The 60,269-nt window shown below is 46.7% G+C and overlaps 2 protein-coding genes across 3 annotated transcripts; one reads left to right on the top strand and one right to left on the bottom strand.

Annotated features, from left to right (window-relative positions):
- Positions 1–5,532: 5,532 nt before the first annotated feature.
- On the top strand, positions 5,533–32,675 carry TRPV3 (transient receptor potential cation channel subfamily V member 3). Of its 2 annotated transcripts, none has more exons than XM_070388780.1 (17): positions 5,533–5,651; positions 10,356–10,460; positions 10,586–10,672; positions 11,432–11,586; positions 12,374–12,550; positions 15,284–15,424; positions 17,743–18,023; positions 21,294–21,470; positions 22,397–22,555; positions 23,274–23,375; positions 24,405–24,478; positions 26,354–26,519; positions 28,404–28,470; positions 29,998–30,272; positions 31,462–31,574; positions 32,117–32,196; positions 32,436–32,675. In XM_070388780.1, the coding sequence occupies exons 1-17, from the start codon at positions 5,533–5,535 to the stop codon at positions 32,528–32,530; spliced, it is 2,373 nt and encodes a 790-aa protein (XP_070244881.1). In that variant the 3' UTR covers positions 32,531–32,675. The 2 variants fall into 2 exon arrangements, with proteins under 2 accessions (XP_070244881.1, XP_005906744.3); XM_005906682.3 differs by having other exon boundaries at positions 32,433–32,675.
- A 7,249-nt stretch (positions 32,676–39,924) lies between these two features.
- ASPA (aspartoacylase) lies at positions 39,925–57,098 on the bottom strand. The gene is made up of 6 exons (XM_005906684.3): positions 56,685–57,098; positions 52,651–52,846; positions 51,166–51,259; positions 48,229–48,336; positions 43,533–43,642; positions 39,925–40,775 (listed from the first exon to the last, which is right to left on the bottom strand). Exons 1-6 carry the CDS (start codon positions 56,918–56,920, stop codon positions 40,578–40,580), a joined length of 942 nt encoding a protein of 313 aa, XP_005906746.1. The 5' UTR covers positions 56,921–57,098; the 3' UTR covers positions 39,925–40,577.
- Between the last annotated feature and the right edge of the window lie 3,171 nt (positions 57,099–60,269).

The following is a 60,269-nucleotide window of genomic DNA, read 5'->3' as shown; positions in this document are numbered from 1 at the left end:
CCTACACTGAGCCCTGGCTTCCTGCCTGGCCTCCCAGTGTGGGCTCCCATGATGTGTTGGATTAAATGGAATTGAATGCAGACCAGCCCCTACTCCACACACAGCAGAGGGGGGCTCCCCTTTCTCCATGCTGGGCATACTGCTTGCCTTTGGGAGGGAGACAGGGGCCATTTTAGCCAGTCTGGCCTTTGAGAAAATGTGCTAACACACACAGCAAAATGCAAATACTCAAGTTGGGCAACAGCTCCACCCTTAGGGCTCAGAGGCAGTCAGGGAGGAGCAGCTGGAAGGGGTGGGGGCTGAGTCAGGAGGGGCAATTACTGGAGTAATAGAGGACAGACTATGTTTGATCTAAGATGGGGCTTTAATGGGGTTTCAGGGAGTGATGAAGCTGGGATGTGTGCTTGGGTCGTGTGCGCGCGTGTGCGTGCACGCATGTGCTCAGTTGTGCTGACTCCTTGTAACCCCTTAGACTGTAGCTCACCAGGTCCTCTGTCCTTGGAATTTTCCAGGCAAGAATACTGGAGTTAGTTGCCATTTCCTACTCCGGGGGAATTTCCTGACCCAGGAATCAAACCCATGTCTTTTGTGTGTCCTGCATTAGTAGGCAGATTCTTTACCACTGGATCACCTGGGAAGCTTTGGGGCCCCCCTCTTCACCCACACCTGAAGCTTGTCAGCCACGGATCCAGCTTTTCTGCCCCTTACTGGCCACAGGTCCTGCTGTCCCATGGTCAGAAGCTTGGCCTGCCTCCTGCCTCGGCCCAGGCCTGGCAGGTTGTGTTGATGAGAGATGGAGGGCCCTGTCCCCATGGTACCCGAGGAAGTCCCTGCTACGTGGCTCACCGGCGCTGTCCCTGTCAGCAGAGACTTCCTGCTCCATCCCAGTCCTGTCTTGCCTGCGGGAACAGGTGTGTAATTCCTGAGTGATGCAGAGACCGTCAGGGCTGCCCCAGCCCTGCTCCACCCTCCTCACAGCTGTGGCCTGGGCGAGGAGGGAGGGCTCAGAGTCTCCCCTGATGCTCCGGCCTTGGAAGCAGGTGGCCTGTCAGTTGAATGCAGGATAAAACAATAACAATTCATAGCTGTCATTGTTTATAGAGTTCTTTCTGTGCTCTGGTCCTTGTTCTAGCCCTTTCTACGTATTGTTGCATGTAAGCTGTGTGGTACCTCTGCAAGGTGGGTTTATTATGCACATTTCACAATGAAGAAATGGAGTTTCATGAGAAATGACTTGCCCAAGGTCATAGTGTCTAGGGGTGAAGCTGTCTGACACCCAGGTCTGTGGTGCATAATTTCTGCTGGGAAGCATTGAATGGAGACTTCTGTCTCCAAGGGGACTTGATCCCAGGTTTTGAAGAATGGAAACCAAGCCTTGGAGATGGCCACTATGGGGTCAGTGGGCCAACCCTTGGTGGTGGCCTTGCCTCCCAGGGTTGGCCCTGAGCACTCAGTTCATTTGGCCTTCCTACCAGCAGGATCTCTGACTTCTCACAGCATCCTTGGGAAGTAAATGTGATGAAGGCATGATGTGAGGCATCAAATACCAGAGAAGAGTTGGACCAGACCCTTAGTCTTGGTACCTGCCATCTCCCTGTCTTCTCCTGGGTTGGGGTGAGGCTGCCCTGTGGGCGTGGGTGACTCAGGCAGCACACGTGGGCGGTGGGCTGGAGCTGGAGCTGTGGCTGGTGGGCGTGGCCTGCCTGGCACCAAGGGCAGGTGACCCAGCCAGTTCTGCCTCTGACACTTCATTCCAGCCATCCCTCTGACTACGATGAGAGCCTCTCGCCGCCTCGGCTGTAGTCCCGCCGGGGGGCCCTGGGCCCCGGACATGCGGTGATCTGAGAGGAAGGCAGCCACTGCCACACCTGGACTTCACCAGATGAGTCTTTGCCGCACAGGTATCGAGTGTTCTTCAAGGTCCCAGGGGGCCCAGAGTGAGGACCTCAGGGGTCCCTCTGGGCTTTGCCTGCCCTTTGCTGATTGGTCTCAGCTGGGACTGGGAGAAAGCTTGGGCCTCTAGCAGGGGAGGCAAAGTTGGATGTGAGCTCTTGGCCACTGGGAGTGTGTGAGAGCACAGGCTCTGATGGAAGTGGGCACCTTCCACCGAGGTTTGGGGGTCTCAGGGAGGGCGGACACTCATAGCTGCCCAGGACAGAGGTGAGGCTCCTGACACCTCTAGCAGGCCCTGGGGACATGAACTCCAGGGCAGCAGTGTGATGGGGGCTCAGGATGGGATGAGAAGGCCCCAGAGCCTGAGAGGGATGGGGCCCAGGTGTCTCACAGGGGCTGAGCCAGCAAGCCCTGGATGGGGGTGGGCCTTGTGGCCCCAGGCCAGCACCATCTCCCAGGAAAGGCCATTCCAGTCAGTGCCGGGGCTTGGGAGGCACTTCCCAGGGGAGGAAGCCGAATCCCTGAGAGAGGGAGGGCCAGGCCTGTGAGAGAGTCCAGCAGGTGAGAACACAGGTTTACGAGGTGACTCAGGCAGCTAATTATAGCTGCTGCAGTCTCTCCAGCCACAGTTCTCCTGACCCTCTCCTGCTCAGGCAGGGACTGCCCTATACTCACTGGCCAGGGCAGAGAAGATGGAGCAGCCAAAGGTCATAGGTGAGAGATGTAAAAGATCCTTTAGCCCATTTCTCTGAAGGGAAAACTGAGTCTCAGGGAGGGATAAGGGACTTGCCCTCCATTCCTCTCTTCCAGTGTTGGCCCAGCCCAGCCTTTAACCCCATCTGTCTACAGGTCGCTTCGGGCTGATGGAGGTGGTATGACTGGGGATATGGCCAGGGACCTGGTGCTGATGGGTCTTTCTTAATGGAATGCCTGAGGCCCCCCCTCGGAGCTCCCTGCCTCAGGGTGCCTGCACTCCAGGGCTGATGCCCCCTGCCCCCACCCCCTTCTCTTCCCCTCTTCCAGGGCTGCTCATGTTTAGTTGGTGGCGGGGCGGGCGGGGGGTGGGGGGGTGGAGTTGGTAATGAGGCTCTCTCATTTCTAAACCTCACTACAGTCTCAACCAGGTTACTGCTGTGATGCACAGCACTTTCAGATAATAACTAGAATTATGACTGAACGCTTTACCAAGACACATCAGAATTCCATATAATCTAGAATATCTGCATCAACAGTAACCTGGTTGCTTTAAACGTGCCTTCTTAAGTCTTTTTGTCACTTTAGATAGCTATGGTTTCACTCTGATGCCTCTGCAAAAATGCCTCCCCTTCAAGAAGAGTTATAAAAGGGACTTTTGGAGCAGTGCAAATAATTTTAATGGGAAACCTGATGGCTTCATAAAGCTGTTAACAGAAAGGATGAGGTATAGAGGACTGAGTGAACTGGTAGATGTGGTTATAATCTTGTGGTTTCTATCTTTAAAAATACTGGTTTAAATCTGTTTTCCAGGGCTAAGGAAAATCTTCCCCTGAAACTGGTTAATCGCTGTTTTAATTTGTTTTCAAATTTGTCTGTGCTTTGTGCCTCTGTGTCTGCTCTATGTCTTTGTCAGTGTCGCTAGATCCATTACTTACATCTTGTCTAATTTATAGGATTGTGGTCTCTTACAATACCCAGTCTGTAACCAGGCCTCCAACAAAACGTATATGGCTAAAAATACAACATAAAATCATTGTAATAGTGTAATTCTACATATCAGGCTTCATTGGTGGCTCAGATGGTAAAGAATCTGCCTACAATGCAGGAAACCTGGGTTCCATCCCTGGGTTGGGAAGATCCCCTGGAGAAGGGAATGGCAACCCATTCCAGTATTCTTTTTTTTTTTTAAACTTTACATAATTGTATTAGTTTTGCCAAATATCAAAATGAATCCGCCACAGGTATACATGTGTTCCCCATCCTGAACCCTCCTCCCTCCTCCCTCCCCATACCATCCCTCTGGGTCGTCCCAGTGCACTAGTCCCAAGCATCCATTCCAGTATTCTTGCCTGGAGAATTCCATGAGCAGAGGAGCCTGGTGGGCTACAGTTCATGGGGTTGCAAAGAGTCGGATATGACTGAGCGACTAACACTAATACACACAGTCAGAACACAGCACAATCCAGACACCTCCTCCAGAGAGCTCTCCTATGTGGGTCAGGATCACCAATGGCCTCCCTCCACCCAGCTGGGCTCTTCTTATAGAAATCACCCCCTCTGGCCTCTCCGTGTCTCCAAGGGTGGCTCAAGCTAACTGCAGAGTCAGCTCCTATCCACACAACCCTTTCCCCTGTCCGCCCCTTCCTCTAGGGCCAGCCCACCATCCCAGCCGGCTGGCCCCGGCGGCAGCCTCCTCCTGGCCTCTGGTCTCCTCCATCTCCCTCCTATCCACACAGCCCTTTCCCCTGTCCGCCCCTTCCTCTAGGGCCAGCCCACCACCCCAGCTTGCTGGCCCCAGCGGCAGCCTCCTCCTGGCCTCTGGTCTCCTCCCTCTCCCTCGTGCTGTCTCCTATAGGACCCAGATCCCTCTCATGTCCCCCCTGCCCTCAGGCTCAGCCAACTCCTGCTGTTCCAGGCCCAACATGCTCTTGAGCCTCTTACTGCCCAGGGATCCAGTCACACCAGCTCCTTGTTCCTTGCTGAACTTTCTTGACCCCTGGTCTTTGCTCAGGCTATCCCCTCTGCCTGGACAGGCCTCCCCATCCACACAGAAACCTCTAAGTTCCTTTCAGTTTTCTTGGAAGACGTAGCAGTTCCTCTTTCCTGTACTCCCTCCAGCCCAACATAGGGTCCAGCCCATATGAGCATCAGTGAGACAGGTCTGTGCTGAGCGGGGTGAGGCTCAGCTGCTCCCTCCAGTGGGCAGATAGCCACTAGGCTGGTTACACTCAGCTTTGGGGAGGGGAGAAAGATGACCTGTGTGTTAGCAGAAGAGAGCACCAGGGTGTGAGAAATTAAAAAACCAGAGAGAGCTGGGCTGTATTACTAGGAGCATAGTGTCTAGAACAAAGGAGGTGACAGTCCTGCTCTGTCAAGGAGCATTCTGAACACAGATCCTGAGACACTTAAAAAGCAGAGTTAATTCTCAGGAATCTACCTGGAGATGGGTGGGGCTGGGGCAGATGACTGGAGAGAAGTCAAGGGCATGGTGGTCTCTACCTGGAAGCGCTGATGGGCTCTCCTAGGACCCCCAGGAGCAGGGGTGCTGAAGCAGGGATCAAGAGAAACTGCAGAGACCATCTATACACAGTTGTGTTAGTCACTCAGTCGTGTCTGACTGTTTGTGACCCCATGGACTGTAGCCCACCAGGCTCCTCCGTCTATGGGATTTCCCAGGCAAGAATACTAGATTGGGTTGCCATGCCCTTCTCCAGGGCACCTTCCTGACCCAGGGATCGAACCCAGGTCTCCTGCACTGCAGGCAGACTCTTTACCATCTGAGCCACAGGGATGTCAACCTTATGCAGGGTTGGCAGCCTGGAAAGATAGAAGGAGAATTCCATCCTAGGGAGTATGAGCAGGGGCCACATGGTCTGAAAACCCCCCTGAAGCTCCTCCGTGTCCCCTCAACCTGAGCATCTGCACTGCAATTGTGTTCCAGCCATGAAAGCCCACCCCAAGGAGATGGTGCCCCTCACGGGCAGAAGAGCCACCATCCCCTTTGTGAACCCTGCCATCATGCAGGAGAAGAGGCCATCTGAGATCACCCCCACCAAAAAGAGGTAGGGCCAGTAGATGTGGGCCTGGGTGCTGCGGTGAGAGGCATGGGAGGGGCCTGGCGCCCACTTTCAGGGAGCACTTGCTGGGGGTGGACCTGAGACGCCATTCTTATCTCACCTTGGGTGGCCCGGTGCCCAGCCAGGTATAAGTGGGGATGTATGTGTGTGGAGCGGGGAGCCCTGCATACTCTGGGGCTGAGCTGGAGAGGTCAGTACGACTGGAGGGACTGGGGCACTGAGGCAGAAACATTCAGAAAGGTTTCTGGGGAGGCAGGGAGTTGCTGGAAGTCATCTTGAGACAAGGCGCTGAAAAGTGGGTGGAAATACCAGGTTAGCAGGGGCTCCCTCCTGGGTACATTTTCCATGTCCCCTGGGGGGATTTCATAGCCACTGGGTGCCCAGCCAGGTAATTCAAGCTCTCCAACTCCACCTGTGTAAGGGGGGCACCAGTCCATAGAGTGATGGTTAATTGCAGTTGTGCCAAGAAGGTGCTTGGCACCAAACTTGTTGGCCCCGATGGTGTTTTATTGCCTTGAACTTTGTCTTCCTTGTTGTTATTGTCATTGTCACTCCCCAGGGCCCCTGGGAATGGGGCAGGGCCGGGACAGTTATGACCACTCCCAGGTGAGGACGCGGGGGAGGTGGGAGCAGAGAAAGTACTTCTCTGGGGTCACAGCTGGCCCTGGAGCTGACCCCATTGCAGTCCCCCCGCCCCCTCAGCTGATTTGGTGCCCTTCAGCCTGAGTAGTGGCCCTAGTAAAGAATCTGCTTGCAATGGGGGAGACCTGGGTTTGATCCCGGGGTTAGGAAGATCCCCTGGAGGAGGGCATGGCAACCCACTCCAGTATTTTTGCCTGGAGAATCCCATGGGCAGAGGAGCCTGGTGGGTTACAGTCCGTGGGGTTGCAGAGTCAGACACGACTGAGTGACTGACTCTCTCACTTTCAACCTGAGCGCCCTCCCTCACCCGAGCTGTGCCTCCCTTGGACCCGGGTGGGCCCCGGTCTAGCTTGGCCTGTTTGCCCCGCCTCCTTTACTCCGTCCCAGGCCTGTTTTAGGCCGAGGTGAGCTTGGTGCTTTCCCTTCTGTTGGTTCGAGTGATAATTGCTGAGGTCTTTCGAGCACCAGGCCCAGGGCTGGGCCCAGGCTGGGGAGATTGGGACATGAGAGAAAGAACACCCACCTCTGCTCACAGTCTGGATGGTGAGGGGGCCCCCAGGGAGAATTCGGGGAGTGGCCTGGAGAGAGGGTGGTCTGGGCCTAAGGAGGGGCGGGTTGTTCTGATTCTGTGGGTACTTTGTAGAAGAGCTGGTATTACTGTGGACGATGGCAGGTAGACAGGAAGGGAAAGAGCATTCCAGGCAGGGCTTGGGGCAGGAACCAGTGAGGAGTCCCATGTGTCTAAAGTGCTGGGTAGGTGGGGAGATGAACCCCTCTGAGGCTGGGTCTTGGCTGTCAGTTGAGATTGGATATCTTGGGGGAAGTGGGGAGCTATGGAGGGCTTTTGTGTGAGAGGGAGGGCATGGCGAGGTTTGCATTGTGGAAATGATACTCTTGGAGAAGGAAATGGCAACCTACTCCAGTATTCTTGCCTAGAGAATCCTGTGGACGGAGGAGCCTGGTGGGCTGCTGTCTGTAGGGTCGCACAGAGTCGGACACAACTGAAGAGATTTAGCATGCATGCGTGCGTTAGAGAAGGAAATGGCAACCCACTTCAGTATTCTTGCCTGGAGAATCCCAGGGAGAGAGGAGCCTGGTGGGCTGCCATCTATGGGGTCGCACAGAGTCGGACGTGACTGAAGCGACTTAGCAGCAGCAGCAATGATACTCTGGGGATCTGTGTGGATGATGGATCAGAGGGGAGTCTGTTGTGATTGTTGCCCCAGTGATAGGTGGTTAGCCTGGTGGTGAGGCATGGAGAAGCAGGCAGGGATCAAAGAGGTATTAGCATCATGGAGTCTGAAGTATCGACTATGGGAGGGGAGGGCGAAGGAGGACGGAGAGACATTTTCAGTTCTGATGGGGGGATCCAGATGGATGACAGGGCTGTCTCTGACATCAGCACTTCAGAGGAGCAGGAGCAAGGTCAGGAGGAAAGAGCCAAGTTCAGGTGTGAAATGCTGGCTGAGAGGTACTAGAGGCACACTCAGGTGGAAGCTCCAATCTGGAGCATAAGAGAGAAGACTGGGTGGACATGGAGATCAGACAGGTGTCAGAGGCCTGTGGGGGAAGCCTGTTTCTGGAGAGGCTTGCCTGAGTAGGAGCAGAGATACCTGGGTTGTTTTTTTTTTCCTCATGGCAAGTGGGATCTTAGTATCCCCATCAGGGATCAAACACCCATTCCCTGCATTAAGCATAGTCTTAACCCCTGGTCCTCCAGGCCAGTCCTAGAGCAGCGATAACTTTGAAGCTTCCTGCCTCCCGTCCCCCTTCCCTCCCCTCTCACTTTCCCAGGGGAGGTTTGGACCTCAGAAGGACTGAGGACAGCGTTCTAGGAAAATCCCAGGTTCTTCGTGCAGTCAGGCTGCCCTTCTGGGCCCAGCCTGGCTCATGAACTTAGTTCCAGGCTCAGCTCTGCCCATGACCCCTGCCCAGCCAAGGGCCTGGGGTGAGGTGTGACCTTGGTCTTCCAAATAGGTGATCCCTTCTCCTTCCCAAGGCTTTTTGAGGGCCCTCACGTGCCTACTTCTCCCCAGACCCTAAAGATTTAGGCATCTCCCTCAGAACTGAGTATAGGACTCAGGTTTACAAAGAAAAAGAAAGTTAAATATTATACATAAATAAAGATGGCAGCTCTGACTGCTAAGGAAATATGTACTAACGGTGAAATTGGAGGCACCAAAAACTCCAGATTTGAGAGAAATTTTTGGACCTGGAGCTTTTCCTGAAGCATCATGCCCCTCTCTGTGAGAGGCTGCTGGGGTTCCTGTCCCCTGGGCCTTGCCTTGCCCAGGGACACAGGCACAGGACAAAGGCTATAGAGGGCCCTGAAGCTCAGAGCCCTTGGGCTCTCCATGGGACAAAGTAACAGAGAGTCCTCCCCAGCCCAGGGGTTGCCTAGGGATCATTCTCTGCCTTCAGAGGAATAGAAATGCAGGAGAAATGATGCAGGGCTGTCTGCCTGCCTGTGTTAATGGCACGTGGGTGGTGGCTCCTTTTGGGCTGGGTCAAAGATAGGAGTAAACAAAGAGCAGCTGCTGCGGGTCAGGAGCCAGGATGTCACCTGGCCAAGACCTTGACGTCCGCTCATGCTGGTGGGTGAGATACGGCATGTGCAGTGGCAGGCAGGGCAGGTGTGGGACAGGCCGTCCCAGGAGTTAGCTCCTGACCCACAACTGGGTCCTTTGCAGCTCAACTCTCGTTACCCTCCTTCCCGACACTGAAGACCTTCTTTCTCAGTCACAGCCTTCAGCTTCCTGTTGAGGGAAGCAACCTCCCACAGTTTACAGTTTAGGGTTATGTTGGTTTGTTTCCTTATTGGTCTCTTCATCTGTCCACCTGTTTATCCAGCCAAGTATTCATTCCTCATCCATCCATCCATCCATCCGTCCATTCATCCTTCCAAACTATTCATCATCTACCTACCTATTCAACCATCCACTCATCTGTCCAACCAATCATTTTTTTTTTTTTTCAACTCATTTATCTTTCACCTATCCATCCTTACACTCATCCATTGTTAGGTCTTCTGAGTATCACGATCAGGGTTGTGTTCTAGAGACTTAGGATGCTGCAACTGTAGTTTCCACCACTGAAGAACTTACAGATGAAAGACAGTGTGTTGTTGTCTAGAGCAAGGAAAGCAATGGCTTCCCTGTGCTATAACCTGGTCTCTTCTTACCAACCCACTGGGACAGGAGCTTTGCAAGGGGAGGCATTTTTGTCTATTTGTTCACCACAGTGTTCCCCAGCTCCTAAAATAGTGCTTGGCAGATTGTACGTGTAAATGTTTGTTAGTAAATGCACTACTGAGCCCAGAGAGGTAGGGTGGGATGGAGGAAGGGCAGGGATTGGACCAACTGGGGAAAGAGCTGCTGGTGTGAGAGTCGTCGGCTCTGCCTGGAGACAGTCAGCACATCTCAGCCAGGATGTTTTGGGGCTGAGCTGCTAGCAGATGTGTCTTCAGTCGCTGGGTCAGAGCTGCCGTAGTGGTATGGGGACAACTTTGGGGTGATAGTTCTGGGGGACTGCAGGGGTGCAGAGGAAGGTGATCGATCGCATAGGGTGATTGCTGATGCCCATTTCAGCTGGACGGTCCATAAGGAGACAGCTCTGGAGCAGCGTTGCTCCTGAGTCCAGGCCTTAGGGAGCATCTAGCCCAGTCTCTAGGGGAGGACACGACCCAGAGAAAGTGAGTGACTACCTGGGGCCACACAATAGGAGAGGCAGAGGCAGCCTAGAAGCCTGGCCTTAGGCTCTCAACTAGGGGTTTGCTCCTTTCTTTTGGAAGAATGATTTGATTTTAGGTCAAGTCGGAGGGGCTTTTGATGGGCAGGAGACAGGAAGGTGGGGCCCAATGTATGAGTGAGCCCTGCCCTCACCTCGCTTATGCCTCATTTCTGGACTAGCTCTGGGCCTTCCAGGCTTGTCTGGGCCTAACTGGGAGTGAGCACTCAGCGAGGTGGGCACCCTTGCAGCGGGGCTGCAGGACACACAGGTGAACAAGCCCTGCCCAGCTCTAATGGGCTTGTTTGGGTGTCCCTCCAGTGCACACTTCTTCCTGGAGATAGAAGGGTTCGAGCCCAACCCCACGGTTGCCAAGACCTCTCCCCCCATCTTCTCTAAGCCCATGGACTCCAACATCCGGCAATGGTGAGTACTCCAGCCCTTGGCCTCAGAGGGTAGGCAGGGACTTGCCCTGGGCCACACAGCCGGGCCTGGCTGTGGCATGCTACCATTGTCCATTTAAAAACTTGTCCCTCCCCACTCCCCTCCAGTGTCTCTGGCAACTGTGATGACATGGATTCCCCACAATCTCCTCAGGATGATGTGACAGAGACCCCGTCCAATCCCAACAGTCCCAGGTGAGCCGGGCCCTCCCCTCCTCCCACTGTGCCCCCAGGCAGTGCTAGAGGGGCCAGGCACCAGGACCCTGCAGAAGAGAGAAAGAGTCCGCTACTGCTGGGCTTAATGTCTGGGCCCATGGCAGTGGCCTGTAGGTCATTTTTGGGGGGAAGGGAAGGAGTATTACATTTTATAAAAGTAATATCCATTCATCATAAAACACCAGAATAACAGCACGCAATAGAATGAGAACTTAATGCAATGCCATATACTTAAACTAAAAATACATGCATGCAACCATCAAACATCAGTGTGTGTTTTACAAGAACACACACGCAGAGAAGGATTACGCAGCAGTGTGTTACTACAGCTGCCTATTTTGAGTGTGGGGGTGGGGAGAGAGATATTTGAATATATTAAAAATATTCAAACAACACAAAATATGAAGGTGCAGTTTCTCTTCCTGTGATCTCGTGCTTTCGAGGTCTTCACGATGAACGGTTAGGTACGAATCTTTCCTGATCATTACAATGTGGAACCAGAGATACAGTTTGCTAAAACGTGATTGCCTTTGGATTAGAAGCGGAGCAGCACACGAATCCCCCCACCCCCTCCCCCAGCACTAAGGGGGACGTCAGGCATTGTGAAGGGCAGATGTAAATACTGGTGCAGCGCCCTGTGGGCAGAGCCTGTGGGCACAGTGGCTCTGTTGGAGGAAGGTGAGACCCTGGGGAGGGGCGATGCACACGTTGTGAGCTGGAAACATTTTCTGGCCTCAGTGCAAACCTGGCCAAGGAAGAGCAAAGGCGCAAAAAGAAGCGGCTGAAGAAACGCATCTTTACGGCGGTGTCGGAGGGCTGCGTGGAGGAGCTGCTGGAGCTGTTGGGGGAGCTGCAGGAGCTTTGCAAGCGGCGCCACAGCCTGGACGTGCCTGGTCAGTGACCGCCTCTGGCCCAGGGCTCAGGGCTGGGGCTCCTGCTCAGCCCCTGCCGTCCACCTCCCTCCCTCCCCCACCACTTGCCCTGACCTCCAGCCTTAAATGCTGGGCTGGCGACTTCGAACCTGATTCTGAGGGCAGTGGGGAGCCATGGAAGGGCTTAGACAGGTTGTGATCATGGTCTGGCTACTCGGCGGAGGATGGGGGTAAATCTGGAGAAGGCCGCTGTTCAGGCAGAGCTGGAACCCCAGCAGCAGGCCTGGGAGACAGAGAAAAACTCTTCGTGGACTCAAAGACCTGAGGAGTGAATCCAGGGTGGTGCCACTTGGACTTGGGAGACTTGGTGGCTGATGGGGCCTGAGCCGTCTTGAGGACCAGGGAAGTAGCGAGTTAAAGGCAGGCGGCTAGCTCTATGTGTAAGCAACCAGGGTGAGGGGTGGTGGGCTTGAGATTTCTGAGGTGGACAATGGGAAGTCAGGCAGTGGGTGGGACTGCCCCCTGCCAGGGAGATGGTACAGAAGGCCATGAGCAAAAGGTCTCTGATAAGACTTTGGGTAACTCACCTGGGAGGAAGGGCCAGCCAGGGGGCTGGAGGAGGAAGAACTGGACAGGAAAGAGGGAGGGGAGGAGCTTGGGGCAGGGAGCTCGGCGGAGGGACTGGGCAGGGTCTTGCGGTCTGGGGCTGCAGCCCCCACAATCCAGTCTCCCCTCCTCCGGGCTGGGCGGGCCCAGGGCAGCCGGGGCCCCACTGTACTGTGGCTCCATCCTGCCCTCCTGCCTGCAGACTTCCTCATGCACAAGCTGACAGCCTTGGACACGGGGAAGACCTGCCTGATGAAGGCCTTGTTAAACATCAACCCCAACACCAAGGAGATCGTGCGGATCCTTCTCGCCTTTGCTGAGGAAAATGACATCCTAGACAGGTTCATCAACGCCGAGTACACGGAGGAGGCCTATGAAGGTACTTGCCTGTTGAGGGGGCAGGGGAGCGGGAATCATGCCACACACAAGCAGTGCTGTCTCTGAAGCCCAAAGCACTTAACATGGTGCCCAGCACCTTCCTTCATTCTACAAACAATCTGAAGCACTGACCATGTGCCAGGCAGTGCTTTTGGCCCCAGAGCACAGGATTGAACAAGACCAGATGAAGCTTCTTGGCTCTAAATAAGGTAATTTCAAAACTGAAGGAAATCTCTATGAAAAGGAAAGTTAAAAAAAAAAAAACCAGAAAAGATAATGTCATCAAGAGTGATTGGGCATGGGCAACTTTAGTGTGGGTGGTCAGAGGGCACCCGAAGCTGGCATGATAAGGCTCCAGGACAAGGCAAGAGCGAAAGCCCAAGACAGGACTGAACTTGACACAGCTGAGTGATGGCAAGAAGGCTGGAGATGAGGTTAGAGAACTGGGCAGGGCTAGCACATGGCAACTGGTAGTATTGTCATCATCATTATTTTTTTCAAAAAAATATGTCATAGGCACCATGTCTAAAATATAAGACACTCCATTTTAAAAAATATTTATTTTTATTGTTCCTGGTCTTAGTTGCAGCACATGGGAAATTTAGTTGTGGCATGTGAGATCTTTAGTTGTGGTCTATGTGGGATCTAGTTCCCCCACCAAGGATTGAACCCAGGCCCCCCTGCACTGGGAGCATGAAGTCTTAGCCACTGGACTACTGGGGAAGTCAAATCACCATTAGCATTATTACAGCCCCATGTGGGTCTTGGTTTTATGGCTTCTGTCTGAGGTGGGCTGGAGAGGGGGCAGTGAGACCAAACGTGGGATGTTTCCTGCTCAGGAAATCCATTGTGGATTATCAGTAAGGTGTGTCTTTGATTTTTTGGAGTCAATAAACATCCTGTTAGGATCTTATGATATGCTTTTGACACAAATGACTGGCCCAAGAATAACTTGATGTCATTTTGCTGATATGTCATGAGTGCTAAACATGTCAGCTTTTTGCAGGTGGGAATCTTGCTTGGGAATTTATTTTTCTCATGGGATAAAGTAAGTTTATTTATGTGTATCTATTTATGTATATATATATTATTACTATTATTGGTTTTTGCCAGTCTGGTGGGTGAAAAGTGTTAAATCATTAAGTTCAAAATTTCCTCTTCCTGATTACCACTGATTCCAAATATCTTTAATTTTCTGTATTGGCTGTGTGTATTTTCTTCCCTGTGAGGTGCTTGTTAATAATCTTTTCTCAGTTTTCTTTTAGGCTTCTTGTCTTTTTATTGATTTGTAAAAGCTCTTAATCCATTATGGACTCTTAAAAACACATTGCCTCTTTTATTCATCTCAAATATTTCCTGCAGTCTATCATTTGTTTCACTTTCTTTAAGATGTCTTTTGAAACACAGAAATGTGTTTAATTTTTATGCAAGCAAATGTATTTAATTTTTATGTAAGCAAATATATTGGTTTTTTTCTTTATGGTTTCTGCATTTTGGATTTTGCTTAAGGTTTTCCCTGCAAAAAGTCACAATATTGTAAATTATCCTCCAATTAAAATAAATAAATTAAAAGTTTAGTTTACAAGCAATTTACCGGTTTTTAAAAACTCTTAGTTTTTTAATCCACCAGGCTTAATTTTTATGTATGGCATGATTACAGCTCTTTGGAAAATGCTATTTCTGGTAGGAAGTTCTGAGACCTCCCTACCCCCCAGGCTTCCAGTCCCCTCTGTCTGGAGGTTCTCTAGGCTCCACCAACAAGGTCAATGTCCCCCTGCTCCCTCCCTGCTTCTTCTCCCCTGTTCTCTTTCTTAGTCATCAGGGCACTGTGCACCCAGCACCCAGGCTAGATGCCTGGATCTTGCCTGAGGCACGCCTCCTCCAAACCCCACAGACCATCCTGAGGACTCTTCCTCCTAAGGATCTTTGGGTGCACTGGATGGACAGCTCTTCACATGTCTGGGCTACTTTTTACACATCTTCCAATTTTGCAGCCAGAGTGATCTGAAACACATATGTACAAACCCCCAAACTTCGGTCATGTCACTTCTCTGCTTCAGTGCCTTTATGCCTTCCTGTAGCCTTTAAGATAAAGTTCTGATCTCTTTTTTTAAAAAAAATGTAATATTTACTTATTTGACTGCCCCAGGTCTTAGTTGTAGCATTTGGGATCTAGTCCCTTGACCAGGGGTTAAACCCAGGCCCCCTGCACTGGTAGCATGGAGTCAGCCACCAGACCACTGGTGAAGTCCCTGAAGTTCTAACCTCTTATCCTGAGTTAGGAGGCTTTGAGTTGGCCCCATCCAGCCTGGCTACACTTTCGTGATCCCAGCTGAGAGGCCACTTATGGGAAGCACCCCAGTCCTCCAGGTTGTGTTAAGAGCACCTCTGGGTACCACAGCTCCTGTACTTCCCCCATCGTAGCACTAAATTCTCAGGGAGACTGTGAGCTTCCAGAGGACCAGAATTAAAACTGTAGCCCTGTCCCGTTGTGTTCCCGTTGGAGCACAGAACAGATGCTCCAAGGATAATCCTTGCTTCCAGGCAAGACTGAATGAAGCAAAGAATGAAGTTAGGACTCTTGGTAGCTGGGCGACGCCGACCAGACAGGCAGCTAGTATTTCTCAATGGTCCATGGAGGGTACAGAGGCTAGAGAAAGGAACGGCCAGAGAGCGCGTGGTACCCCGGGTCCCAGCAGCTGAGCGCCCCTCACCCACCCCGACCGGTCCACAGGGCAGACGGCGCTCAACATCGCCATCGAGCGGCGGCAAGGAGATATCACCGCGGCGCTCATCGCGGCTGGGGCGGACGTCAACGCCCACGCCAAGGGGGTCTTCTTCAACCCCAAGTACCAGCACGAAGGCTTCTACTTCGGTGGGTGCGCCCCCGCCCGGGTTGGGATCCAGGGTCTTGGGTCCAGGGTCCGGGGTTCGGGAGGGGGCGGAGGGCGGGGCGGGGCTCCTTCCCTGAGAAAGGCACCAGCAGACTGAGCGCTGGAGACCCCACTGCCAGCCTCTGCCTGCTGGGTTGTGTGGGAGAACCCTGGAGGACAGAGCTGTGACCAGGGAGGCGGCAGGGGCTGATGTATCCGAATGGGACCACCAGGCTGGACCAGAGAGGAAGCAGCAGAGTAGTGGGGAAGATGGGGTAGCCTGCATTCCAGAAGTGTCCCCTGGGGGTCTTAGTGGGGACATAGGCATTCACCTGAGCAGCCCTCTGCAGGGAACCAGGACCCGGAGGGAGGGCAAGAAGAGAACCCAGTTTAAACCCTAGTTGATGGGAGAGGAGACAGGTTCTGAGAAGGGAAATGACTTGTCCCTGTGTAGCAAGGAGCTAATGTAGGCATTCAGGCTGCCAGCTCTGGCCTCTGTTCCCTATATCTAGTGCCTCTCAGGACTGCAACAGGGAGGAAAAAGTGAGAAGATGAAAATTCCCTGGCTAACACTCTAGGGAGTCCAAAAACAATTGGGGTTAGGCTGTGTTGCGTTAAGTCCTTCAGTTGTGTCCAACCCTCTGCGACCCATGGACTGTAGCCCACCAGGCTCCTCTGTCCATGGAATTCTCCAGGCAAAAATACTGGAGTGAGTAGCCATTCCCTTCTCCAAGGGATCTTCCCAACCCAGGGATGGAACCTGGGTCTCCAGCATTGCAGGCAGATTCTCTACCATCTGAGCCATCAGGGAAGCCTTATCCCAGATGAAAAATAAAAATTTTAATATATGTAATTTAGATACAATGAAGTTACTCATTTTAATGTAGAGTTCTGTTCATTTCCATAAATGCATACAGTTGTGTAACCACCACTATGATCAGGACAGGGAACAAAGAGCTTCATCCCACCAAAAAATTTCCAAGTACAACTTTGTAGTTAACGCCTCTTCCTAGAAGGCCCTGATTGATGGCCATGGATCTGTTTTCTCTTCTGGGTGTTTTTTTTTTTTTTTTTTTTTTACTGTTTTTAACCTGCAGGACTAGTTAGCCTATAGGACTAGATGGGTCTGGGCAGCCTCTGGTCTGACCTGGCTGGGAAACCTTCGTCCGGTGGGATGAGGAGAGGGGACAGGATGGAGACTGGCAGGGAAACAGCATAAGACTCGATGTCCAGCCCTGATTCTGTCCCCCCCTTTGATGTGTGACCATCTGTAAGTCACTTGCCTTCTCTTTTCTCAGTAAATATTTGTCATACTATATACACCAGGCATTGTTCTAGGTATTTGAAATATATCTGTGAACAGAACCAAGATCTCTACCCTCATGAAACTTCCATTCTAGATGGAAGAGAGACCATCAATAATAAACATGATAACTAAGAATGTTATGTAATAGGTTAGAAAATAATAAGTGCTGTTGAAAAAAAAGTAAAGCAAGGGGAGGGCTTCCCAGGTGGCTCAGTGGTAAAGAATCCACCTGCCAATGCAGGAGATGCAGGTTCAATCCCTGGAGAAGATCCCCTGGAGGAGGACATGGCAACCCATTCCAGTATTCTTGCCTGGAGAATCCTATGGACAGAGGAGCCTGGCGGGCTACAGTCCATGCTGTCTAGAAGAGTCGGACACGACTGAGCACGGCATAGCAAAGCAAAGCAAGGGAAGGCGATCAGGAGTTCTGGGGCAGGAAGGCAATGGGTTTCAATTTTAAAAAGGGCAGTTAGGGTGATTCATTGAACAGGTGATGTTTGAGCAAAGACTCAGAGGTAGTGAGGGAGGAAGTGATGCAGCAGAAGGAACAGCACACCTGGCAGAGGGAACAGAATGTGCAAAGGCCCTGAAGTAGAAAAACACCTGTGTGTGCTGGGGAGGGGGCGGGGAAAGGAAGAAGCCTTTGTGGCTGGAGGGGAGTGAGTAAGGAGGGAGTGGAGGAGATGATGTCAGAAGGTGTAGAGCCTTGTAAGCTGTTGTTGGAACCTGAGCTTTAGCTCTGGGTGAGGCAAGCCTTTTGTGTTAACAGGATCAGTCTGGCTGCTGTGCTGAGGATAGGATTGGAGGGCCAGGGTGGTAGCGGGGAGACCCATTAGGAGGTTGAAGCAATGATCCAACTTCAGTCTCCCACTCTCACTGAGATGGTCAGGAGAAGGCCCAGTCCTAGACCTTGGCGATCACCGCGATCGAAGGTTTGGATCTGAGATCTTGACTAAGATCCAAGTCAAGATCTGGCCCAGGAGAGAACCAAGCCCCTGTGCCCCCCTCCCCTAGGCGAGACACCCCTGGCCCTGGCAGCCTGTACCAACCAGCCCGAGATTGTGCAGATGCTGATGGAGAACGAGCAGACGGACATCACCTCGCAGGACTCACGGGGAAACAACATCCTCCACGCCCTGGTGACCGTGGCCGAGGACTTCAAGACGCAGAATGACTTTGTCAAGCGCATGTATGACATGATCCTGCTGAGGAGCCGCACCTGGGAGCTGGAGACCACACGCAACAATGACGGCCTCACGCCCCTGCAGCTGGCCGCCAAGATGGGCAAGGCCGAGGTGGGTGAGGTGGGGGCAGGTGGGAGGGCACCAGGCACGGCCCCCTGGGGGCCCTTCTGTGGCTAAGCACACAGAGCCTTGCTTGGCCAGGCAGCTCGTGGGCCCACCCTCAGGACTTCAGGCCCTGACACTCTGGGTTTCTGTCTCCTGTCCTGGGACCCTGTCGCCTGGGCCAGGGTGGAGGAGCCTTAGGGCTGCAGTGATGTAGGCTCTGTGGCCGAGGATTCCTGTGTGGCAAGGTACTCACGCGGAGGCTGAGTGTCTGACCCTCAGAGCCTTCAGTCTCTTGTGAGGACAGGAGGCCCAGAATGTCTGCTCTGGATATAGAGCTAATGTGCTGCTTCTCCCCAACTCTGGGGAGATCCCAGGCTGTCTGTCAGGTTGAAACATGGAGCCAAGTCCCCAGTGGAGGATGCGGTGGCTGGTGGCCATTTGCGCCCTTGAGATGTGGGCCAAGAAACTCAGGTTAACTGGGAGCCTTGGTGAAGACTCAGCTGGGGAGGGCTTTCATCTCTCCAAGTGGCTGGAGCTGTGGCTTGGTCTGATTTCAAGGGCAGGACTCAGGTTGGGGCTGGGGTCATAGCAGAGCCTCTTCTGCCTTCATATCTTGAGCCCTGGGAGGGGACCAAGGCTCTGAGGAGGCTGCAAGGGGGTGCTGCTTGGGGGTGGGGGTGAGGTGGGGGAGAAGCTGTTGAGCAGCCCTGGTGGCACAGCTGTGCCAGCCTCAGGGCCGCTGCTGAGGGAGGCGCTGCCCTGAGGGCCTTGGGTCCCGTCCCAGTGCTCAGGGCTGGTGCCCACAAGGGACCTTTTCATTCTCTGCGGGAGCAGGGGGGAGGAAGAACAGCTTGGATAAAGGAGCAATTGTGTGTGTGCCTGCCTCCCCGGTCTCCTGCCCACCCCAAGGACACAGCTTCCTGGGGGCTTTGAGGAGGGTCACATTGTGGTTGCCAAGTTGGAACTTTCTCCAAGGACTGCTGTGGCATATGAGGTCCCTGGGGAGCCCAAGATGAAGCTTCCTGCATGCAGTCTGGCTCCATGACCCCCTGGTTCCCTGAAGGAAAATATGCCCTCCCCGTACCCCAACCATGCCTTATCAGTCTTGGGGAATCCCCCGCACCCTTCCCACTTCCCTTCTCTCCTTCACTCACTGTTCTTTGGACGTTTTTCTGGATGCTGCTCAAGTTGGTCACTGCTGAGAATAGAGATGCCTAGGACATGCTTAGGACACAGTCCCTGTCCTTGGATTCTTCTAGGCTGGGGTGCAGGAAGGGGAGATGTGCCCTGGCCCCAGAAGCTCCCTGCCTGGTCTGTAGAGACTAGGCTCTCGTGTGAGATGACGTGGGAATCCCATTGGGTCACGTGAGATCAGGGCCTTGACATTGTCTTCCCCATCAGGACTCTCTTCCTGGGCCTTGGGTTGGTGCCCCAGGAAGTCCTGCCACATCTTACGGTTCCCAGGGCTCATTTTGGGGAACTAGTAAACTCTCCCTCTCGCCTGGACTTTGGGACCATCCAGGAAGCTTTACAACATGCACATGACTGGGTGTCCCCACCCTTAGAGATCTGGATTGAATTAGTCAGTGGTGTGGGAATTTTAAATTGACCTAGTAACTCTAACATTCAGCAGAGAGCGAGGCTAGCTGACCTAGGTTTCACGAATCTCTCTGAAAAAGCCTGGTGGCTTCTTGTGTGTTAGTTGCTCAGTCATATCTGACTCTGCAACCCTGTGGACTGTAGCCCACCAGGCTCTCTGTCCATGGAATTCTCCAGGCAAGAATACTGGAGTGGGTAGCCATACCCTTCTTTGGGTATACCCTTTAGCCATACCCTTTTCCGGATCCAGGGATCGAATCTCCTGGATGGCAGGCAGATTCTTTTACTGTCACACCACTTCCACTGGTGGCTCAGAGGTTAAAGCGTCTGCCTCCAATGTGGGAGACCTGGGTTCGATCCCGGGGTTAGATCCCTGGGTCGGGAAGATTCCCTGGAGAAGGAAATGGCAACCCACTCCAGTATTCTTGCCTGGAGAATCCCATGGTCGGAGGAGCCTGGTAGGCTACAGTCCATGGGGTTGCAGAGTCGGACATGACTGAGCAACTTCACTTTCACTTTCTTTTACTGTTTGAGCCACCAGGGAAGCCCTGGCGCTTCTTAATTTTTCAAAAAAATTTAATATTTTAACCTTCTTTTGACTGTGCCATGCGGCATGTGGGATCTTAGTTCCCTGACCAGGGATCAAACTGTCATGAGAGTGCACATTCCTCGGTTCTTTGTCTCGTCACAACAAAGATTTGGAGTGATGGACATTATAGCCCCCTTGGCGTGTCACAGCTCTTGAGTCTTGGATAGACTGTGTTATAGCTCTCAAGTCTCGAAAGGATCATGTTATAGCTCTTGTTAGACAAATCGGTGCTACAGCTCAGTGTTACAGCTCTATTTTATTTAGAAGATAGCAGGAAAATCCGTTTCTGAGGCATGAGGGCACGTCGATCCAAAGATGCGAGGAGAAGAGCGCCCCAGCGCACGGGAGAGAGAGAGAGCTAGCTTTGGTTCCTCTTTTTATATGTTTATCTCTCCCTGGGCCTGTCCTATGTAAATTGGGCCAGCCAGGAGTGTTGTTTGTTTTACCTGAGGTCCTCACTCCGGTCCTCGGACCTTCTTTTGTTCTATTTTCGCGGGCTTTTCCCTTCTTTGTCTTTTAGCCACCTCCATTTTGGACTCCTTTTTCCTATTCTACCTGCCTAGCAAAACCCATGCCCCTGTGTTGGAAGCTCAGAGTCTTAAACACTAGATTGCCCAGTAATTCCCAAGGCTGGTGTCTTGCACCAGTCCCTGACTGGCCAGGGCAGTGAGCCTCAATTGGCAGGGTCTTGACTGAGAGTGGGATGTGAAAGCTGGAGAAACTTCTAACTCAAGCTCAAGTCAAACAGAAATTACTTCTCAAAATGGTCAGTTCCTAGATTCTTCCCTGAACAGACTCCCCAGCCGGTGGAAGGATCTGTGAGCTGATTGTGCAACTCTCTGAAGTGTGCAAAGGGCCTTCACCCCTTTGTCTCTGGTATTCACAGTCTCTGGTACAACGCACAGGTCAGCAAGCTTTGTACTCATTCCACAGATAAAGCGGGGCCCAGGGGTCACAGTAACAGGCACTCGGCCAGGCTCTCGTGGGAGACTCTTCCCAGGCCCTGTCTGTTGTGGGGGTGGAGGGCCAAGCTGTGCTGGCCTGAGCCCTGTCCACTGGCTGACAGTTGTTCCTCTTCCTGTCCCCAGATCCTGAAGTACATTCTCAGCCGTGAGATCAAGGACAAGCGGCTTCGGAGCCTGTCCAGGAAGTTCACCGACTGGGCGTACGGGCCTGTGTCATCCTCGCTGTACGACCTCACCAACGTGGACACCACGACTGACAACTCCGTGCTGGAGATCATCGTCTACAACACCAACATTGACGTGGGTCTCCCGGCTGGGCTGGGGGAAGACAGGAGGCGGCAGGCTGGGCCTCAGGCCAGGGGCCCTGGGAGACCCCATTCTACTTGCTGGATGTATCTGCCACCCCCGTTCCTTAGCCTCAGTGGGTGGGGCAGGTGCTGGGGACACCTGTTCCCAGCTGACCCTGTGGAGGGGTCTCCTGGCCCCATAATCCTGGGCAGGGTGGGGGTGGGGGTGTAGATCTTCTCCATCTTGTTTCCCCCCAACTCCTCTTATTGGTTCCTTATGGCTGAGCTTAGAATCCCCTCATCCCCAAACCTGGCCTCAAATGGGGGTCAGGGAGTGTACCATTGGAGCAGTCAGGGAGGTCTTTCTGGAGGAGGCAAGGCAGGGAGGTCAGTGAAGCTGAAGAAGAAAAGAAAGGATCAGCTCAGTGGGAAGTTTTTGGCTCTTGGGGGAACAGAGGCAACACATCTTTTATATTTTACCAAGACTCGTGCCTCCCAGAGCCTGCCTTGCTTGGGGTCTCCCTGGCCTCTCACAGCAGCCTGACTGGTAGGGCAGGGATTGAAATCAGTTTTTATGGAAGAGGACAGTGAGGCCCAGAAAGGGTCAAGGGTTTTCCAAGGGTCACACAGTGAAGGGGGGCCCAGGAGGGGCCAGAACCCCAGTCGTGGCCCTGGCCCCACTTCTGGCCCTCACTCCCCACTGTGCATCTGATCCTCTTGCCAAAAGCACCAGGCTCCTGTGGTGTTTGGCTATGCCTGGTTGCACTGGGGCCTCAGGAGCTGGAAATTACCCTCCCAACACTTCCAGCCAAACCAGTTCATTGGCCCCTTCTGCCGGGGGCACTGCTGACTCAGAGTTCCCTTTGAAATGAGGGCCCTTTGAAAATGGTCCCTCCCTCCCTCTCATCTCCATGGTGACCGGTGCTGTTCTATCCCCAGAACCGGCACGAGATGTTGACCCTGGAGCCCCTGCACACGCTGCTGCATATGAAGTGGAAGAAGTTCGCCAAGTACATGTTCTTCCTGTCCTTCTGCTTCTATTTCTTCTACAACATCACCCTGACCCTCGTCTCTTACTACCGCCCCCGCGAGGAGGAGGTATGTTGGGCCCCTTGAAGTGGGGGATGAGGTGGTTAGAGCTGCAGGAGATGGGATCCACCCCACATGCATATGGGGAAACTGAGGCCCAGAGAAGCCAAGAGATTTGCGTGGGGTCCCCCGATTGTCACGCTTTACAGTGTCTTGGACATGGAATACGTCTCCAGCCCTGAGTGGAGCTCAACCCCAGGTGCTTAGTCCCAGGCGGACCCCTGATGAGGGAGGCTCAGGGAATTAGGAGCCCCAGGCCTGGCCCAGGCTCCAGGTCTCAATCTGGAGCCGATTGGGTGTTTCGGCTGTGGGAGGAAACGGGAGGAGGTGGAGGTCACTTGGAGAAGCTTTCCCACCAATCTGGGACTCAGTTTCCTGTCCAGTCACATGAGGCACAGAGTCTTGGCTTTGACTGTGTGATGGGGCTCTGTGAGTGTCTGGATACAGATGGGACAGACAAATGCCAAGAGGTATGAGGGAGTTGTTAGCATGGATTGAATCATGCTTCTCACCGTAGAATCCTGGGTTCCCACTGCTGGTAGGGTAGGCAGGGGCTGGGGGCTGCCCTTCCTGCACTGGCTCTTACAGAGAATGGGCTTCATGCTGGCCTCTGGTCCAGCTTGAGGGCCCGGCATGCGTATGTGCATGGTCGCCCCAGGGTGGGTGCTACCCCTGCCTTCCTCACTCCGCACCCCGCACCTATCCATTCCTCTCCCTTCCTCCGTAGGCCCTGCCACACCCCTTGGCCCTCACGCACAAGATGGGGTGGCTGCAGCTCTTAGGAAGGATGTTTGTGCTCATCTGGGCCATGTTCATTTCTGTGAAAGAGGTGAGTGGGTCACTGAGCCCTCCTGGTCTGGCCTGCGAGGCAGGCGGGGGGCAGCAAGCTCTGTCTGCTACTGCTGCTGGGGGACTGTGGGGACTCGTTTCCTCTTTAATTTTAGATTTACATAAATAAGCAGGCTTATCCTACCTACTTCATGTATCCATCCCTCCATCCATCTGTCCATCTCTCTGCCATTTATCTACACTCTCAGCCACTCAGTGTCCCTCCCATCTTCCCCTCCCCTCCATCCATCCACCCAATCACCTGCCATCTCTCATCCACCCAACTGCTCATCCATCCATTTAGACACCCACTTATTGTCCTTCAGTCCTTCATCCAACTGTCTTTCCATCTGTTTGTCAGTTGATCCATTCATCCATCCAGCTGATGAATCAGCAGGTATATTCTGAACACCTTCAACCTGTGGGGCCCTGGGGGGAGCTAATAGGGATGAGGGAGTCTGCCCTCTTTGAGGTCATAGTCTGGTAGGAATTTCAGATGGACACAGATATCAAGACTGTAAGATAGACTGTGAAAAGGGCCTGATGTTGGGGTCAGACCCATGTTCAGAAGAGAGGTGACTTTTATTTGGGGATGGGGGAGGTTAGGAAGGCTGGAAGGTAGAGATGTCACCAACTGTGGTAGGGTGGTGTTGGCATGAGGACTCTGGGGAGAAGGCATTACAGGGCAGGTGTGGGGAGCAGTGTACAAAGGCTCAGAGGCTGGGAGGCCAGGCCATATTTGGGGAATGGCAGGCAACTGTGTGGCCCTGCTGCTTTGTGGGTTCTGGAGTGATGATGGGGATGACAGTAAGAGATGCAAGAAGACTGGGGGGAGCATCCACTCTTACCCTGAGGTTGTCTCTGTCCCCCGGGCACTAGTCCCTTTCCATATCCCTCACTTGGGCTCTGACTGGGCCTTCACACATTCCCCTGGTTCCTGAGTCTCAGTCCTGGGGAGACGCCCCCTTCCCCAGGTCTTCCAGTGAGGGGCACGAAGAGGGGGCAGCTTTTCTTTCCTTTCTGGCCGCAGGGCATCGCAATCTTCCTGCTGAGACCGTCAGATCTGCAGTCCATTCTCTCTGATGCCTGGTTTCACTTTGTCTTGTAAGTAGGTCTGTCGCCTTGGTTACCACCTCACAGTCAGGGCCGAAGTCCTGTATGAGGACTGCTATGTCCCTCTGCAATGGCCACCCTACTCTGTCACCCTGTCCCAGTCCTTACGCCAAGGCATGTGGCCAGGGACCTCCTCCTCCCTTCTGTTGAGAGAGGCACAGAGGGGAGGGCCAGAAAACACTGGGACAGTGCCCACCATCTGGTCACAGGGAGAGCTGACTACACCCTGCCCCAGAGCCCTGGGGGGCAGGCAGCACAGAGAAAGCATGTTTATGTTTTATTGAAGGGACATTCCAAGCCAGTTCCTCCCAGCTGCTGTCTTGGACGCTGGCAGATCAGGGCTGGAAGGGACTTGAGAAATCACCGTGTCTGATCTCATGAAACTGAGGCACAGAGGAGGGAAGTGAATCACTGAGTCACGTGGAGCTTCGGGCATGTCGAAGCCAGCCCAGTGTCCCAGTCATCCTCACCCCAAGCTAGTCTGGGGTCAACTACTGTAGGCCTCAGTCAGAAAGCCCAGCTCAGCAGCTTCTCTGAATGAGGTCATGTGCAGCCGATGTCAGAGGATTACGTAACCCTGTCTCTAAACAACAGAAGGCTGATTCAGCATCATGGCTGCATGAAAAGGAACAGGATCTGCGGCTTGGGGTGAAGCACGTTGGGCTCCAGGGTTCTGTGGACCCCACCAAAGTCCCTCTTCTGAGCCTTTGGGTGGGTCTATAGCACCTTGAATACCTATTTATTAATAGCTGTCTTATTAAGTAGGCATGTGCCTTCCAGAAGTATGAACCGAGTTCTCCATCCCTGTGGGCGGGTGGGGCACCCTGACACTGCAGTGAATGAATAGGCCAGGTGCAGTCCTACCCACAGTGCAAGTCACATGTGAGCCTGACACCTTCAACAAAGTGTGACGATCCCAGAGAAAAATCCATTTGTACCGCCACTGGCTTTGGTGCGGATGAAAGGCCTTGTTCTCCTTCTCTGTTGTTTTCTTTGTGTGGAGGAAGGTGTTTAAAATGCTTCCTCACTTCAGTGCCAAATACACCGATCACCCAAATGTTTGCTTTTCACTGCACAAAATCGAGATTGACTGTGTCCCAACTTTAACTAGTTAGGTATTTCATAATCACGGAGACTGCCTGATGCTATAAGCAAGAGAGGGTTTCTGTCCAGATGTCTGCCTAACTGATGACAATGTTTAGGAGTAGGTTTTGATCTTGTATGTTTGGTGGATATTGTACTTTAAATTTTTAAAATTGTGGTTTAATGCATGTAACATGAAAGTTAAACCATCTTAACCGTTTTTAAGTTCAGTGCTGTTAGGTACGTTTGCATTGGTGTGCAATCTCCTTTTAGCGTATCTATTACATGGCATGTCTTGTAGTTTTTTAAAAGACTTCTCAAAGTAGGTTATGGGGGACTTTTGTTATGACTGACGTTTGAGTATACATGTTGTCAGCTTTGTCATTTTGATTAAAAATGGAATCTTTTACTGCATCCTTCGTCTACTCCAGAGTGCCTCAATCTCTGTGGGAATCACAAGTCACATGGGTGATTCAAAAAACATCCAGCCTCCTGGCAACCACCCTGGGCCATCTGAACCAAAATCTACTGGGCCCTGGGGAACTCTATCTTTAAAAAGTCCTTGTCAACTGCAGCCAGCCCTGACTTGCATCCGGCAATGCAGTCTGCAAAGCTGGGTTTTAGACGTGGTCCAGCATGTCTGGGGCAGCCTCGGCTGTCTCTTCGGTACCACCTACCAGGGTCATTGTTCAGGGTTTACGGGAGGTTGGAGGGTTTGGACATCTCTGCCCTGATGCCGAGGAGAAGTAAGTAAGGCCCTTGTTTCCTGTGTCTCCTGAACAGTTTTGCCCAAGCTGTGCTTGTGATACTGTCTGTCTTCTTGTACTTGTTTGCCTACAAAGAGTACCTTGCCTGCCTCGTGCTGGCCATGGCCCTGGGCTGGGCGAACATGCTCTACTACACGCGGGGGTTCCAGTCCATGGGCATGTACAGCGTCATGATCCAGAAGGTGCGTTGGGGATGCTGAGCATCAGAGATGGGCAGGGAGGGGCCCCTCAGAGAAGGCCCACTCTTCAGATGGGTAAACTGAGGTCTGGAGAGGAAAAGAGACTCACCCAAGGGACAGGCCACTGCTCTTTCTCTCAGTGTCATGGTCTCCCTTTGCCTTTGCTCATGGTCTTGGAGGAAAAATATGCATGTATAATATATATATATATGTAGGTATGTTTATTATAGATGTTCACCATATAGAGGATGGTGTAGCATGCAAGTTACAAATAATAATAAAATACGCAATACTTTTTTGTTGTAAATTCCACATGGCTAGTTGAATCTCACCAAATAATTTGTTGATTTTGGTTTAACTTGTATCTGTTGCCAACCTATGGTTGCAATTGACATGTGAACATTGTGCCAATATAAATGTTGCCTGAAATTTTCGTTTGCTTTTTAAAAATAAATAATTAATTAAAATATTCTTTGGGGGGCTACCCTGGGTCTTTGTTGCTGTGCATGGACTTTCTCTAGTTGCAGCGAGCGGGAGCTAGTCTCTAGTTTGGTGTGAGGGTTCCTCATTGCGGTGGCTTTTCTTGTGGAATACCAACTCTAGGGCACGCAAGCTTCAGTGGTTTCGGTATGTGGGCTCAGCAGTTGTGGCTCGTGGGCTCTAGAGTGTGGGCTCAGTAGTTCTGTCACCTGGGCTTAATTGCTCCACGGCATGTGGGATCTTCCAGGATCAGGGATCCAACCTGTGTCCTCTGCATTGGCAGGTGGATTCCTATCCACTGTACCACCAGGGAAGTCCTTTCCTTTGCTTTAAGGAGGAAGATGAAAAGGAAACAATGAAGATGTGTTGAAATTGAATTTGTTTGTCAGTGATGCTGAGACACTTATTTGCTGAATTGAATAATAGTTTTCAAATACTAGAAGAATATTTCATCAATATTTTTGTACTAGTCGCAATATAACAGCCACAGATAGGATATATTTTTAAAGTTTTATCTGCCTTAACATTTTTTCCATCATTGTCTTAGGTCCAGATCTAGACAATCAACAATCTTTGACTTGTAGCTTTCACCAGTTTCTATGGCGTAAATCACCCACCATGGCTGATTTCCATTACTAACATGAGTACAGAATCGGGCAAGGATGCACAGTAAAGCATCATTATATAGTGTTTTCAACATATAGCTACAATAGATGTAAATAGCCTTAAAATTCTAGGTAATTGTTAGGACTTCCCTGGCAGTCCAGTGGTTAGGACTCTGGGCTTTCACTATGGAGGACGTGATTTCAATCTCTGATCCAGAAACTAAGATCCTGCAAGCCACATGGAGTGGTCAAAAAAAAAAAAAAAAATCCTAAATAATTGTAAAATGTAGTAAAGTCATTTGGAAGTGATGTTTTGACTACTTATTATCTTTGTTTCTAATGTAATTTATTTAATTATGTTTACACAATCCAATTCTTAGTCATGGCTTGTTTAGCAATCAGCTCAGGAAATTCACGAGAGTGTGACAGTCAGCTCTTGTGAGCTGGTGTGAGCAGGCCCCAGCACACAGCCACTTCCAGAAAGCGTGAGGATTCTCGGTGTGAGATTCTATGAGAAGAGGTGCTGATGTGCAGCCTGTATTAGCAAGGACAGAAACAGACTGTGTTGTATGAGGGAGGAGGGTGGAGAGGATGAATAGAAGAGTCTTTCTGGAACAGGTGGGCCCAGTGCTGAGCTGTGGAGGGAGCGTCAGGAGGATCCGGGGAGGGTCATGGAAGAGTGGCCCAAGTGAATGAGGGCATGGTTGGGGTGCAGATCCGGGAGACAGTGGGAAGCAGGAGATCAATCTATAGTGAATATGTACTCAAACCTTACCCTTGAATCATGTTTCTTTCTTTGTAGGTCATTTTGCATGATGTTCTGAAGTTCTTGTTTGTATATATCGTGTTCTTACTTGGATTTGGAGTAGGTAAATGATTTACAAATAATAGCAACTGCCACATCTGTAAAGCCCTTTATATAGACATTAGCATGACAGAGCATGCGGGAGCCTCAGCAACAATTATATCGGTCACCAGTGAAATGCTCACCGTGATCAGCATTTCCCCATGATTATCTGTGTGAAGAGCCGGCTCACTGGAAAAGACCCTGGTGCTAGGAAAGATTGAGGGCAAGAGGAGAAGTGGGTGGCAGAGGATGAGATGCTTAGGTAACATCACTGACTCAATGGACATGAGTTTGAGCAAACTCCAGGAGTTAGTGAAGGACAGGGAAGCCTGGCATGCTGCAGTTCATGGGGTCACAAAGAGTCAGACACAACTTAGCAACTGAGCAGCAATAACAATGATTATCTCTTTACTTCTCACAATGTATTGACCAAGGCAGGAGTCATCATCATCTCTGATCATAAGAGAACTGAGGCTTAGAGACGCCAGGATTTGACGAGGTCGCTTTTATCCAACCACACTGTGTGGTCTGCCTCCCACCTTCACATCATCATATGTGTCCCTCTCAGCTTCAGATAGGTTTGGCAGGTGTTTTTGGCTCAAACTGACAGATAGGGAAGCTAAAGTTTGCAGAAATGTGATTGACAGTCTTTGAAAAATAGGAGGAGAGTAATGTATCGAGGTAACCTCCTTTGGCCCTCCACGTCATGTTACTGTCGTGGATCACTTCAGATATATCTGTGAGAGCCTCTGGTCTGCTGGGGACCAGGGATGGGAAACCCTCTTAAAAACCTGTCTGTTTATGACAGAGGGAAAAGCACAACCTGATTTTGCTTCTAACCTCTGCCTAAAGAGATATGATTTTGTTTTCCCAAGCCAGTTCTTTTCCCCAATTATCACAGGCATTTGAAACTAGGCAGCTGATTCCATCTGTCTGGTACCTTTTCTGGGTCACAGTTTGCTTATTCATTTGCTCCTTCACTTGCTTGTTTATTCATCCACCCATTTCCTCACTGATTAATTTGATCATCCATCCATCCATCCATTCATTAAGTAATGAGCCACTGCTGTAGTGCATTGGGAAGAAAAGAAGAAAGAGCCTCAGGCTGTGACCAGAGATCGTGCCACAGAGCATTAGAAGGAGACTCAGGACCTGCCAGTCTTGGGAGAGACAACCCAGGCTACTGGAAGTTGGGAGCTCCAAGCCTGGTTGAGGAGCCAGGGACACACAGATTATAGATTATAATTTTCAACTCTGCAAACCCTTGATTGGTCAAGGGCTGAACGGTGGGGTAGCGAAGGGAGAGAAGAGTTTGGGCTTTGTTAGGCAGAAAGGTCTTTCTGCAGTCATTCAAGGCAGAACACCAGCCTGATGAGGCTTCTGGAGGAACTGAGGCTGGAGATGCGATTTCAATAACCAGAGAGAGGAAGACAGCAGTGTGTGTGTGCCTGTGTGTCCGCGTGTGCATGTGTGCACGTGCAGGTATGCACTAGTTCACTGAGTAACCGGACAGAAAGGCTGCAGAGAACACCCTGTTATGTCCTCACAGCTCTGGCCTCGCTGATCGAGAAGTGCCCCAAGAGCCATGAGAACTGCAGCTCCTATGGCAGCTTCAGCGACGCGGTGCTGGAACTCTTCAAGCTCACCATAGGCCTGGGTGACTTGAACATCCAGCAGAACTCCAAGTACCCCATCCTCTTCCTGTTCCTGCTCATCACCTACGTCATCCTCACCTTCGTCCTCCTCCTCAACATGCTCATAGCCCTGATGGGGGAGACGGTGGAGAACGTCTCCAAGGAGAGCGAGCGCATCTGGCGCCTACAGGTGAGCCTGGCAGAGTCCCCTCTGTGTGTGTGTGTGTGTGTGGGGGTCCTGTCATGGGGACTCAGTTCAGCACATGGAACCCGTGGATCTAGGCTGGGGCCTGGAAACCTGCATAAGCTCCCTGTGCTTGGCCAGGTTCAAGGAAGGTAGGTTTCTGGAGTAAAGGGTCCAGGGAGTGTGGCTGGACAATGGCATGTGTGAGAGGTACTCAGGCTTATGGCTGTGCTCTGCTTAGAGTCAATGGTGTGATATGTGGGTGTTGAGGGTATAGGACAATGGAGGTGACAATTCTGCTTCCCTCCAATACTCCTTATATGCTGTGGGCCTTACACACTGGGGATACTAACCCACAGAATGGCCCGGGCATGGGAGAGGCCTGGCAACCATGCCTCACAACAGACGGTGTTGAAACTGGGTTGAAGATGGTGAGAATTCCTTCTTGCAGAGCTACTTGGGAAAGAGGGAGCAGCTTTCTTCTGTGATCCCAGAGGCAGAAATGGGACATATGGGGAACAAGAGGGAGAAAAGCTTTGATCTGATACAAGGACGTTACTAATTGTTAGGGCCTTCTTAATGGATTATCAATAATATTCAGGGGAGATTAGACAAATTATGGTTGGGAAAATTGCTGAGGGGATTCCCAGCCTGAGATGGAATAGGACTGTGTGATGTCTGAACCTCCTTTCACCACAGGAGCTCAGAATCCTACCTTTCAGTTAGGAAACTCTGGACTCTCATAAACATAGTTTATGTGATATTTAAAATAATTTTAACACCTTTCCCAAACTTACTGGGCTTTCTTTTCTTTCATTTTTTTAAAGTCTTTGTTGAATTTGTTACAGTATTGCTTCTGTATTATGTGGGTTTTTTGGCCTTGAGGCCTGTGGGATCTTAACTCCCCAGCCAGGGATTGAACCCACACCCTCTGCATTGGAAGGTGAAGTCTTAACCACTGGACCATCGGGGAAGACCCTGGGTTTTTGAATTCTGTAGGTGAGCCAGATCCTCAGGATCTGTGCATTAAGTAAGCATTCTGTGCAGGTGGAGTGGGCCGTTTGGTGGTGTGTGTGTGTGTTCTTGTGTGTGCAAGTTCTTGTTTGTGTGTGTACATGTGTGGGCACACCCACACTCAGGCGGCACCCCGGCGCTGGCTCCTCAGTGACACACTCAGGCTCCTTTGTGTTCCCAGAGAGCCAGGACCATCTTGGAGTTCGAGAAAATATTACCAGAATGGCTGAGGAGCAGATTCCGCATGGGGGAGCTGTGTAAAGTGGCAGAGGACGATTTCCGGCTGTGTTTGCGGTAACAGAGGGAGGGGGGCACTTTGCTGGTGCTCTGTGGGTGGGTGAAGAGACATGCGGTATGAATGTTAGCCAAGCCGTGATGCCATTTGCTTGTCGGACCATGGCCATGGTCTGTTCCGCCTCCTCAGAAGATGGAGTTTGCTTGTTTGGGGTCGCTGGCCCTGGGACAGGCTTCCTGAGCCTCAGAAGGGAGAGCGGGGAGACTCTGCCCTTCTGGAGGTGCCTCTGTGGCTTCTCCCCGCCCAGTGCCTACCTTAGAAGAGATCTGCCAGCCTGGCACCCTTTGTCCTTCTGTCTCCCCTGTGTGGGTTCACCCCTTATGTCTCTCTGAGTCCCATATCCTGGGAGGAGACTGATCCTGGAGGCCTGGGAAGATGTGTACTTGGGCAGGCTTCAAGCCCCAGTAACACTGATATGGACACATGAGTCAGGGGTGTTCCCAATCCCCGTGGGGGACACCCCAAATGTGGTGCTAGTGTATTTGTTTGTATTTCATGAAGTGCGCTTGGGAAATAGTGAGAATGATTATCACACCCTCAGGATCAACGAGGTGAAGTGGACTGAATGGAAAACTCATGTCTCCTTCCTCAACGAAGATCCGGGGCCCGGGAGACGGACAGGTACCGCTGCTGTCAGGAAGCATGATGCCCACTCCTGCCTGACCATGTGACCCCGGGGAACCCTGATTTTCCCCATCTGTAAAGTGGGGGAGGAGGGTTGAACTAATCCCTTCCAGCTCTATCATTTTATAACCTGAGTTGGAAACATTTCTGAAAGTCAAGTGGTGGGCCAAGACCTACCTGGAGGCACAACTTGCAGAGTGCTGTATTTGTAAAATAGTGTTTTGTCTTTAAAGCAGATTCCAACAAAATCCAAGATTCTTCCAGAAGCAACAGCAAAACCACCCTCAATGCATTTGAGGAAATAGATGAATTTCCGGAAACTTCAGTGTAAAAGCAGGACCCAGAGCTCACGTGCGTGTGGGCCATCTGATGCTGGAACCTGGGTGCTGGACTTGGTGCTGCATGCTTTGCAGAGTGATGGAGCCTGGCTCCACCTGCAGAGACGAGGAACGCACCCTCACGCTGAGCGGGTAGCTGAACCAAGGGGCAGTTGTCAGTTTGTCTGAGTGGGCAACACCCTGGAGTTTGTTATTTGGCAGAGCTTGTAAAAACCTATGGCCAGCAGTCCTGAGCCTGGGAGTTCCAGGAGCCCTGAATCCTGGGTGAAGCTCCTGTGTTCACCAACTGCAGGTCGACTTGGCTGGGAGAGAGGATGGCAGGGCAGGGACAGGGGCCCAAGGAGCACAGAGAGGAGTTTTTCTTCTCCCGATGTCTTGACAATGTCTTGACAGCCCCTAGCCCCAGCCCTAATATTCTACCATCTCCCCTACTGTGACTGGATCTCCTGAATTTAAGGGCCTCTTGATCCCATCCTAGAATGTACAGGGGACTGAGCTGAGCCTGGTATCCTGGGGTCAGAGAGGAATGAGCTTCTGGAATCTTCAGGGAGCAGGAAAACACCCTTGGAATAAGTGGCCTTGGTACTCAAGGCTCAGACTGTCTCCAACGGAGAGACAATTCTAGAAGCATAATTAACACAGGGTTTTTCTTTTCAGTAGAGAAAGGACATTTCCGTTTTAAATGAAAATTACTTCAAATGAAGTGTGTGATTTTAAAAGCTGAGAAATAGTTTTTAGGATTTGGGGGTTGGATGTAAGTATTATATACTTGGCCTCAAGGTGGCCAGAACAAGGACAAAAAGCTTTTCTTTACATACTTAAAACTACATGAGAAATGCCAGGCAGGTCCTGTGATCTGGGTGAAAGATCTTGGCTGGTTTCCTTGTCCCAGCCCTGGCACAGTGCAGGCTTCCAAGCTGGGATAGTGGCTTCGTCTGAAACAGAAATAGCAGCTGCTCTATTTATATGGTCTTGAATCTCAGAGGTTACTCTTACACATCAGTATTTTTCATTGGAGGAATTTTACAGAATATCTGAAATGCTCTGGTATTCAATATTTTTTTTTTAACTGTGAATTTTGAAGCAGAGGAGAAGGCATCTGAGGAGGAGCCAAGATATGGGGCTTATTTTTAGATTCTCATCCTCTGATTTTCTTCCCTGAAATTACTCAGTTTGGGGACAGAGATGAAGTGGAGAGAGTAGAAATGTTCCAGATGACTCAAGTGTGTTAGTCCATCAGTCATGTCCGTATCTTTGTGACCCCACAGACTGTAGCCCTCCAGGCTCCTTTGTTCATGGGATTCTCTAGGCAAGAATATTGGGGTGGGTAGCCATTCGCTTCTCCAGAGGATCTTCCTGATCCAGAGAATGAACCCGGGTCTCCTGTATTGCAGGGGGATTCTTTACCATCTGAGCCAGTAGAGAAGTCCTATTAGAACCTAAACAACCAGAAAATCCACTCTGACTCAGCTGTCTGGTGAAAGATTTGTGTGGGAATTTTTTTTTTTTAGTATAGTTGCCTTACAATGTCGTGTTAGTTTCTGCTGTGCAACAATGTGAATCAGCCATGAATATACATATATCCCCTCCCTTTTGAACCTCCTTCCTGCCCCCCACGCCCACATCCCACCCTTTAGGTCATCACAGTCCTGTGGGATTTTCAAGGTGAAATTGTAACGATATTAACCATGAAATTTAATTTTAAATGGCACAAAATCATTCAGCTTTTAGATAACTTGGCTGTTGGTTAGTTAATCTGACTAGAAGCAAACTAAGGAGTGTGGGCCACCCAGTCCACTCCTGGCTCATTTCTCTGCTCTGGGCTCTCTGTGCACCAGCTTACTTGTTTGGGCAGAATCTTAGCCCTTGTGTCCCTGATGGGCTGGGTCAGGGACAGATGAGTCGAGGATGCAGCCTTGCAATCTGCAGTAGCCCCTGTACTCTCAGATGACCCAGGGAACTGCCCAGTGCTCCAAGCGTAGTGGTCAGACCAGGTTCAAGTGTGAGCAGGGGAGGAAGGGGCTAGGCATGTTTCTTGCAGAAGGGAAGATTTAGGGGGATTATCACAGAGGCAGGAGGACCAGATGTGTTGCAGATGAACAGAACTAGGGCCCAAAAGCTGGAAGCTTCAGGGAAAACGATTATGGTTCAATGTAGTCCAACAACTTCTTCAGATGTTACGTTTGGTTTTTTTTTGGCCACACCCCCAAGAGCATTTGCCATCTTCACTCCCAACCAGGGATTGAACCCATACTCCCTGCATTGGAAGCGTGAAGTTTTAAACACTGGACCTCCAGGGAAGTTGTGATACTGGGGATAGTTAGGCAGAAGCTGGTTGAGCATATATGAGGGATATTGTTAAAGATCATCATCAGATGAACTTGAAGCTCCTTTTAGCCTGGAGAGTAGCATCCTGTATCTGGAATTAACTTCTTGCCTTTATCCTGAACAGATAGATGTCTTGGTTTGAAGGGCAGCAACTCGGATACATGGCTCCGCGCTCTACTCTGTGCAGCTGGGAATTCAGAATTGTTTTGGTCTGGATATGCATGGATAAAACTGTATAACTCTTCACTTCCCACTTGAACAAAAGCTGGGAGGTTAGACAGAAGTCAATAACTGGATCTTTGTCTTCGTATGCATATGGAGACCTGTCTATGGATCTGGATTGAATTTGTTGGCAGGACCATTTTCTATACTGAATCTTCCTCCTGACAGTGGTGTCCCCCAAAGGCTTTTATCCTAGACGGTCTCAACCTAGGCAGGTTTTCCAAGGAAGGTGATGAGTCAAAGAGCGTTGGTTTAAAAGGACCATTTCTCTTACTTGACACCTGGAGACCAAAGCTCCAAGAGGAAAGTGGACTTGTTCAAAGTCATGCAGGAGATTGTATCAGAGCTGTTGAAGCTGGAGTGTTCTGATTCTGGACCACAGATCACAGATGTCCTCCTGTGCGATTTTATTTTTTTGGCACAGTTCTTTGGTAAATTTGAGTCTGCTTTTGTGGTTGGCATGTGTCAGGGGATTAGGTTTTTTGCTCAGATGATTCATGCTGGCAGTCTGCATTGTCCCTGTGATCCCTGTGGGTTTTTAAATTCAAGTGTGTGCATACAGATGTGCACAAAACCACACACACATACACACACACCGCACACACTGAATCCACAGGTGTATAAGGATATCTTAAGTGATTCACATTTCACTAATTTCAGGGGAAAGCATTTTCCAGGAATGGAATCTCACATGCTCAGATAATAGTTGTGGCTAGAAATTTTCCTTTAGCTAAATTCTGCCTCAGGAAGAATCCATTATTCTAGAAATTAAGTTATATATCTGTTTGGAGTAAAAAAGGTGCTTACCTTCCTCCCTGGGTGGGGAATGGGAGAAGGAGTTCAAGGCTGTACTGTGAAGTCACTAAGCTCTTAGAGGGCTCCTGCCCTGGAGCCCAGTGTTACTGACCTTCTTTTCCTTCCACAAGGCCTGGTGGACTAAGTCCTTTGGCTCTGGGTAGGGGCCAGATAGATGGACCATCATGTGGGCCTGTAAGCCATACTTGATCTCTGCATTGATTTACTTTTTTTTTTTTTTTACTGTGATCTTGGTCCCAAACATAGAATTGTTACCTTGTTCTCACTGAATGTGCCTCATGTTTGCAAGTTCCATTTACATCTTTGTTTTTAGTGTTGTGTGTGTGTGAAACTCTATGTGCAAGAGAGAAGTCGTAAGTGGAGTAAGAACATTTTAGTGTCATTGAAGAAATGCTTTAATGATTTCTAATAAATATTTATTTTGCCTTGTTGTGATCATGTTTTATCTTTGTCTTAGGAGGGCCACTATGATGACTGAAATCTTAGGGTGTTGCTTAACATGAGTGGATAAAGGGAAGGTCACTTTTTGGACTTAAAGAATCAATTATTGGTCCCAGCTCGGCGTGCTAAGACATACCACCTTTGTACATCCCAAAGTACATCACATCCAGTACCCCATCTAAACCACTCAATAACTGGGAGGAATTTGAGTAAAAGGAGACCTAGAGATTTGAAGCAACATGCGCAAGGAGTCACAGCCTGAAAATGTTACAGGTTCGGGTCATATGACCTCAAGCAGGGGGTCCATCCATCATGCTCGTTGGCTCTCCACTTCGCATGCGTATGAACTCATGGCTCCACTTGGAGACCAGGAAGTAGACATCCCTCCTGTTTACCTCACAAACTTTTATAAGGAGGCAATAAGGGAATGGATAGGAAAGAACTGATACTGTTACTATCATTATTGCCCAATGTATATGTATATGCATTTTTTTCATTCTTTTGTGTTATTTTGAAAGAATGGTGGTTCTCAACTTGAATGCCAAGATGCTGCTGTGTCTTGAAGGGTTGTAGAACTTGCAAACAATTTATTAATAAGCAATATGCTGCATTTGGTCCATTACGTCATCCAAATGATTCCCGGAATAACACCCTTCACTGGGCTATGTTTTCTTGACTGGCAAGGAAATGGGACTTGTACATAATCCACATGCTAGTTCAAACAGGCTTCAGTCTATAATCTAGGAATGTGCCATCCATGGGAACATTCTTCATAGAGAAAGAGTGGGCGCCCCATCATAGGATGTATTCTGAAAGTGGGATTCCTAGGTCAGGAGGATGAACAGTTTTATGACTTTTGATATTATGAAAAATTACCTTCCAAAAGATATTTTGCAATTTTTCAGCCTTTGAGATTGTACAATTCCCTATTTATAAAGTGCTTTCACTCATATTGGTTATCTTAATCCACAATTCTGTAGATAGTTTGATGAGTATTCTATTGCCATTCAACAGAACAGAGAAAATGGAGACTTGGGGAATTTGAGACTTAGAGAGAGATGGAATGACAGGTTGAGGTGGCAGTGCTTTTTCCTGGGCCAAGGATCCAGGTTTTCTGGGTGTGCTGGCATGTGCTGGTCCGGCAGTGTCAATGAGCTTGTGTAACAGAGTAGGTCAGCCTAGCCCGACTCACCCTAAAACAGACTTTTCTGGCTGCACTGGGTCTTAGTTGTGGTACACGTGGATCTTTTAGATGTAGCATGTGGGATCTAGTTCCTAGATCAGGGATCAAACTGGGGTCCCCTGCATTGGGAGTGTGGAGTCTTAGCCATTGGACCGCTAGGGAAGTCCTTGAATCACACTTAAGAATAAGTGTCGGGACTTCCCTGCTGGTCCAGTGGCTGAGGACCTGCCTTCTGGTGCAGGGGATGCAGATTTGACCCCTGGTCAGGGAACTAAGATCCCACATGCCCTGGGTCAGCTGAACCTGCGCACCATAGATGGAGAGAAGCAAAGACCCCAAGGTAGTAGGGTGAATTTGAGGATGGAGAAGTCTGCGAGGCCAAATTGCTAGGAACAGGGCTGGAGAGGTAGGCAGAGGCCAGAGCACACAGGACTCCTCCAGCTGTGGGGAAGGCTTTGAGATTTCATACTGAGGGTTAGGGGAACCATTAAAGGGTTTCACACAAGGGTATTATTGGATATGAACACTTCCTTTCCCCCTCATAGGGTTGCAGACTTAAAAGGGTGTATTGTTCCATCTGCCAACATTTGGGACATAGTAACAGGCTGGAGCATGGAATGGAGAGATTTCCACCTGACAGTGAAGGAGATACTCGGGAAATGACTGGGAAAGAAGGGAAGAAGGCAAAGAGAAGGCAGAGGCGTTGATGGAACATGAAGACGTATCAGTAGAGAAGGAATGTCTGAGCACACTCATTTACTCAGCTAAACTCACAGGGCACTTACCAGATTGCAGGTACTGAAAAAGACACGGGTAATATCCTTGAGATGGGACAGAAGCAGAGAGGGGCAGAGGGCCGAGTCAAGAGAGGTTTTATAGGTGAAATGAGAATTGAGTTGCATTTTGAAGAAAAAAAAGGAATTCGATAAGGTGAGGTCTGGTGTGGGTGTCAAGGATGGAGGAAGAGAAGGGAAGGAAAAAAATTCTAGGTGGAAGGGCCAAACTCTGTAAAGACACACAGGAATAAAACAACGCAAAGCTGACTGGAACAGAGAAGAGCTAAAGGCAGATGAGTCTAGAGAGGTTGTGGGGAGCGTGGGACAGATCATAAAGGGCTTTTTGTGTTAGAAATTTCAACTTGAATAATTTATTATTCTGTGCTAGGCACTGTGGTAAGTACTTGTATGCATTAGCCCACTTAATCCTCACAACAATCTCATGAAAGGGACACTATTATTATGAATATCCCTATTTTATAAATGGGAAAACCGAATCTGTAGACTGTTAGAAATAATCAAAATGAAACTGAAAGTGGCTAAAGTCACACAGCAATATGTTATAGATTAAAAAAAATAACATCTAATTAGAAACTCTAAAGACTATAAATATTGAGTCAGAGAAAATTAGACTTGATAGAAAGAATCAATACAAAAACTGAAACCACAGTGGCCTAAACTGCACATTGTAAATTTTGTAACTAACTAAAATTTGATGGGAAAATATTTTTCCCAAAGTATATATATGGAAAAATTGACCTAGAAAAATTGAACTTGTGTGCATAGGACACAAAGAAACATTCACAGTGGGAGAAGGAAGCTTGGTAAAGCTTGTTCTATACAAAAGCCAATTGATAAAAAAAATTTTTTTTACTAAAGAATTTAGAAAGAAGAGAGTCTATTCCAAAGAAAATAATTTTGGTAAAGTACAAAAATAAATGCTGAACGTTTCAAAGCAGTTTAATTGTGTGCTATAGAGCACTGAATATGGAATGAAATTGGCTTAATGGGATTTGTTTTGCAAGAATGAAATTATATATATAGACATATACATGTTACAGATAATGACAATATTAGTATGATTTTGTAAATATATTTGAAACTGTAAACATGGGTTTCCTTGGGGTCCAAATCATGGGATAAAATGTTCTTTACTTGGCTGCCATGGCCTAAGAGAGAGGGGAGGAGAGGCTCTTGCAAGGATTGGAGAGGGAGGGAGGTGTAAAATTAGACCAAGGACCTTTAAGAAGGATCTTGAGAGTGGGGGATTTGGGCATTTAGGACAGGAGGGAATGTCTTAAAAGAATGCATTTGTGAACCAGAGACGGGTTTGGGTCACATTTCTACTAGCCTCCACTGCCCTCAGCTCTGTCTTTACCACCTACACGGCTGGAGCCCAGAGACTTTCTTATACATTGGTCAGGAAGAAGGACAAATGAGTTCTTTCAAAGTAGAAGGGACAGCTGGGAAGGACATGCCTTCCAAGTTGGGAAAGAACATGAGCTTCTGGAGGGGCGTGTGAGAGGTCTGAAGGAGGCTCCTGGCTTCCTGGGGTCAGCGCAGAACAAGTGGGCGTACCCGAGCGCGAAGCTTTGTGATGCTTTGTGTGGGTGACTCTCAGTGGACAAAGGACCATTCAGAGTTTCTTGATTTATTCATAATGTCACCTTTACAATCAGCCCTCATTTCTCATTCACATTTCATCGTCATAAGAGCATTTTAAAATCTACAGATATCACAACTGCTGCTGATTGACTTTAATACTTTAGCATTAATTCAAACGTGAAAAAATTTAAAATAGTGAGCCTGTGCTATTAGTTTCTAGGAGTATTTCTATATTACTTAAAAGCATACAGTATTTAACTCTATGCTCAAGTTAATAGTTTTTTGTATATAGTACCTGTGCTGCGCTGTACTGAGTCGCTCAGTTGTGTCCAACCCTGCAATCCCATGGACTGTTTCAATGTTAAAATTTGAATTCTAAGGCTGTTTACTAAGAACGTTAAACTATCGAAGTACAAGGTATATAAAGCTATAGAGAAATAAGAAACGCACTTCTTTGAATAGGCTACATACATAAAGTATGATATCTGTGAAAGGCATTCATTAACACATTCATTCATTCAACAAATTTACCTGAATGTCCACTGTGTTCAAGGCACCACTAGGAGCTGTGGAAATGATGATGAGTAAGGCACACTCCTGCTCTTCAAGAGCTTATAAACTGGCAGAATTTTTCAAGATGCTCTCTAACAAGGGAGCCACAAGTGATTTCTAATGTAGAGAGGAGCGAATACTGTTTGCATTGAGTGTTAGTTTAGTCGTCTTTGCAAAAGCTTCTTTCTTCTCATAATATGCGGCCTCATTTACAAACACTGGGTACACGGTTTGGTCTCCACCCAATGAAATAGTCTTTCCATCAAGAGTTAAAAACACAGGATCCTCAGGGTGCAAGGGTTTCCAATCTTGATCCTTTCAGGAAACAACATACATAAATTACATTTGGTTTCTCTCCTACTTCACAAATTGTATAATAGAAAAGAATATGAGAAAGAATGTATATGTGTATATCTATCTCTATCTATTCATATATGTGACGGAATCATTCACTGTACACCAGAAACTAACACAACATTGTATATCAACTATACATAGAAGTAGTGTTAGTTGCTTAGTCGTGTCTGACTCTTTGCGATCCCATGGACTGTAGCCCCCCAGGCTCCTCTGTCCATGGGATTTTCCAGGCAAGAATACTGGAGTGGGTTGCCATTCCCTTCTCCAGAGGATCTTCCCGACCCAGGAATCAAACCAGGTCTCCTGCATTGCAGGCAGATTCTTTACAGTATGAGCTACAGGGAAGTCCCGTCAAAAAATCAACTATACTTCAATAAAAAATAAATTAAAACATTCTTATGTCAGGCTCTAGACAACCAAAATGACAGCACTATCTTCTTTTAAAAGAGACAAGTTAGAGGTATGTGACTAAACTGAGATTGAGCAGTTTGTTTTGGCAGCAGTTTTAAGAGTTCCCCTTTTTATTTTTATAACTGCCACATGATCAGAGTCTGCTTTGGTATCAAGTTCACCTTGAATGTTGCTGAAGAGGTTTATAATATCAAAAACCAAACTACATGCACATATTCTTAAGTGCAAATTATATCTCTTGCTAGCTGAAGTTAAATTCCTCTCAGCAAAATTTAGGAAATATTCATTAAGAGTCTTCTGTATATAAGACATTCATTCTACTGTTGGGGATAAAAAATGAGTGACCTTGTGCCTGCATGCTAGAAGGCTCTATTCTGGTGGGGATTGGTGGGAGAAGGTGGGGATAGGCTGGGAAAAGCCTGGGAAAAGCACAAGATAGGTGAATATTTCCTATACGTGTTCCCACATTATGATAACAACTGAATCATTTAAGAGGTTCACAATCTTTACCTTTCTATCCTTTAAAACACTGCCTCAGGCTCCTTCAAGTTTCCACCTGGATCCCACTAAGGCACAAAGCTGGATCTGCTCCACTAGTCTGTGTTTTGGGGCAGGCTGCTTTATTAAGTCGGAGAAGGCAATGGCACCCCACTCCAGTACTCTTGCCTGGAAAATCCCATGGATGGAGGAGCCTGGTGGGCTGCAGTCCATGGGGTCGCTAAGAGTCGGATGACTGAGTGACTTCACTTTAACTTTTCACTTTCATGCATTGGAGAAGGAAATGGCAACCCACTCCAGTGTTCTTGCCTGGAGAATCCCAGGGTTGGGGAGCCTGGTGGGCTGTAGTCTACGGGGTCGCACAGAGTCGGATACAACTGAAGTGACTTAGCAGCAGCAGCTTTATTAAGTTGTAAGTCCGAATGACTATCATTAGGGTCATTAAATAGCAGTCTGAACTGGATCAGTGGTTTCCTACTCTAATTACACAGGCCAATAAGATCAGATTATCCCAGAGCAGGGACGGGCGCTGTTATTTTCTAAAAGGCGCTGTAGGCGATGTGCCTCCAGGGCTGACTGCACCAGGCTAGACAATCCATTGGTTCTCTTCCATTTCTGACGTCTGCTAGTGTGTGGGGAGATGGATGTTTTAGCTTTTTAGAATCTTTGCTCTTCTCTGCTTTTACCTCTGCCTCTTCCAGATTTAAACTTCCTATTCTTTCCTACAAGCCTTTTCTTCCCCTTCATTACACCATTATTGATCAAACCAGACAAAGAGCAGATACATACTGGGGTCTTGAGGGGTCAGGGAAAAAAGGCAGAAAACATCCCAAAGGAGGAGGCTCTGATTGGTTTGCTCTAACTTTTACAGTAGTGATGACAGGGAGGTGGTAGCAACGTGGCCAACTGCAAAGAACCTTCGTTCTGGATCTGCCATCAATAACTACAGGACTGTGGGAAGGATCTAATTTCTGAGCCTCCATTTTCTTATATTAAAGTAGATGTAATAATTCTTACCCATTGCACTTGACGCAGGAATTTCATGTTCTCTGACCCCCATCCACATCTCATTATTCTGTTATAGCATCTGGTTATCTTCATTTCAAGACCACAGTTTAGACTTTAGTATATCTAGACTATAAGTTCCACATGAATATAAACCATATTCGTTGATGTACCTCCAGAGCCAGCACAGGATTTATTCCATAAATATTTACTCAGCAATGATCTGAATACCTTATCTAGACTGCGGTGTTTTTGAGAACATCTATTGAGGCACTCACATATGTAAAATGCTTAATGGGCTGTTAAGTGTTAGTCGCTCAGTCATGTCCGACTCTTTGCAACCCCATGGACTGTAGCCAGCCAGGGTCTGCTGTCCATGGGATTCTACAGGCAAGAAAACTGGAGGTGGTAGCCATTTCCTTCTCCAGGGCATCTTCCTGACCCAGGGACTGAACCAGGGTCTCCTGCATTGCAAGCAGATTCTTTACTGTCTGAGTCACCACGGACTGTAAAGGTCTACTCAAAGCTGCGAGCATGCTCAGTTGTGTCTGACTCTTTGCAAACCCATGGACTGTATAGCCTGCCAGGCTTCCCTGTCCATGAGATTTCCATGGCAAGAATACTAGAGTGGGTTGCCATTTCCTCTTCCAGGGGATCTTCCCAACCCAGAGATTGAACCCATGTTTCCTGTGTCTCCTGCATTGGCAGATGGATTCTCTACCACTGAGCCACCTGGGAATCCCTCCCCTGAAAGGTAGGGCATCATTATTTTGAATATTTAAAAGAAATAGTAACCATTACCTGCAGTTTAGGGTGGATGATAGCAGAAATTTCTCCACTTTCATTCCTGGGATAATCAACTTTCTCCATTATTTTATAGACTTCAATAGCACAAGGAGGAAATTCTTTTCCTGTGGCAAAATAAATAAATAAATAACTATAAATGGCAACTAAAAAATAAAAAACACTCCTGATAAAAGGGAAGTTTATACTTCAAAAAAGGAACCAAAAACTGCAAACAGACAGCTATAGGGAGAACACAGTATCTTTTTTGCTTTTAAATCATTTTTCATTGTGAAATATTATACTCAGAAAGTACATAAAACACAATTTCACCCAGAAGTGGGATTGCTGGGATCATATGGGAATCCTATTTTTAATTTTTTGAGGAACCTCTATGCTGTTTTCCATAGCAGCTGCACCGACTTAGATTCCCACCAGTAGTGCATAAGGGTTCCCTTTTCTCCATATCTTCAGCATAACTTATTTCTTGTTTCTTGATAATAGCCATTCTAAAAGGAGCGAGCTGATATCTTATTTTTTTTTTTTATAATGTACTTTATTTTTTAATTTAATTTTTTACTGGGGTATAGTTGCTTTTCAATGTTGTGTTTCTGCTGCACAATGAAGTGAATCAGCTCTACATATACAAACAGCCCTGGTCTCCTAGCTCCCTCTCCCACCCTGCTGCCCCATCTCGCCCATCTAGGTCACCGGGGAGCACTGAGCTGAGCTCCCTGAGCTACACCATAGGTTCCCACTAGCTATCTGTTTTACACATGGTAGTGTACACACATCAATCCTGATCTCCCATTCCATCCTACCTCCTTCCCCTCTCATTACGGTTTTGATTTTAATTTCCCTGGTGACTAATGATGTAGAACATTTTTTCATGTGTCTGTTGGCCATCTGTATGTCTTCTCTGACAAAATGTCTATTCAGATCTTCCTCTCATTTTTAAATCAGTATTTTTTTTTTTTTTTTTTACTATTGAGTTGTATGAGTTCTCTATATATTTTGAATATTAGTGCCTTATCAGATATATAATTTGCAAATATTTTCTCCCATTCAGTAGATTGTATTTTCACTCTGTTGATGGTTTCCTTTGCTGTGCAGAAGATTTTAGTCTGACGTAGTCTCATTTATTTTTGCCTTTGTTGCTTCTAATTTTGGTGTCAGATTCAAAAAATTGCCAAGACCTATACCTATTTCAGGAAGCTCACTGCCCATGTTTTATTTTATGTTTTATAGTTTCAGTTCTTATGTTCATGTCTTTAATCCATTTTGAGTTAATTTTTGTGTATGGTCTTTAAGATAGTGGTCATTCCATTCCTTTGCACCTAGCTGTCCAATCTCCCCAATGCCCCTTATTGAAGAGACTGCCCCTTCTCCACTGTAGATTCTTTGCTCCTTTGATGTATATTAATTGACCATATATACATAGGTTTGGAGAAGGCAATGGCACCCCACTCCAGTACTCTTGCCTGGAAAATCCCATGGACTGAGGAGCCTGGTAGGTTTGGAGAAGGCAATGGCACCCCACTCCGGTACTCTTGCCTGGAAAATCCCATGGATGGAGGAGCCTGGTAGGCTGCAGTCCATGGGGTCGCTAAGAGTCGGACACGACTGAGCGACTTTACTTTCACTTTTCACTTTGATGCATTGGAGAAGGAAATGGCAACCCACTCCAGTGTTCTTGCCTGGAGAATCCCAGGGACGGGGGAGCCTGGTGGGTTGCCATCTATGGGGTCGCACAGAGTCGGACACGACTGAAGCGACTTAGCAGCAGCAGCACATAGGTTTATTTCTGGGCTCTCCACTCCATTCCATTGATCTGTGTGTCTGTTTTTATGCCAACACTATATGGCTTAATTATAACAGCTTTGTAATATGAAGTTGGGGGCTTCCCTGGTGGCTCAGCTGGTAAAGAATCCACCTGCAATGTGGGAGACCTGGGTTCAATCCCTGGGTTGGGATGATTCCCTGGAGAAGGGAACAGTTACCCACTCCAGTATTCTGGCCTGGAGAATTCCATGGATTGTATAGTCCAAGGGATTGCAAAGAGACAGACACGACTGAGTGACTTTCACTTTCACTTTCACTTTGAAGTCAGGAAGTGTGATGCCTCCAGCTTTGCTCCTCTTTCTCAAGATTGCTTTGGCTATTTGGGGTCTTATATTGCTCCGTAAAATTTTAGTTAAGGATGTTCACAACAACACTAAACCAAAGGATGTTCTCGAATGATTCCTACCAGCACTGGGTCCACAAGTACACAGAGGTTGGCCAGAGGTGGGAAGCAGAACTTAAAAAGTGCAGGGGAGAGAGAGGCTAGGAATGAGAGTCAGGCAGGACACCTGTGCTCTAATCTCCCAGCCGTGTCAACTTGAGCAACATGCTTAACTTCTCGATGCTCACTTTCTTTACCTGTCAGATGAAGATTTCACATCAATTCATCTTGGAGGGCCCCTTCCAGCTCTGACATCCTGTGATTGTGTAACTTCAGGAGGACGTTCAGCAGGTTAGATGACTTCACCATTGTGCTCCTCCTCTTAACTAAGTATGTTAAACATCTGGGCAGCTCTTGAACAGTGAGATATTGGGATATAGCCAGTCTGCCCATAGTGGAGTGAAACGTACAATGCTGCAGCAACGTTAAACAACCCAGTGCCCAGAAACTTGGAAAAGGGGTAGTTTACGTTTATACCGGGCTACCTCTGAATAAACAGGATGAACTTTCATCCAGCATAGAGCCCACAATATGCTATGGTTGCAATCCACAGGAAAATCTTCCTTTCCCCTTAGTGCAGAAAGTGCAGCCAGGGTGGAATTCAGATATCCTGCCATCACTTCTGTACCAGTTTGCTTCCGCTGCATAATATGTTATGCCAGAACTCTGTGGCATAAAACAACCCTCTGGTTTAGCTCATGATTCTGTGGCTTGGTTGGGCAGTCCCTCTGGTCTAGGCTGGAACGGCTGATTTCTAATTGGCTTGCTCATGCATTTGCGGTGAGCTGGCAGATCAGCAGGAGGTGGATGATCTAAGATGGCTTTGCTGTCATATCTGGGCATTTGATGGGCCCTCCCCTGGAGCGGCAGAACTACTGACTGGGAGGTCTCAGTCTTCAGCCTCATGGTCTTGTATCATCCAGCAGGCTAGGTGAGCTGATTCACAAATGACAGTGCAAGGCTCCTAAGAGCAGCGAGACAGCAAGCCCGGACGTGCAAGTTCTTTTCTAATCTCTTCTGTGGTATAAAACATGCCACATGGCCAAGCCAGATCCAGGTGGTAGGAAAACAGACTTTATCTCTAGCTAGGACATGGAAGCAGGGAAGAGAAGAATTTGTGGCCATTTTTATAATTTACCAAATCTTCCAAGATGAAGACAGAAATATCAGATGTCATTTCTTTAAACCAGAAGGTCCACTGGGAGAAAAGAAGAAAGTGGTAGAACACGAAGGAACATGTTTTTGCTCCTTAGAATCTCAGAGCTGGAGTGACTCTCAAATGCTTAACTTCCATTGATGCTTGAATATTCTCTGTATCTTTCTGGCTAAGTGGCCATCTTGCTCCTGCTTGAACAGCCTCACAAAGTGTGGTCTGTTCCACTGTTGGTCAGCTTTGCTAATCAAAAGTTTCTGTCCTTAGATAACATTATCCCACAGATTCTATTCTGCCCTCTGAGTCACAGAAAACTTGTCTAATTCCTTTCCAGTATAACACTTCTGAAACTCTAAAATAAAATTGGCTTTAAGACTCCTTTTCTGCCAGTCTGAGTGCCTTTAATTTTATCAACCAGCACTCAAATCTTGTCACATACACGAGGATACATGTGAAGGTATTCCGTAAACTGAACTTCTATGTGCATCCTTGGGATTATTTTTCTTATGGTTTTCAAACTCTTCAACATTCTCAGTCATCTCCTTAGCTGCTGCTGCTGCTAAGTCACTTCAGTCGTGTCTGACTCTGTGTGACCCCATAGATGGAAGCCCACCAGGCTCCCCCGTCCCTGGGATTCTCCAGGCAAGAACACTGGAGTGGGTTGCCATTTCCTCCTCCAATGCATGAAAGTGAAAAGTGAAAGTGAATTCGCTCAGTGGTGTCTGACTGTTAGTGACCCCACAGACTACAGCCCACCAGGTTCCTCTGTCCATGGGATTCTCCAGGCAAGAGTACCGGAGTGGGGTGCCATTGCCTTCTCCCCATTTCCTTAGCTAACCTCTACTATAAGATGTTTCTCCTGAAGTATGCATTCAGAATTTATTCACAGGTCTCCCCAAGTGTTTATGTAAGGCAGAAAAGAGATTATTTCCTCAATCTAATGGGATAAAATGGTTTTGTATTTTAATTTGCATTTCTAACTACTAGTGATATTGGACATCTTTTCATCTGTTTATTGGACATCTATATTTCTTGGTATTTCTTTGCTTTTTAAAATGGACATTAATAGGAAAATGAGGATTTCATTTGTGAGACTTTATTTGGTAGCTGTTCTTCTTGAATGTGTCTACACTGGTCATTGAAGAATGGCTGAGATGATTACATTTAAAAAAAAAACAATTAATAGCACAAACGTGGCAAACTTGACCTGGGGTCCATTGTTATTTCAGTGTTGAGTGGTTTAGTCATCATGTGCGCTCCATCTCGTCTTCCTGTCCTGATTTATTTGCACACACACAAGCTAACAGTGAAAGAAACAATTTCGGCCTCCTACTTACCTTCATTGAAATTATGTATAAAATCAAGAGCATGCTGAATCATTTTTCTCATTTGATCTAGAATATCAGCTCTCAGAACCCCCTGAGGCTGGGGACCGACTTCTATACCTAGGTACAGAAGGGGAGATAGTCACATTTCATGTGTTAGAATACAAGATGGAGCATTTTCATACATCAAGATCTAGAATCGCATCATTAAAACTGATTAAAAAGGCAGACCATGTAGCATAATGGAAAATATGTGAGACATAATATTAGGCAATAAATAAAGCAGAGCATTTACAAGGTATATGCATAGTAAATAAAGACTGGGAGAGAACATAAGAAAATCAAAGAGTTGTGCTATAGTAGTAAGGTCTTGTGGGTCTTTTTTCTCTAAATTTCCTTCAATGTTGACAAAATATTTAAAAATTATAATACAGTAAAAGGAGCAGACAACTTTATATTGACAAAATAGTAAGTGACCACAAAGAGAAACTGTCATAGACACAGCTTGTAGGAGAAAACACATCTATTTAGTAATAGAAAGCTAAACTAAACAAGCCATGGATTTAAGTCAAATGACAATCTGTGTGACCCTGGAGCAATATTCTTGCCTTTAACATAACAACCCAACCTGCCATGATAGTCAATGGTTTTAATTTTCTGTGGAAAAAACCTGTATTCATTTCTTCCCATCACAATAAAATTAATTCCCATACCATCAGGTCTACTTCCTGTGGCTGTCAAGCATTCTTCCATAAACCTACAAAATATTTTTCTCTAAACCACTTATCTAGTCCTTTCCCTCCTGTCCAAGTCTCCCACTCTGTTATCATTACAATCATCACCTGATTCATTTATAAAACTATTTACCAATATAACATCATCCAATCCTTTCCATCTATTCATATACATTCTTTTCCACCTATCCTGTTTTCACCCACTTCTGTTATTTCCCCATTCACAAAATCTTACTGTATTCTCTTTTATCTTCATTTTTCACTTCTGTGTTTAGCTTTTCTGGCTATATGTTTGGGCATATATTTAAGAATATGGTATAAGTGTGGCTAAGGTATGCATCGATGCATAGATGATTTGTAAATGTGTGAAAATGTGTTTGTGGATATGTCTGTCTGCATTCTGTACAAGGTGTTATTGCTTTCCTACCCAAAATTCATTCCATCTGCTCCTTGCTGACAGAGTCCTGATTTTGGCTGGGATTCCAACTCAGGGGTAAACACAGAACAGTTTTGCTCAATCACAGTACTCCATCAGCCCTAGTAATTAATTGAAGAATGCATATATGACTCAGTTCTGAATAACTGGCCACAACGGAAGGTCCACAGGGGAGTTCCTGGGAGTCTCCTTTCTCCCACCAGATACTGCCATGTTGGCATATGATGCTTGAAATTACAGTGCACATCTTGTGCCACCTAAAGTCACGTCATTGTTGTTTAGTCGCTAAGTCATGTCTGACTCTTTTGAGACCCCAGAAAACTATGGCCTGCCAGGGGATTTCTCAGGCAAGAATACTGGAGTGGATTGCTATTTCCTTCTCCAGAGGATCTTCCTCACCCAGGGATTGAACTTGTGACTCCTTGGCAGGTGGATTCTTTACTGCTGAGCCACCAGGGATGCCCATCTAAAGTCATAGAAGTATTACAAAATACTGAGGTGGAGACAGTGTCTCTCTGATCTTAAGTGTCCCCTCTGCCCATGACTGGATGATATAAAAATATTCCAAATAATATAGTAAAGTAGGTATAATATTTCTAATTATTTATAATGATCTTAATATTCCCCCACACTGAAACGCTTGCAAGATTTGGCTCTATTTTCAGAGGAGTGGGATTTTTTATTTATTTTTTTTGCCACACTACATGCAGGATCTTAATTTCCCAACCAGGGATCAAACCCAGGCACCCTGCGGCAGAGGGGCAGAGTCTCAACCACTGAACCACCAGGGAAGTCCCTGGATCTATTTTTAAGAGACAGATATATCAATAGATATTCATTCTAGCTAAGAGCAACATTTCCCATAAATGTAATAAACCAAGGCTTATAAATCTTATGCTTTATTTGGTGTCATAGATCTCTATCCTTTATTTTTAAGCACTTGGTTTGTTTCAAATAATTACCTACACTTGGTCATTTAGCTTGCCTCAACGGACCCCTTGATTATGCACCAAAATTATCAAAAACCAAATAACCAAGATAACTTTAAATCTACTTCTAAGTTGTGTTGCTGTTGTTCAGTCTCTAAGTCGTGTCCAACTCTTTGTGACCCCATGGACTGTAAGACAACAGCAATTTTAAGGATTACAGTGCGGTCTGCAAACAATGATGCTAGTACGTCACTCAGGAATGAGAATGGGATGTAGAAAAAAGAGACTGTCAGAGAGAGTGTATGAGAGTGCAAGCCTGTGTGCTGGAAGTTACCAAAAGGCAAAGACAAATCCACAGCTCAGTAACTGACAGGGCACACAAGTGAATGGATAATAAACACAGGTTATCAGAGACTCTACTGCGAAGCAGATGCTAAGAGGGATGCTGGGAGAGAATTTTCCATGGGTCTTCTGTATTTCTGCATGTCTTGCCAGCAAGATACTGACTGCCTTGGCTCCAGATTATTGTTTTAAGAATTTTGTACAGTGGATACCCTTGGAAGATAGGGCTGGTGTCTTGCTTGAGCAAAAAGCAGGTTGCTTACTACCCATTATAAAAGACTCAAATTCCTCTCGCTCAGTGCTTCTTTCTGGAATGTAGAAAGTTGGTCAATGAAAGTGAGGAAATCTGATATAGCTAGAGACAGCCTGGGGATAGTTTGCTTATTACTTGACAATTACAAGCCATAATGATAAGCAAAGTAGCTGCAAATAGTCTTTAAATTAGTTTTCTTAGAGTTTTATCTCAGACATATTTTGTTTAGCTGTGACAGTGGGAAATGTGACTTACCAACAGGATACTTGGCTATAGAACGAGTAGTTGCATATTTGAGAGAAGGATGCTCAATAAGGTAAACATAGCAGGGTAATGGAGCCAAAGACGTCTGAAAAGAATTTAAAACATGTTCTTATTATGTAAAGACCATATGCCTTGTTCTCTTTGCTGTCAGTCAATAATGCCTTCAGTATGTTTAACTTCATCAACTAAGATTAGTAAGACAACTTTATGAAACACATTCTAAACTCCAACTACATATAAAATTAGATTATATGTAACTTTCTGGATAAAATGTATATTAAACAATTCTCCAGAACCACGAACAAAGTATATGAATAAATTCTTCTGAATGGCTTTCGTTATTTTTGTTTTCATCACTCGTTACTCTGAGTATTTAGCTTACTATGGGTCTCTTAAAGAATTCTGTTTCTACCCTTGTGGGCCAGGTCTCTAGAGATGGCAAGTAACTCCCCCACTTATCTGAATAATTCAAGACAGGCCTCTTGGTTTTGATGACAATGCAGCATACAAAGTATTCAGCTCCCTTCAATGAGCAGCAAAGATACTGCATTATGATCTCCTACCAGAACTACTATCTAGTCAATGTCACTAATTCAAGGAAACAAAAATAATAGTTAATCCTTACTATCTGCTCAAAGCACTCAGCTAAATGCATTAAGAATTTTTTTTTTCTTATGTAAGGCTTATTATGGTCATATCGGGTAGCTGTTGTTATTATGCCAATTTTATAAAACAAGGAAAGCAAGGAAGTTGATTACCTTGTTCAAGGTTAGCAAGTGAGAAAATCAGGATTTGAACCCAGGTACTGGCTATATGGGTCACATACTTTTCATTAAATCATACTAGCTCATGCTAGCTCTCTGGAAGGAAGGCTATCCATTACATAGAAATAACCATACAGTTCATTATTTGTGTTTTGCTTGACAGTTATTTTCTAGCAGTTTTTCTTATTATAGGCACTGGACTGCTGATTTTTTCATCTTGTAGATTTCTGAGCCTTAAGATGATTAGCTATATGAAGTACTGAAAGATCAGATGTGTGTTGGGGTATATGAACCAAACGGAGACAAAGACAGGGCTAAAGACAGTCTTTTTATCATTGGTCTTTAGTCAACATTAAATGACTATCTTTTAAGCTTCTTAAAACTGTAATTGAGCCACTTCAACCACTTCAAAATTTTGGTATTAATTTTACTGAGAAACCCATGATTACTGTCATAGTCTTAATAAAAGATCTAAAATTTTATAGACACAGTGACTCATATGCTCTATTATTTTTTCATTATATTTATTATTTTGCTCATCCCTTCTCCTTTTCTTCTGCCTGTCACTGCTGCTTCTCTTCTGGTGCTCCCCTCAGTCTCTCATTTCTCTTGGACCCTCCCTCCTCACCCTTTTCTGGTTGTTTCAACATCTATAATCAACTTAAAATTACAGGTCCTAGGCTAACTTGTAAATTAATAACATTGACATTACCTTAATATAATGAAACATCTGAATTAAAAAGTCATTCCTGGAATCTTCAAGAATAAGAGTGCACCCCATGTTAGAAGTAGTGTTGTGAAGGTCAAAAATAATGTCATAGGAATCTTCACTATCTTTTGGACCAAATAAATGATTGATTTCTTGAGCCCTTCTCACTTCATATGGCAAATCCTCTGACTTTTTTTTGCTGTTATTAGCAGAAAGAAAAAGATTAACAACACCTGGAGCTAAGATAACATACATATACAATGAGAACACAGTATATTAGAAACCTGGCACCAAACCTTTAATATGAAAAACCTCTGAGGGAAGGGGAACTTTATTTGAAAATTTTACAAATTAAAAATTACATTTCCCCCCTCTGTTTGATTCCAAGTAATGTTGCATTGTCACACTTGCAAATAATAGTTCATTTATGTGGCTGGTCACAGGAAGGACATTTCAAACACTTTATCATTTGACTTCAACTCTGAATGAAATTCGCCCATTAATTTAATCAAGAGTCCCTTAGTAGTTAAGTGCACTGGGCTATAATGAAGCTAGACCATCAAATGCACCTATTATTTTTTTACACCCTAGCTAATTCTAGTGCACAAGAATAGTCAAACTTAGGAGCTCACATCATCTTATTAGGGATTCTTAAGTGATTCTAGGACCCACTAGTGGTCCAGGGTCAAGGTTTACAGAGAAGAGTCTGGGTACACTGTGAAAATGCAAAACATTGCAGCAGTATGCATATATGCATTTTTCTAGGATGAGGGTTGATATTTTTTATTGAATTCTCAAATGAGTCTCTACCTGCTGCCCCCCACCTCCAACCTCAATGGTTAGGATACATTTTTTCTTAATGTACATGATAATTTAAATTTATTTTTCTCATGAAAGCATTCAACATTTCCCTATAATTCCATTTATTTCTATTCTCTATTTTTGTTAGCATCTTCAAAAGACCTACAGTTTGTACCTGAGTAATTCTTGCCTGGAATGCAATCAAGAAATTGGAGCAGCAGTTTTTCAACTATGAAGAAAAGCTGCATACTAAGGCTAGTGCAGTGGGAAGACTGGGGCTTCCCTGGTAGTTCAGCTGTTAAAGAATCCACCTGCAATGAAGGAGACCCCAGTTCGATTCCTAGGTCGGGTCCCCTGGAGAAAGGATAGGCTACCCACGCCAGTATTCTTGGGCTTCCCTGATAGCTCAGATGGTAAAGAATCTGCCTGCAATGTGGGAGACCTGGGTTTGATCTCTGGATTGGGAAGATTCTCTGGAGGAGGGCATGGCAACCCACTCCAGTATTCTTGCCTGGAGAAGCCCCATGGACAGAGGAGCCTGAAGGGCTACAGTCTGTGGGATCGCAGAGTCGGACACTGGGCGACTAGCACAGCACAGTGGGAAGACAGAAGTCTGTGGCCTTTATAATATCACTGAGCTATCCAGTCCTGCCTGGACTGCCTACCTCTGGACTTGTTATTTGTGGAAAGAAACCCTTATTTGTTTAAGTCATTGTTTTCAGATTTCTATTATAAGCAACCAGATAGTTCCTAAAGGCTACATGTGTATGTGTGTGCAGGCTAAGTTGCTTCAGACATGTTCTTTGTGACCCTATGGACTGTAGCCCTCCAGGCTCCTCTGTCCATAGGATTCTTCAAGCAAGAATACTGGAGTAGGTTGCCATGCCCTCCTCCAGGGGATCTTCCCGACCCAGGGATCAAACCTGCATCTCTTATGTCTCCTGTATTCACAGGTGAGTTCTTTACCACTGATCCCCTGGTGGCTCAGTCAGAAGAGTCTGCCTGCAATGCAGGAGACCTGGGTTCAATCCCTGGATCGGGAAGATCCCCTGGAGGAGGAAATGGCTATCCTCTCCAGTATTCTTGCCTGGAGAATTCCATGGACAGAGGAGCCTGGTGGGCTGCAGTCCATGGGGTCACAAAGAGTCGGACGTGACTGAGTGACTAACACTTTCTTTACCACGAGTGCCACCTGGGAAGCCCAAAGGCTACAAATGCACTTTAAAAGCTAATTAACGCCACAACTGCATAAGTTCCTCCCTCCTTGCCACAACTGATTTGCTTCTCCCTCTCCCCCATGTGAGTAAATGACACCACCAGCTACTCAGGTGCTCAGAGTCAAGACATGATGTCCTGAAAGGTAATAAACATCTAGTCAGTATTTGAATAATTGAAAGATTTAGTAACCCACTAGATGTAGGGAATAAAGAATGTGGAAGGTTCTAAGATGATTTCCATAAGTGATTTAGTGGGTAATGGTGACATCACTGAGATGAGGAATACAGGGAAAGCAGCACAGTTTAGGAGAAGGAGGATGGGAGAAGGTAATTGACTAATCTAGCTCATAAGTTTCCATGAACACCCTGAAAAAACACTGTCCAGCCTCTGATAAGTGTTAAATATAAGAAGTAGAAAGTGAGTTTAATTTAAAAGACTACTCTCATTGAAATGCAAGCCACTGAGTGGTCATAATAAGAAAACTCAATCTAGTTCATTTCAGAGTTATTTGGCAAGTTAACATGCCAACTAAAAGTTATTCTTCAACAAATCTTTAGTGATAATGTAAGAGTTAGTTAATAGGTATTTTAGGTGAATAGATAAACCTTAATCGTGTTGACATAACCTCAGTCGTGAATATAAAGCATGTTTGAATTTAAAATTTATGTTAGTAAAAATATGGTTTGATATGTAAGCTATGCTGCTGCTGCTGCTAAGTCGCTTCAGTCATGTCCGACTCTGTGCGACCCCATAGACGGCAGCCCACCAGGCTCCCCGTCCCTGGGATTCTCCAGGCAAGAACACTGGAGTGGGTTGCCATTTCCTTCTCCAATGCATAAAAGTGAAGAGTGAAAGTGAAGTCACTCAGTCATGTCCAACTCTTAGCGACCCCATGGACGGCCTACCAGGCTCCTCTGTTCATGGGATTTTCCAGGCAAGAGTACTGGAGTAGGGTGCCATTGCCTTCTCTGATGTAAGCTATGACTAATGTATAATTGCCCCAGAGATTGTATTCCATAAAGTGAGGCAAATTTGTATAAATATAGTAGCCATCTTTTGATCTATGATGAGATTAAAGTAACTCTTTAAACTCAAAACAGGATTTAATAGAAAATGAGTATATAAAAGTGTCATATTAGTTGTTGCTGGGCATTACTTATATCTTAGCTTGTCGTCTGTTAGCTCATTGAGAGCAGAAATCATTTTGTACATAACTTTGTATTCCCATAGTATCTGGCACAGTGCCCCATGAAGAGTAGGTGTTTAATAATATTTTTATGTAAATGAAAGAAGTGGTAAAAAGCTTAGAGGCCTAAATATCTACAGGAGTAGCTACAATGATGTAAACAAAGGCAAAAATAATAAGGACATAGAGCATTATGATTGTATACACTATATGTAATGTATCATCAGCTATAATTTAAATTCAGAAAATTCAGGTCTCAAGGACCCACTACTGAAGGTAGTACATGTACTCCTCAGATCACAGAGCAGTCTAATGTTTTCTGATGATGGTCATTTATTCACTCTTTCATTAAACAAACATTAACTGAAACATTACACTTTTCTTAACTAGAACTTCATGCGCTACCAAAATATAGTTGCAAAAAGTGTAGTAGTGAATCACCTAGAAAGCTAAAAAATATGTACCTAAGTGTAGCGGTTAAATATTAATTTAATGCAAAAGACTTATTAAATCTGTTTCTTTAAAGACATAATTTAAAAATAAAAACCTCTGTTATTTGTTGTCCCAGTCTAGATAGAATATATTTAAAAAAATCAGTTAAGAAGTATTTGATGTTTAAAAAAATTTATAAAAGAGTACATGAATGTCCAGTTTAGGTAATTAATTCATCACATAGTATGACTAAAAGTGAAAGTGATCTTATTCACAATAGCGATTCTGTGTATGAACATGAATATCATATGTATACACATGTGCTTTCACACATACTACTTTTCACACACACACACACAAACACACATGTGCACACATACAACACAAAATATAGTCTTACCCAAGATTTTCAGGGTCAAAAACTCGATTCAGGTCACAGTCAATATATCTGGTGCACTTCTTCACTGCTCTTGGGTTGGTAATAAATGGTTTTACCTCCAGCCCTGTTCTTTGAATCTCAGTGCTGGTCTCCAGCCAGTGCTTAACTAGAAATACTCCTGTTAGTTCATTCCCATGAGTTCCTCCAAAGATAGCCACCTTTTTTATAGGGTCTTCAGCAACGTGACAAGAAGTCATTTTTGTGAAGTAGGTTTATCTGATTTCGGCAATTCAGAAGAGAGGAGATCAAAGAAAACTTAATTTCTTAGGCAAAGTTTAGAAACTTAAATCTAAATGAGACTTTAACCTAAGTGCAAAGTACAGACTTCTCTTGAGTGGAGTATATTTTAATTTTCTGTTACAAGTTCTGAGCTGTGTTTATTACAGGGATACTCCCTTCTTTAGCCCTGCCCTTTACCATATTTGGGTTAAAATATGCAGAGATCAACTAGAGATGCAGCTGTTTACTTTAACTTCTAACTCCCTCAAATGGTCGGTAGACCTAAATGCAATAATAAGTTAGCATCTCACACTTAAGCGAAACTTCTGCTTTCTCTTTAGCCAGAATGTTTTCTAACAGTGTTTTCATGATTATTTGTGGTAGTAAAAATAGATTACACTTTTCTTATCCTCAAAAATATAAAATAAAAGACTGGCCTATAGTATGCATCTTATTATTCAATATTTATATTTCTGCTTAAAACCATTTCTTCTCTGAAATGAATTCAGGCCCTATTTATCTTCTGAGGGCATCTGAATTTCAGCTCTATAAACAGCCAATGGCAGATCCTCAGAGAACTCCTCTGGAACCACTATCCTTTCTTTTTTTTATTTTCAGTACATTAAATTTATTCATAAAAAATCCTTAAAAATGTACACTTTTTCCTTTTTAACCTAGTAAAACACAAAACCCTCAATTGAACTGGCATTTATAATTCAAAATCAAATTAGCAGAATATTAAATACTTAAGAATCTTTTAAAAATATAAAGTTACATGCAATTTTGTAGAACTGACATAAAAGAATGGATCAAAAATGGGAGAATATTCCTTCATTCCTAAAAAGAAAATATGTCCAGTAGAAGCTGTGAAGATGCTTGGGTACACACTTTCTTCAGTTGCACTACCAAAGCCTGTCTTTGTGTATCTAAGAACTTTGTGCATGTGAATGGCTTCTTACAACAGCACGATGGACTGGCTGGCGCTCCCCTCCCTCCAATTACAGTGTAGTATTATAACACTGACCTTTGGCCTCCAACCAGCATAGTACATAGTTTGTGAGTGTTGATTAAAGATACTCACTTTGATTTAGAACCTCAGGACTTTTCAGTAAGTGAGCCTCTTCAGAACCCATGACTGTAAATGTCACCTGCCTCATTTTTGGGGCATCATCTGTGCTTTGGAAAGTATGGCCAACCCACTCAGGTGCCACAGGCCCATCCGCTGGATGAGTGGTCAAGCTGAGCAGGGTCATGGTTTCCCTTACAACATTTAGGACACTTCAACACATCAGCTATCAGTGTGTAGAACTAGTAAGGCATCAAATAAGCCACCACAAAAGTAGGAAGAGTGATAATGACAGGGAGTGAGGAGTGCGCAATCACAGTGCCTACTTGGCAAGTGCTCACTGGCAACACTGGAGTGAGCGGACAGATGCAAGCCTTGGTCAGCCTGTGCTCAGACTGGAACTTGTTACCACCATATAACTTTAGGCAAAGTTACCACCAGCTCTGCACCTCCATACACAGTGTGCAGTATAAACTATGTGGACTTCTTGTGACAAAGGACCTAGAATTCTAAATAGTGAATTAAAATACTGAACCTACTACCATATTTCATTGACTATGCCAAAGCCTTTGACTGTGTGGATCACAATAAACTGTGGAAAATTCTGAAAGAGATGGGAATACCAGACCACCTAATCTGCCTCTTGAGAAACCTGTATGCAGGTTAGGAAGCAACAGTTAGAACTGGACATGAAACAACAGACTGGTTCCAAATAGGAAAAGGAGTACGTCAAGACTGTATATTGTCACCCTGCTTATTTAACTTATATGCAGAGTACATCATGAGAAACGCTGGGCTGGAAGAAGCACAAGCTGGAATCAAGATTGCCGGGAGAAATTATCAATAACCTCAGATATGCAGATGACACCACCCTTATGGCAGAAAGTGAAGAGGAACTAAAGAGCCTCTTGATGAAAGTGAAAGAGGAGAGTGAAAAAGTTGGCTTAAAGCTCAACATTCAGAAAACGAAGATCATGGCATCCAGTCCCATCACTTCATGGCAAGTAGATGGGGAAACAGTGGAAACAGTGTCAGACTTTATTTTTTTGGGCTCCAAAATCACTGCAGATGGTGATTGCAGCCATGAAATTAAAAGACGCTTACTCTTTAGAAGGAAAGTTATGACCAACCTAGACAGCATATTAAAAAGCAGAGACATTACTTTGTCAACAAAGGTCCGTCTAGTCAAGGCTATGGTTTTTCCAGTGGTCACGTATGGATGTGAGAGTTGGACTATAAAGAAAGCTGAGTGCCGAAGAATTGATGCTTTTGAACTGTGGTGTTGGAGAAGACTCTTGAGAGTCCCTTGGACTGTAAGGAGATCCACCCAGTCCATCCTAAAGGAGATCAGTCCAGGGTATTCATTGGAAGGACTGATGTTGAAGCTGAAACTCCAATACTTTGGCCATCTGATGTGAAGAGCTGACTGATTTGAAAAGACCCTGATGCTGGGAAAGATTGACGGCAAGAGGAGAAGGGGATGACAGAGGATGAGATGGTTGGATGGCATCACCGACTTGATGGACATGGGTTTGGGTGGATTCTGGGAATTGGTGATGGACAGGGAGGCCTGGCGTACTGCGGTTCAGGGGGTCGCAAAGAGTCGGACACGACTGAGCGACTGAACTGAACTGAACTGAACTACCATATTATTAAGCTGACTCATGTAATTTTTTGGAGATTATAAATCACACTGGGTTTTTTTTATCCATTCTTTCAGAAAGCTTTCTCATGGTTAGAGACACAAGAACCAAATTAAAGATGACTGGGTCTTAAGTTACTTTGAAACAAGACTTTTTGGAAACACACTTTAATTTCTTTCTCATGAAGTTATTAGTAATTCTGTGTCAACTTTCTTAGGGATCTTCCTCACTTTTTGCCTCTATACTAAAAGACAAACAACTATTAGTAATTTTCAAGACATTGTAATGCCTGAAAATGTCTTGAGACATGCTCTATATACTAACCAGATTATATGAGTTTATACCGACACAGCCTAATTTACTGGCAGCAGAGACTCTCCACTGGAATGTGTTACTCATGAAGGGGTCTTATTAGGGGAAACTATGCAGAATACTGTACTAAGATGATTACATTCTTTTGGAGAAATGAGTCTGAGCCATATCCGATTTGATTTCATGCTCAAACACCCAGAAAGTCAAATATGTTCAAGTACTGAAAACATTATGTACTAGTGATGGGAGATCGTTCAGAAGGAGTACCACAAGAGTGATTCCTCACAACTACAGAGTAGTTTAATT

The sequence above is a fragment of the Bos mutus genome, chromosome 19, assembly GCF_027580195.1.
Source record: "Bos mutus isolate GX-2022 chromosome 19, NWIPB_WYAK_1.1, whole genome shotgun sequence".
Classification (NCBI taxonomy): Eukaryota; Metazoa; Chordata; class Mammalia; order Artiodactyla; family Bovidae; genus Bos; species Bos mutus.
Note: the sequence above shows the minus strand (reverse complement) of the source record. Positions and strands in the feature narration are given on the sequence as shown.

Coding starts and splice junctions, on each gene's coding strand:
- ASPA (XM_005906684.3), bottom strand. CDS start 56,920: ATGACTTCTTGTCACGTTGCTGAAGACCCTATAAAAAAGGTGGCTATC. Junction 51,260..52,650: donor AGATGTTTCATTATATTAAG/GTAATGTCAATG, acceptor AATTCTTTTCAG/ACGTCTTTGGCTCCATTACC. Junction 48,337..51,165: donor TATAGCCAAGTATCCTGTTG/GTAAGTCACATT, acceptor TTCTGTACCTAG/GTATAGAAGTCGGTCCCCAG.
- TRPV3 (XM_005906682.3), top strand. CDS start 5,533: ATGAAAGCCCACCCCAAGGAGATGGTGCCCCTCACGGGCAGAAGAGCC. Junction 21,471..22,396: donor TCTACAACACCAACATTGAC/GTGGGTCTCCCG, acceptor TTCTATCCCCAG/AACCGGCACGAGATGTTGAC. Junction 22,556..23,273: donor ACCGCCCCCGCGAGGAGGAG/GTATGTTGGGCC, acceptor CTTCCTCCGTAG/GCCCTGCCACACCCCTTGGC.